The sequence below is a fragment of the Uloborus diversus genome, chromosome 2 (assembly GCF_026930045.1).
Source record: "Uloborus diversus isolate 005 chromosome 2, Udiv.v.3.1, whole genome shotgun sequence".
Taxonomy (NCBI): Eukaryota; Metazoa; Arthropoda; class Arachnida; order Araneae; family Uloboridae; genus Uloborus; species Uloborus diversus.
This window is the reverse complement of record NC_072732.1, coordinates 30,176,609-30,248,697: the sequence shown is the minus strand read 5'-3', so window position 1 is coordinate 30,248,697 and position 72,089 is coordinate 30,176,609. Positions and strand designations below refer to the sequence as shown.

Here is a 72,089-nt window from a genome sequence, read left to right as displayed (position 1 = left end):
ACAGAGCTGCCATCTTTTCAAAATTCAAAATTGTAGTTGCATTTTGCGGCGAGGGGAGGGGGGGCCATGCCCACTGCTTCAGAATCAGCCAGTGATGAATTGTCAACAATATAAAGAACAAAATCATGATACTTAATGAATTTCAAGTATGATACAGAAAATATTAATACGGAAAGAAAGATTTTATACTGAATATTTTAAATTGATTAATTCTTAATTATTAGCTGTACCTTTCACCCGGTCGGCATGTCTTTTTGAAGTAATAGACTTGCAGCAATCATCACGACCAACATGTTCAACTGAAAAATCGCTGTTACAAATAGTGCATCTCGCATAACACGTCTTTAAAGATGAAATAAGGAATGGCCAAGTGCTTTTATATTTTTCACGATATTTTTAGCAGTTTTTCCGCTTTTTTGCCGAAGAACCCGTAAACAGCATGAAAACTAAACCGGCAGCACACGTGTAGAGGTTTGATTTGCTGAACTTACTTGGGATTATTAATTTAAAAAAAACAGAAAATCGTAATTTTGTGACCCGCTTTCGTAGCGTCTTAGTTCAAAGCTGTAATTCGTAGAAACTACGATTTTTGGTAGCAGTTGGCAGCTCTGGATATAGACATTAAACTTGTTACTTGATTTCAGCGATTAAATTTGCATCAAACATAAACTTGTAATTGTATCACTGGAGAGAAATATAAGCTCCTAATCTCTTTACTAGGTGATGTTTTTATAAATTTCTTTCTGGATCTAAGTCTCCATTCTTCATTTTTACGTGCTGCACCGTTCTTTGAATCTTTCTCTCACACACTACCTTATTGTCACTAGCCTATAATCACTTGGTATGATATTAAATTAATGTATTTCAAACTTTGATTCCAAGGAGTGATATGCATTTGTTATGTTTTATGCAGAATATAAGCCAATAAACTCCTGTAGTTGAATCAATGAATTTCTAAAGGACCAAATCCTTTGTGCTTGAATGTGTTTACTGTTAAATTTTATGTTAATTACATTGCTTATAGTAGTTTTTTTTTTTTTTTAAACTTTTGAATATTTTTTCATTTATTCTTTTGCAAACACCTTAATGTAGGTGCTTTACTTTTTAATGTTTTTTACTGAAGAAAGAAAATTTTATTAATATGCTGTTTTCTTTTTCAGCTAAGTATGTCAAATCTTCCTGTAGGTGTAATATATTTTTCTTTTCAAATAAGGAGGCAAGTATCATTTTTGAAAAATTAACTGCTTAAAAAGCTTTTAATGTAAAGGGAAAGAAAAAGTTTTTATGTAAGTCCATTAGGACATAATTAAGTTTGTAAAAAGCCGTCATTAATATTCATTTATTTTAAAAGCCATAGGGATATTATTATTGAAATGAAATTTTTTCTTTGTGGTATTACAATTTTCTTTTAAAATAAGTTTTTCTTTTTTTAGATTATAAGTTATATATGTTTTGTTTCAAAAGTTGTTATTTATTTTTTTTTTTTTTTTTTTTTTTCTGTTTCAGTGATGGCTCGTTACGTGTAATATGTAAAGATTGTACTTCCAGGGAATTAGGAACTGCGACAGTTGTTTCTCCAACTACGCAAGAGTGTTCATAGCAAATTTTTATACTGTTAAAAATATTTATTTTTTAATAAAGTTTTAAACATTGGTTCATTTAGTAATTTTATACACATTTTACACAAAAAAGTAAAGTAATACACAACACTTTAGTTGAAGTTCAATGCTGTTCCCTGAAATTTATTTTTTGTTGATTAAAAAATGGCATGTTTTATATAATTTGGCATTAACAATAAGTGAAATAAACTCACCTTTTTTGACCAACCAAAAATTTGTCATCCATGACATTACTCTACAAATAGAGGTGCCTTCCCCTAAATATTTTGTTTAACTGCAACACTGGTTATATGTGTATCCTCGCCTCAGAGCAACAGTAAGACATCTAAGCCTTAAAACAAAAGCAACGTAACCTATTGTTGTTTCGATGCAACGAAGGCAAAGGAGAAAAATTTATTGGCTGCCCATAAATGATGTCCACTCTTTTTCAACATATTTGAAAACTCTTCCCCCTTTGTCATCAAGTAACAAAAATTGGGTAAATTTGATGCATCAGTGAAGGTTTGCACTCTCCTAGATCCGGCACAGATAAAAAAAAAAAAAGACATATACTGCCTTGGGCAGATAAATGGCAGTAACTGCAGAAATGAGTTTTTGAGATATTTGAAGAAATGTGTAGGATTCAATACTAACAACAAGGAAATGTTGAAATTAGGTTTTTTTTTCTTTGCGTTTTTTTTCAGCGGAAACCAAATAAGCAAGCTTGTACGATATAGCTAACAGATGACAAAAATGCAAAAAAATTAAAATTTTGCAATTACTGCCCTTAATAGTTTAGCTATATAAAACATAAAAATTTCAACAATGTTTAATCCACACCTCTTGTCTCCCTCCCCAATCAAAGTAGGACATCATTTGTGAACAATTCCTGACGTGAATGTTTACAATATGTTATTCAAGAAAACTCGACTTTTCTTTAGAAGGTTTAAGTTGACTGTCTTTAGTGCAATATGAATCCTGTAATCGAAAATAAATTCACTTTTTCAACTTGTATGCTCTCCACCTCTAATTAGTGGCTAAATGTAAGTCAAATATTTTGTTCTTAATTTGTAGTAGTGTCTTTACAAAATATGACGGGACTTACGGGTGCACAAACTTTTTGAAGCCAAGTTGGTACAGATTTCAAACAGGAGGGAATGCTTGGTTAACAAATGTTGTTAATTGGTAACAAAGCACTTTGAAATCTCTAAAAAATGTTCACTCATAATCATAAAATGATCAGTATCAATATTCAAATATAGCAACTAATTTGGTACAGAAAAGCAATAAAATTAAGAAAACTAATGCAAAATTTAAGTAAAAATACTTGGTCTGACATAAATATTATATTGATAAAGTGCATCACAACAAATGTTTGGTGTTGAGTTTTCATATTCTTGTAATAGTGATATACTGGTAGAAAATACATAACTAGTTGAAAATATTCTTCAAAAGGTTATTTATAAGTGTTTATTTCAGTTTCAAATCTAACGATCTTGCATTGTGATTGTAATCGGAAAAAAAAAATCCAAATATTTATTCTCAAAATCATATAAAACGTGTAACAAAAATTGCTTTTTAGCGAACAAATTTTCAAATCAACATAAGCAAGAGATAGCAACTATGCAAGAGATTTAAATATTGCATAAAAACAAAAACTTATTTTGCAATAATTACCACTTCATTATAAAAAAAATATCTTAAAATACCTTTTAAATTCAGTAAGTTACCGCCCTATAGCCAGGGCTAAGGTAGAAGTACATGAAAACACCGCCAGCTCAGTCAATTCCAGCCGAGGACTTCAGTTTCGTGCTAATTAGCACTCATCAGCCCGGCATAGGAATGACTGAGCTGGAGGTGGAAAACCTCTTAAGGAAGCCACTGCTAATTCTGTATTAACTACCAGTTTGTTTGACACTCTTGACTTCCTTAAGTTGTTTTTTTTTTCTTTTTTTTGGGGGGGAGGTTTAGGATGAAGGCCTTTTTTGTAGGGAAGAGCAAGGTTTTCTTGGCAAGAAAATTTTTACAACAAGGTTGTTTTTGAGGAGATACATCTTTTTGCATAGATATTCTTCCTTTGTGTTTTTTGAATTGAGAATTTCAAGTTATAAATTTTCAATTGAAACAACGTATTTTGTGTTTTTAAGGAACAATAATGGCAAACTTAATTTTACGTCATGCTATCTTCTGACCAGCAAGATAACATCAGGGTGGCGACAGATCAGGGAAAAGTCAGGGAACTTTATTAATCAGGGAATTTTGAAAAAATAACAAAAAAATCAGGGAAAATTGATTTTTTGAAGAAAAAAAATTTTTTTTTGCTCTACATAGTTAAGTACTCTTAATTCCCTATGCATTTTCCGCCAATTATCTGTTCAAAATAAAAGTAAAATTAATGAGGTGCGATTATACTGCCGCATATTTGTGCATCTTTTTTCCTCAGCGTCAAAGTATTGAATCTTACTTATTAACCACAGGATGAACTTCCTAAGATTGCTTTTGTGTCTGTTACGTTGTTTATTTTACATAGCTTGAAATTTCCTTTTACGCTTTCAATGCTATGTAAAATAAACAACCATACAGGCAAAGAGGAAGCCTTCAATTATGATTTAGCTCGTTTGCCTTTATTCCATTGTCTCGAATTAATTAGTTTACTGTAATCACGATTTCAAAAAGAAATCTTTGGTTTTTGAATTAATACTGATAAAAGCTTGAAAGTTATTACTTCTTCGCGTTTTTAATTTAATTGCTAAAATTGAACTTTCAATTAAAAAACCTTTGTTTTTGCTGTTATACTATTTGTTGTCATCGCAGATTATAAAGGTTTTCTTTTCTTCAGACTTTAGTGATTCTTTAACTTTATAACCAAGTTGTATTCTTCTTTTATATATTTTGAAATTAACTAATTGCTTTTTTTTTTCATTTTTTCCCCCTTGCATTTCAAAGTTGTTTGTTACAAAAGCAATCGAAGATTTTTTCTCGTTACATACTGAAATCATTTGAAATAGAGTTAACTTGTGTACTTAAGTAAATATCTTTTTTTTTTTTATTGTTAAAATGCTGTATTCATTCTTTAAAAACCTATGTTCTTGATTAGAGAAAAGCTCCCTATGAATGTTTGTCAAATGGTTTCATCTGTTTTGCATAAATATGTCAATTAGTTATATAAGAATAACTGCATTACTTCTATTCTTTCACTATTACTTGTTATTCTTGCAACAATTACTATACTGTTTGAAAACTTAGGTCAAAATAATTTCAATTACTTTTTAGTTCTATCATAAATACATATGTTTTTAAAAGTAATTTTAATAGTTTCTTAAAATTCTTATGCTAAGTGGTTTCTGGATGTAATTTTTTTTTTTTTTTTTTTAAATTTTCTATAATTTTTCCATTGTATAAAAATTTAATATACTGTTTTGTAGGTTATTCCCCCCCCCCCCCAAAAAAATAGTCTTGTTTTTTTTAACCATTTTATTAAAAAAAGTAGCATCTTTTTAAAACATATCTTTAATTCAACAACTTTACATAACTTAGAACGTTTAAAATACTGCATTTTATACAAACATACAATGGATTTCAAGTAAAGCAAAGAAAGAAAACCATTATCATTGGTAACGTAAATCAGGGAAATTTGGTGAACTTAATCAGGGAACTTTTTTTCACAGTTCCTGTCGCCACCCTGAACATGTTCGTTTGGCGAGCATTGGGCCGTTTAAATTTTACTGTGATCTTTATATAGTCTTTGTTGTAAAGAAAACTGCTTGGATAATAAAATACTTTTCTAATATTTTAAATTATTTTTTTTTAACAAATATTGCACAACCTGGCAAATTCTATTAATTTCTTTATTTGACGGATTATTTTCATGAAGTTTTTTTCATATTTTACACCTTGCGTGCTATTTTAATCTAGCTTCTCAATGTCTTTTTTTTTTTTTAAGTTAAAGACAAAATAACGTATGGTATCGCTCCAGTAATGGCAGCAATGAATAAAATAAAAAGTCTCCAAAATGTTAACTAGTATGTTGTGGCCATCACGAAACTTTCTTCTATATCTTTCTTATAATTCTGATCCCTCCCTATGCTTGACGAGGAAGCAATATTCCCAACAAAAACAAAATTACACATGCAAAAACTTGACGACCACCCCAATCTCTGAATTATCGCAAAATCAAAGCAAAGAGCAAAAATTGAAAGTTATTTCAAAAGACTTGCTTGAATTGCTAACAACTTGCTAAACAAACACTTGGTTACATGAAATACACCGCCAGCTCAGTCATTTCCAGCCGAGGACTGCAGTTTCGTGCTTATTAGCACTCATCAGCCCGGCATAGGAAAGTGGCATACCTGCCAACCCTTCCGGATTTCCCGGAAGTTTTACGGATTTTCATGTCCTTTTCTGTTTTTCCGGTTATGAGCAAAATCTTCCGTATTTTCACGTTTTGTAGAAAAAAATTGTATTTCACCAATTTTGGCGCTAACGATACTTTTGTGGAACGCAGCACCGCGTTTTAGGCCAAGTAGCCAAGAAAGGTTGCAGTAGGAGAATTGCACGAGAAGACATGAGGGAAGATTATGACGTCACTGAGTGATACAGCGCATGACTTCATCGGATTCCAATCGAAGCGAGCATCGCGGCGGGCAACTAGGGGCAAAATTTTGGAGCCGATTATCTTCTCGTTCTCTCAGTTCAAGCTGTTTTTGCTTCGTTCTTTTTTTAAGATGAGTACGAGTAAATGTTATTTCCAAACTTTTAAAGAAAGCAATACAAGTAATAGTTACTAAACGAAAGTAAGTTCAATTGATATAAAATTCCTAACTAATATCAAATTGTTAAATGTAAAGAGGGTAGGTGTTCTGTTTGATTTTATTTTGCGTTAAAATATTGTGGATAAAAATATTAAAAAATCTTCCGGATTTTTTTCCTCCGACGTTGGCAGGTATGGAGCTGGAGATGGAAAACTCTTAAGGAAGCCAAGAGTGCCAAACAAACTGGTAGCTAATATAGAATTAGCGCAGACCAGACGAGTGACCGAAACAATGGTTCGGTTCAACTCGATTATTGAAGGCAAGGCATGGTATATTCAGTAAATTACCGCCCAATTTCGGTCACTCGTCTGGTCTGCGCTAATTCTATATTAGTTACCAGTTTGTTTGGCACTCTTGGCTTCCTTAAGAGGTTTTCCATCTCCAGCTCCGTCACTTTCCTATGCCGAGCTGATGAGTGCTAATAAGCATGAAACTGCAGTCCTCGGCTGGAAATGACTGAGCTGGCGGTGTATTTCATGTATTTCTGCTTTAGCCCTGGCTATTGGGCGGTAATTTACTGAATAAACACTTGATTGTTTACTGAAATTTTTTAACTTTTCAATTTATAAAGTTTGAACAAAACAATGTCTGTTTGGTCCTCTAGTTCCATTATAAAAATCAAACACACGCACAAAGATTTCATTTAAGCGTTACATGTGTTAGCAATATTTAGTATCCAAATCTTATTTGTAACAGTTTAAAAAACTAAAAAAATATGCTTTTGTAGCAAAATGAGCTAAAAAAGTTAAAAATAATCTTTGGATGACAAGTATATGAAGTAATTGACCAAACACTTAATTTTACTGTAATAAAAAAAAGCGTGGTGAGCTTCTTATCAGTTGTCTTAAATTTCTTCCACTTGTTATCCATGCAAAAATGTAAATAGGCAGCCCCCCTCACGTTTTTTTTTTTTTTATTACAGTAAAATTAGGTGTTGGTTCAACTACTTTATATACTTGTCATCCAAAGATTATTTTTAACTTTTTACTTCATTTTGCTACTAAAGCGTGTTTTCTAACTTAAACTATTATTTTTTGAATTGATTAGAGAAACGTTTTGCATTTTTTTTTTCACCTGCAATATATTGTTTCGCTCTGACCATTTCTTTCTTCATATAATGTTCATGTATTGCCCTGCTGTTTTATTCACACAGAAAATAGCAGTACATCGTATAATCAAGTTGCACACGAGTGAAAACGGTAATTACTTTAAAAAAAACTGCCCATATGCTCCAATTATGATGTGAGTAGTCAATTTCATGAATCAATATCTTCATATTTTTGTAGAATTCTTTCAGTGCAAGAAGAAGCTATGGGAACCGATGGCAGAGCCTTCCACGGGCCGAAAGACAACTTCAACTACCGTGATCTAGAGTGAAACCGAAATGATACAGAAGCACTAGCTCATCTGTACATATATCTGTACGCATATATAAAACTTATCAGAGTGAATTCGGTTTCTACTATCTTGTTACACGTTCTATCTCTGAAATGAGTAAAAAAATATGTGTCTATGGATCAAATGTATCTAGAAGATAAATATAGTAAACTTTTAACTGCTATAAGATAGCCTATAAAATCCAAAACTTATAAATGAAATTTCTTAAAATTGGAGGGTGATAGAAAAGTTTTGCAAACATGTTCTTTTTCTGCACCTTGAAATCTATAAGAAACTCCCTAAATACACTGAGGAACAGAAAATTCGTAAAAATTTGTTTTTCAGCGTTATTCTTTCCTGAGTTCGAGAGACCGCGTTTCGAATGCTGCGCCCGAGACCTTTTAGTCCCTTTTTTTTGGAAAAATTTCATGAATATAATTTTTTTTAATTATGTTGAAATGAATATTTTTTCTTGAAACAAGTTAAACTAAACAGAGAAAAAGAAAGAAAAATAAAATAATAGTTTAAAAAAACTAAAAAAAAAAAAAACACGCTTTTGTAAGAAAATGAACTAAAAAGTAAAAAAAAAAATCTTTGTATGATCTCTACTAATGATAAAGCTGAAAATCTCTCTGTCTGGATCTCTGTCCGGATTTCTGTGAAGTGCAAAGCGCCTAAACCGTTCGGCTAATGTTCACGAAATTTGACACAGAATTAGTTTGTGGCATGGGGGTGTGCACCTTGAAGCGATTTTTCAAAAAATCGATTATGATCTTTTTCTATTCCAATTTTAAAAACATTTTACCCTGCAAATTATCATAACGTGGAAATATAACATGAGCGAGCCATTTAACATTGCAAATTGGCGAGAAATTCATCATCCATTATTTGTAAATGTACAGGCGAAATGACCTTTTAATTTTCTACTACGGGCACAGCCGTGCGAGTACCGCTAGTAAGTATATAAAGTAATTGACCAAACACGTAAATGTAATACAAAATATCGTTCGGGGCTTCTTATCAGTTGTCTTGAATTTCTCCCATTTAATAATAATTTATAATGTAACTAGACAGCACCCCACGGTTTTTTATTACATTAAATTTACGTGTTTTGTCAATCGCTTTATATACTTATCATCCAAAGATTATTTTTTACTTTTTAGTTTATTTTCCGACAAAAGCGTGTTTTCTTTTAGTTTTTTCAACTGTTATTTTTATTTGGATTGTACGATTGTAGTAAATCGAAAGTAAACGTAACTGAGATTGAGTTAAAATTGTTCATATAGCTTTGAGCATTCTCAAAAGATTTACGCAGAGCGTTATAATTTTCCCAATTTTAAAAATAGCAAATTCGTTTTTTTATGTTTTTTTTTTAAACTTTGTGTGCATATTTGGACCCATGTGTATAATACGTAATGCAGGGCTCCTAAATGGTCCGCTTTTCCCGCCAAAGTCCGCTTTTTAACATTTTGGTCCGTTTAGTCCGCTTTTGTATTGTTTTTACTAAAAAATCAGCTTTTAAAAATTTTCATTACATTAAAAGATACTGTGTGCTGACTTATGTTATTCTCGAACACGCTGCCGCGGCGCCGTTTTTCTATTGAACTTGATTTTCTGGTATTATTTCGCTTCAGATTGACGTCATTACTCCTCCTCCCACCGCTGTAACATGGAAATCTAGCAAATGGAGAAGTTTGGGGGAAGAGTTATGACGTGAAATCAAAACATTTTGCTACCGATATTTCTCACGGGTTCGTACGCACTTGAAAAAAATCAAGAATGTTTCATCAGTGCAATTTTCTGAACTTGTGTTCGATATGTAGCATCGCGAAAAATTACTTCCTGTGATTGCGAGTTCAATCTTTTTGCATCTTGTTAATATTTTGATGTTTTTGACAGTCAGAAGTTACTTTAACATTCATTAACTTAGATTAGCTTATTTTATATTTAATTACAATAGATAATAAACTTTTTTTTCGGAACCATGATAACATCAAACTTTCTTGGACTTCGCCGAAAATTGCTTGCTGGGTTTTGAGATTTCAATCTCTTTGCATCTTGTAAATATTTTGATATTTTTGGCAATCAGAAGTTATTTTGACACACTCCACCATAGATTAGCTTATTTTTTGTTTAATTTTTAATAGATAAGAGACTACTTTTTTTTCAAAACCATGGCAACATTGAACTTACTCGCACTTTGCGGAAAATTGCTTGTCGTGTTTGAGATTACAATCTTTTTACATCTTGTTAATATTTTGATATTTTTGGCAATCGGAAGTTATTTTGGCATACGCCACCATAGATTAGCTTATTTTTTGTTTAATTTTAATAGGTAATAAACTACTTTTTTTTCGAAACCATGGCAACATTGAACTTGCACTTCGCGATCTTTTTGCATCTTGTTAATGTTATGATATTTTTGGCAATCGGAAGTTATTTTGACATACACCATCATTGATTAGCTTATTTTTTGTTTAATTTTAATAGATAATAAACTTTCTTATTTTTGGAACCATAGCAGCATTGCACTTACTCGAACTTCGAGAGGAATTGCTTCTTGTCTTTGAGATTTCAATCTTTTTGCGTCTGGTACATATTTTGATATTTTGCGCAATCGAATGTTATTTTCACATATGCTATCCTAGACTAGCATATTTTATGTTCAATTTTAGTCATGTTTAGTTTTAGAGAATTTTTTTTTGGAAATTATGCCAACAGTGAACATAGTTCGCGAAAATTTGATTCTCGTGTGCAAGATTTCAGTCCTGTTGCATCTTGTAATTATTTTAATATTTTTTTTAATTGGAAGCTGTTTTGACATGTGCTACCTCAAATTTATTTATTTTATTTTTAAAAACTAAAAAACTTTGTATTCTTATTTTTTTAAGTACTCATAATGAGTATTTTCAATTTGAAAATATAGCTCTATGAATATAAACTTACACATTTATTTATTACATTAAGTTACTCGGTAAAAGCAGGCTCAAATTTACATTCAGTGTATTTATCGCTTAAGCATCATTTGTATATTTTTGGGTATGGTGACTTCAATAAAAAAAATTTCTTTCTCACTAATTTTTATATCTACTTGAAGACAGTTACAATATTTTTTTGGTGCCCGAACAAATAATACATACATATGAAGAAATGATTTGGATACTAAGCATACTAATAAATGATTTGGCAAACCTCTAATATTTTTGAAATTAGTCAGTTAGTAGCGTGGCCAGAAATTACCTACTGCTATGGTGTTTGGTCATAAACTTTCATATGTATATAAACTTACCATATTTAGGCTGGAAATATGTGTAAAAACTAAGGGCTGTGGAGGGGGAGGGGGACCTCCTGGCCTCCAAACTATATCTTCTTGTCTTGCGGTACCTTATATCAAAATGAATTCTCTTTTAACTGGTTATGTGAAAAATTTTGTAAACTACTATGTGCTAAGATGTTTACTGTAATAACTGTATCTAAAAAGTCTTTATTAGGTATTCACTGATTGATCGGTCACTTGGGTGATTATTTTTAACTAGCCAGTTTTTACCTGTTAAGTAGTAGAAAATTTATTTTACAATTAAAGTTACTCTGTAAAATGGTCAGTTACATGCTTGCTTGTCACTCCCCCCCCCCCCCCTCCCAAATGTTTGGGGACCCATCCAAATGTTTGTGTGAATAATATAGTTCAATGGATAAGAAGTTCAGATGTACAGAAGGTGATAAGGATTTATCATTAAAAATCATTATTTTGGCTAATTAACGAATTATCTTCACGTATTTATTGCCAGGCAGCTAATTTGCCTTCTGATGCTACCCTGGGTTTAACTAAGAATGGTCCTCCCAAGGTCCTCTTTTTAATCCTAACTGATCCTCTTTGGTCCCCTTTTTGATTCAAAGTGGTCCTCTTTTACCCTTTTCTATGGCTAAAATGTGTTGGGAGCCCTGGTAATGTCATGGGCACCCCAATGGGAGATTACTGGAGGTTCACTCGGACCTGCCAAAAAATTTCCACATTCGGCAAACTTGGAGACATAATTGTAATATTGCAATTTTTAAAGGACCTAATGTCCACCTATGTTTGTGTACCCGAATTTTATCATTCGCCAAAATTTGTAGACCCTATTGACGAATTTGGAATTTCCATCCTCACAAAATTTTAAGCTTGCAGATGCCTTTGCTTAATGTACCTACTGAAAATTAAATGGTTTTCCATTAAGGTTTTACCATCGTTCTAATTGGCGACTCGTTTATATGCTTTCTACCTCGAAGAAAACAAAAATATCATTTGTGTCGTCGCCTAGTTTCATGCTTCAATTTCCATTTTTGAATGAAACTTTTATTATTTTTTGACAACTTATTATTTGTAAGGTGTACATATAATATGTTTATTTAGAAGATATTTTTACATTTTAAAGGAGCTTTGAAAGTTACATTATTTTGTTATCAAATTATTTTAATAGAGTCTTTCGTGTCATTTAATAATTTTTTTTATTCAGGGGAATTATTTTAGTTTTTAGTGGCTTAAAGCCAGTTATTTAAGGATCAGGTAGGCTGGATAGTTTTTGATTTTGCTGAAATTTTCAGGATATGTCCCTTATTTAAAACTACTAAACACGGTTTTTTTTTTTTTTTGTTTTTTTTTTTTTAATCTTAAGTTTTGGGAGGTCAAAGTTGGACTTAGTTCTTTTTTTTTTTTTTTTTTTGAAGAAAAACATACCGATTTACATAGACCAATAATTTTTACTTTAAGAGTGAACCGTGGCACAGGCAATTATTTTGTGTTCTACTAAATCCTCGATATCTGTTAGTACGTAATTAGTTGTGATTGACTCCTTTCGCGAAGGTCAGGGGTCACTCAAAGTTGTACGAAAAACAGTTATTTTATGCAACTTTGACCCTCGTAATCTTCCTACTAAAACAGTGAGCCACAGTAGTACATATTTCAGTAAATACATACCATAGAGTAGTATCCAAAAAGGGAAAGATTTGTGTGACTGACATTTGTCGAAATATTTGACTCTGAAAATGCAGAAATCACAAAATTGCATGACTTTCAAGGTCATTAATTGCTTGCGCCAAGAGTCAGCAGATATGAAACTACCTGGGGAAGAAGTCTTTCTTGTCATAGAAACACAATCAGTAAACAGACCTACAGGGCAGTCCGAAGAACTGACGGCACCAGAGGTGAAATTTTCCTGGCGCCCCCCCCCCCCTCCCTCTTTGCACACAAAAAAATCAAGTTAGTTATAACATCAATGCATAATATATACTTTTTTTTTGCATATTAATGAACAGAACAATCAGAAGACTATGCATAATACAAATTAAAACACAAGCAATGAATCGGTTTCGAATATTTGTAAAACATTAATGCCCTAAAAACTTTTCGAAAAATGGAAATGTTGAAAATCCAAATATTTATCTAGTAAAATGTTATCCCACTAGATAAAAAACACTTAAAACTGAGTTGGTTATTCATATCGATCAAACTAAGAACACGAATAAATAATTTGCTGACTATAAATAGAAAAAGTATTTGTTAAAGTAAATTACATCAAAATTAAATTTTGATTTGGAATCATCCAATGATTCTTTTCAAGAGTTTTTTGGTTTTACTTGTACCAACTTAATACCAGCTTTCATATATGTTGTAAACAAAGATGTTACTCTTTTGCATCAAATACTTATAAGTTTTAGGGAGAAGCCCACAAATACTCAACAATATCGAAAATCGCTCAGAATAGCGTTTCTGGAGCTCTAATTTCGAAAAATCAATGACCCTAATATTACAAAATATGGCCTTACAAATTGCAATTTAAGACTTGAGTTTGAGAAAATATTCGTGCAAGAGTCCCCATGCCGCCTTTCTTAAATATCATAAGCAATGGGTTTTTAAAACGACACTTACAAAAAATGTAAGTTGAATAGCCCTTGAGTGTAAAACATTGCTTCAATTTTTTGAACCATAATTTTGAACAATTTTCCTGGGAAATGCTCCAGATTCTCCTATTCTTGAAATCTTCAAAGTTTGTTTAAAGTTGCGTTTTTGAAATTTCAATTTCGAAAACTCGCAGGGGGAAAAGGAATTGATTTCAATTTATTTTTTAAAAAAAATAATAGATTGGAAACAGTCTCTGAGCTCTCTCTCTTACCGTAATGTCAATATACATGACCTATTATCGCGTTTTTAAGGCTGAAATTGTAAGGCTTGTTTTTAAAACTAAAAGTTTCAAAATTTTGACCGGACAGCTTTTGACGTTTTCTCCTATCCGATCAAAAAGAAATGAAAGAATGTGCTCTCTTAAAGCTTTTTTTTTTTTTTTTTTTTTATGGTTACGTCACTGCACGCAAAAGCAGAATTCAAGCAAATTTGGTGAGAACTAGACAAAGGAGAAAACCTTTTGTTTTAATCTAAACAGTTAAATTCTCAGAAATTCTATCTGCTTCAATGATACAAAGGAAATGGATGTTTTGGAGACTTGGAGAGATGAATATTTTCGTGCCCTTGGGAAAAATAGAGAATTATTACAATGATTCTCTATTTTGTGTCTATGATTGTGTATCTATTATACACGAGATGAGGGGACGCCGCAAGGTGCCCTGAATTTTATACAATCGGGGCGTTTTCTACGATGAGGGGCGCCTCAAAGCGCCTCTCGTGAAAATGTCGTTTTCGTGTGAATACCGTCGTGTTTCGTCAAAACGAGGGCGCCTTACGGCGCCCCCTCATTTCGTATCGCCCGGGGCGGTTGCCCCGCTCCCCCCCCCCTTGGGACGGGCCCTGCAGACCTATGACTAATATAATTTTCCATAATTTGACTCGAAATTTTTTTCGGCACTTGTGAAAAAATGCCGATTACCTGCTTTTAAGTATTTATTACTATTATTTCTAAAATTATAATAATAAATTTTCATAAACTAGCTAAAATGGTAAAAGAGACAACATAAACTAGGAACCAAGTTGAAAATTAAGTCCATAAAGTACTCAGTATGCAACAAAAATTCTATTTGTCTAAGTTAAATAAATACCCTTGTGAATGAAAAGTGAAATAAGAAATAACAACATCAAATAGCACGAATTGCAGATTACTGCAGACACGTGTTTCGGCGTAACAAAGAACGCCTTTTTCAAATCAAAAGAAATCAGCTTATGGATGAAAAGCATCCTACAAAAGACATATGCTTTTGTCGGATGTCTTTGATTTCTTTTGTTGTGCTTTCTGGAGATAATTTTATACCAGTTTTTTCCCCTTTCATGAAAATATTATAATTGCGTCTTTTCGCGTTTTTTTTTTTTTTTTTTTTTTTTTTTTTGCTGTTGGAAAGGGCCCAACCTCTTAGAAATCCATTCAATTTCGTGGTCTTTATAAAAGGTTTTTTGGTTCAGTTTGAACCTTATACACTCAAGCAGATTCATAATTCTCAAATGGAAAAGAGAAGATGAGATGTTTCAAGATAAGTCGCCTCGCCAAGTAGACAAATAGAAAATAAGAAATGACAACGTGTGTTGACACCCTTTTTCGGCGTTACAAGGAACGCCTTTTTCAACGCAAAAGAAATGAGTTTATGGATGAAAAGACATTCGAAAAAAGTATGTCCTTTGTTGGATGCCATTCATCCATAAGGTGATTCCTTTTGATTTGAAAAAGGCGTTCCTTGTTACGCCGAAACACGTGCTTGCAGTAATCTGCCATTCGTGCTATTTGACGTTGTTATTTCTTATTTTACTTTTCATTCACAAGGGTATTTATTTAACTTAGACAAAAAGAGTTTTTGTTGCATACTGAGTAGTTTATGGACTTAATTTTCAACTTGGTTCCTAGTTTATGTTGTCTTTTGTTACCATTTTAGTTAGTTTATGAAAATGTATTATTGTTAGAAACAATACTAAAAAATACTTAAAAGCGGGTAATCGGCATTTTTTCACAAGTGCCGAAAAACTCTTTGAGCAAAGTTAGAGTCAAATTATGTAATATTTGAAACATTAGCCATAGGTCTATTAACTGATTGTGTTTCTATGACAAGAAAGGCTTCTTCTCCAGGTATATTTTTTTTAGTAGTTTCATAATTGCTGACTCTAGGCGCAAGCAATTAATGACCTTGAAAGTCAGCCTTTCCATGTAATCGATGGTCAGACTGTAATCCTAAACTTGCTAAAATTAGCTTCTTTTCGTATATCTAGAATTCTCAGTAAGTTTGACTTTCGCGTAAATTACAGACCCATAAATAAACTTTCTTTTTCCAAACTGAAGGACCCCAATCCAACCACTTGATCAGTGGGGCATATATCACATTCCTTGTCAATGTAATATCGGTTACGTGGGACAGACAAGGCGTTCACTTAAATTTCGTTTGAAAGAACATGAAAACCACGTTCGTTCCACAAACAGGAACTGAACATATCTTCAATTGCTAAACATTGTTGGGACACAGGGAACAATTTTCTCTTTTCGGAAGTCAAGATCATTTGCAGACCTACAACAGTAGGTGAATTAGATTTTCTGGAATCCTTTTACATTCATAAAAACTTAAATAATCTTTGCAGTGAGTCTTTTGTTGTTCCACATTTTTCTCCAATCTTATTCAATCTTACATGTTTAAACATGTCATGTTTTGCCTCAGCACTCGCTGATAGCTGATTGGTCAATGTTTTTCCGGTTACGCATTTAAACTCTCCCTTGACCTTGATTCATCCACTTGTTCATTTCGCACTGAGGAAGGAGGCTATTGCCTCCGAAACATGTCTGCGTTTTTAAAAACTTCTTATCCTTTTTGTGCTTTTAAACGTTCTTCCACTTTTAGCTAATTTACCTTGCACAAAGCTATCGCTTTTTAATCCTAAACTATAATCGCACTATTTTGGCGATGAGAATTCTCAGTGTTTTTCATTTCGTTCTACGATAATATATTCAAGAAAATATTTTGCATACTGTCCATTCCAACTAAATGCTGCAGTAAAATAAGGTTAGTTAAATTAATTATTTTTAAACTAGGCGGAGATGAAAGCCCTAATTCTTCTGCTAATGTCATCAAATCCTTCTTTCGAGCTTAAGATGGGAGGGGGGGGGGGGAACGTATTTTTACAGATTCACACAAAACAATTTAAAAAAATTTACCTGGTATAACGTTATTATCTTCCAAAAAAAAAAAAAAAGCTTCGAATAGATAGCATATTCGTTACTAATTTCATGAAATGCGTTAATAAATACTCATAACAAACTGCGTATGTTTACCAACAGACACAAGTGGGACGCAATGTTTTACCCTTTTCTTTACTTTTGTAAATCACCGCAAGGTAGCGTAATCGAGCTCTGGAGTTGCGAATAAAAAAATCTGCAATAAGAATATAAATCTGAAAAGAAAAAAAGAAGCGAGACAATAACTTTGGAAAATAGCACAATAAAGTGCAATTCTTTGATAATTTTAATCATTTATAAATTCTTTGTTTAAAAATAGTAATTGTTTTGCCACTGTAAAATAATTTTCTTAATGAGTTTCAAACTGTAACTGCAGAAAAAAAAGTTTCCGGAAAATTCCAAAGAAATTTATTTGGAGTGAATATTAAGCATCGAGTTATAAAAATTAAATTAACTTTAAACCAATTCATAATGAGAGAAATAGTTCATATTCAAGCGGGCCAATGTGGAAACCAAATTGGAGCTAAGGTACTTTTAACAAAAAATACCTCTCTTTAAATTTTGAGAATTACTCTGTCCTTTTTGTAATGAAATATGTTGAAATGCATTTTTTTCTTTCTTTTTAATTCAGCACATAATCAGTTGTTACTTATTATTATTATTCTTAATTTGAATTGAAGTTAAAATTTATGTTAATTGTACAATATTTATAAATAGTTGTATAACGTGATATTTGTATCCTAATAGCTTTTAGATCATGAATTAAGCACTTTGCAATTATTTAGAAAAGAAGTATTTGATAGAATGTGATTAAAAATTTGGCTGGGTTTCATATAAGCAGTCACTTGTAGAATAAACAATGGAGGTTAAAAGTTGGAGGTAATGGAGTTTTTAATGCTTAGATTTTTGGCGGATTATTTAACTTTAGTCTGGAACTTTAATGTTGGTTAATGGCATGGTTTGGGATGGTTTTAAATTTTGTTTAAACTTTTAATGGTTTTTTATGTGTTTTTTATTTACGTATTTGGAAAAAAATTTATATTGTGATGGCATTTTTGGAACGACTGTAGTGCCAAGATTTTTGAAAACATGCCGAGATCACGCTACCGGAACTTCGACACTTGACGGATTATAGGCAATGGAACGTTTAATAGTTTTTAAAAGGGAAATATCACAACATGGAACATGTCAAATTGGCATAAGAAATTTCGAAGTCTGGGTTGGCGGCAATTTTTTTTAAAATCTTTTTTCGGATATAACTCGCCAACTGTGTTGTTTTGTGTTTCGTTTTGCCTTTACAGCTTTACAAGAGTTGCAGTAAAATTTACACGTGTTGGCACGGCTTGGCGTCACAAAATGTCGCCAACCCGGGGATTATACTAAAGTGGGTCCGAACGTTTACTGATTTTTTGTATTTATTTGACGGATTAAAAAGGAAAATTATCGTAACAATTAACACTTCATGCATTATCTAACTCCTCCCTTCAAAACAGCATAACAAAAGGCTTATGTGCTAATCAAACGGTGCCAAAATCAATGCTGCTGAAATTTAAATTTAAAGGTTTAATATTTGAAAAAACAATAAAAATTACATTAAAATGAGAAAAATTCCGACAAGTAATTCCAATAAGAAAATTGATCTCTACATAGTACAAAATGAAGTCTCCAAAAAGCGTCAGTATATTTGAACACTCAAAACTCGAGAACTACCCGGTCGATTTCGCGGAAATTTTCACAGTTTGTTTCTTTTAGTTCGGAAAAGGTTTGCAAACCAGTTCGAAAAAAATCCGATCAATAGTTCTTTTTTTTATTCTAATTTAGACCTAATTTTCAAATAAATTCCCAAATATAGGGGGTAAAAAAATAGTATTAAATATCTTTGGAAAGGGTAGAATTTTCCCCGTTCTACGCAATTCGTTTCAATGCTCTAACTTAATTACGACGGGAATTATTCGCGTTTTTAACTCAAATTTCTTTTTAGGCTTAGCTGAAATTTTGGGCACTACTTTCCTCAGTAATCTATCTCTACTAATAATAAAGCTGAAAGTCTCTCTGTCTGGATGTCTGGATCTCTGTGACGCACATAGCGCCTAGACCGTTCGGACAATTTTCATGAAATTTGGCACAATGTTAGTTTGTAGCATGGGGGTGTGCACCTCGAAGCGATTTTTCGAAAATTCAATGTGGTTCTTCTTCTATTCCAATTTTAAGAACAGAACTATCATAAGATGGACGAGTAAATTACGAAATTATCATAACGTGAAACTGTAACATGGGCATAAGCCAATTGGCGAGATACAAAATTATCATAACGTGGAACGGTGACATGAAAACAAGCCAATTGGCGAGATACGAAATTATGATAACGGGGAACCGTAACATGGGTACAAACGGGGTACAAACCAATTGGCGAGAAAATTCACCATACATTATTTGTAAATATACAGGCGAACCAAAAGACCTTTTAATTTTCTATTACGGGCAAAGCTGTGCGGGTACCACTAGTGATGAATAAAGCAGAAAGTAAAAAGGTTCACAAAATGACTATATTGTACTGCACTGAGAAAAAGGATATTTGAGATTGATTGAGAGTTAAAATTTTGAAGATTAATTTTTTTTTCTGAGTAATCACGGTTGCTTATTGTTCTCACTTGACTGTTTTGATGCCCTATGGTTTTATTCCCCCCCCCCCCGCCTCCCTCTGCAGCACCAGCGTTGACTGGCTTCACGATGCTGCTCCTATAGCGAAAACCGTCTCCAGTCTGCGTCAATATCCTACACATACAAGCATACATACACGCACCTACACACACACACAACACACACACACCACGATACACCTACACACACTCACGCACACGCACACACACGCACGCATACATACAGACACCTACACATACAAACACACACCTACACATACACACAACTACCCACACACTCATGCCTGCACACATGCCTACACACACATACAGATACCCCCCCCCCCCACCACACACAAACACATACGCCTACATACAAACGCACTCGTGATTGCGAAAAACATAATTTGAATTCAAGATGTCAAAATTCAAATTATTTTTTTTTTATTTTATTTATTTTTTTGTAATGCGATTTTATCACAAGTGCATCAATCCAATGTTTCAAACTGCTCACCGTTCAAAATAACTGTCGTTCATTTTATAAGTGAACGAAGGGATACGTTCATTTTAAAGATTTGTTCTTTTTGACTCTTTCGTTCATGAACGACACATCCCTAGTTTCCATAGTTACGCTTTTTAAATCCACCGTTTCTTTCTCATTTTAATTTCTTAAAGGTATTTTAATATTTGTCGTTATTATTTGGAAGGGAAATATTGCATGATGTTTTTTTCTTTTACTTAAGCCTGATCTTCAAACATACGTTATTTGACACAACTTTTAATTTCAAGGTAGACCGGGCAATGCAGCTAGTATATAAAATAACAAGTCATAACTAAAATGAAAAGTTCCATTAAAATTTAGAACTAAAACATGCGGAGCAAAAATATCAGCAGCTATTCAGGCAATGGGAAATATTTCCACCAATTTGGCATGTTCCTCTTTGTGATAATTCCGTCGATTGTTTTACATATAAATTGTTTGAATTAATTATTTGGTGTACTATTTTTCAGTTTGTTGGAACTTTTAATGTTCTTTAATAATTTGTTCTGTATAAAAATTAAAATTTAAATTTTAAATTTCAGCAAAATTGTTTTTTGCTTTGTTTGAAAAGCAGTTAAGTGCTTCGTTTCGACTAGTCTGACGAATTTTGAAAACTGAATGGACAATTCCCCGTTTTCAATGGCAATATTTATTTGTTTGGCTGTTTTTTTTTACGTTTTAGAGGGAGTCATCGTCTTGCTATGTCTAATTGCTATAAGAAATATCACATCGTGGAGCATTTGATGAGTTTTCAAACTTTTCTCAAAACTAGTCAAAATGAGACGCTTATTTATCTGTCAAACGTTGTCAAAATCAGAGTTGCTAAATTTTAAAAATTGATGTTTAATTTAAAAAAAAATTAACAAGTCATTAAGTCAGACTAAAAGTTACAATAAAATGAAAAAAAAAATTAATTTGAATTTTGACATCTTGAATTCAAATTATGTTTTTCGCAATCACAAGTGTGTGTATGTAGGCGTGTGTGTTTGTGTGTGGGGGTATGTGTGTTTGTGTGTAGGGGTATGTGTATGTGTGTAGGCATGTGTGTTTGTCTGTGTGCTGGTATAAGTGTGTGGGTAGTTGTGTATATGAATGTGTGTGTATGTGTGTGTGGGGGAGGTATGTGTATGTGTGTAGGCATATGTGTTTGTGTCAGTGTGCAGGTATGAATGTGTGAGTAGTTGTGTGTATGTGTGTGTGCGTGCGTGTGTGTGTGTAGCTGCGTATGTATGCGCATGTGTGTAGGACATGGATGCAACCTGGAGACGGCTTTCGCTATAGGAGCAGCATCGTGAGTAGCCGGTCGACGGTGATGGTGCGGAGGGTGGCGGTGAGAAAATAAAAAGATAGGACATCAAAACAGTCAAATGAGAACAATAAGCAATCGTGATTGCTCAAAAAAATATCGCAAAATAACGTAGAATAATCCGCCAAATAATAATAAAAAAAATAAGTCATTAATTAACATGAATAGTTCCACTGAAATGTAAAATTAGGTAGAATTACGGTAACCGGGTCGCGGCGATAAATATTTCATTCTGGCAACCCGCTACTTTACTTTGGCGACGGAGCAATTTCGGCAACCCTACACCAAAGCTTATTTGCTATTCATTTGGCCAATCAACCATTTCAGAGTTCACAACACAAAATTGTAATTTACTTGTCTACTAAATATTTTTATTTTAATTCCATAGAACAAAATTTTCAATTTCCTCAAAGGTGATTTTTTTCTGAAAACTGGCAACATATATTGTGTTTCTTCAATTTTTAGATCTTAGAAACTTTTTATAAAATTTTACATCGCGGAATGTTTGTCACTTTTAAATATTTTAAGTTATAGGTTTAAAAACTAGTTATTCATAACTTAGGACACTTTTTTGGAATGTGTTTGCAGTAAGTAATTTCCTTCGTGTTTTATTGTTCCATCTTCAATTTAAAATTTCTTACTTATCGTAATAACTTATTCAGTAAGCTTGAATTAAAATTTTTGTTCTAACGTTTCTGGATGGATCTTTTGATGTGATTTAACTAATTTAGTTGATCGTTTTAAGTTTTAATTGAACATTACATTTACTTAAGGGCTGTTTATTGACAAACTATTTCAGATTAAAGTCGTTTTATATCCCACTTTTAATGTTGTTAAATTTGCAAGAAATGTATGTTTCATATTTATGTTCCTAAGGAAATCAAACAAAAAAAGTGTAACATAATTTATGTCATGAACCTTTTCGTTTTATGCGCTTTATCTTCCCACACAGATTATGTAAACATCTTGAAAAGAGTTACCTCTCACTTGTCTATTCTGCTGACTTAATTTTAAAATAAGAAAATTAATAAAGTTCTATAAAAATATTAGCTTTTTGATATTTTTCTGCATATTTTGCTATATTTTCATCACTTAAAAATGAAAAAAGAATTTTATTACTTTTTTTTTTTTTGCTTGTTTATAGTTATGATCAGAGAAAGAAAAAGATTAATAAACAGTTCTAGTTTCCAAGGAGATAGTCTGAGTTATCCGAAGCTCCGCCCATTTTCTTTGGGTTCTCTCATTGGAAGATTTCCTTTGGTTGCAGTATATTACTTTGTTTACATTGAGTCGTAGGTGCCAAATTTGGCTGTTTAAAAAAAAAAAAAATACGCCAACGCGACCACGTTACCGTAATTCTACTTAGGGGTCTAACCAGGAAACATCACGATCAAGGAAATTCAAAAAAATTCCAAATTGGTGGCATTCGAAAGAGCATTGGAAAACATGTTTATGGCACTGAAACTACGTGCCCTCGTGACCACGTTATCGAAATATGATGTCTTAAATATTGCCGAAATTTTTAGTAAAGTCGCCAAATTTAGCGAGTTTTGTTCAGAAATGGAAGGTACGGCGCGAATTCAACATCTGCATCTGACAAGACATTTCACTTCCATATTTGGTCACCACCAAAGCGCGTGAGAAATATCGCATTAATTCTTTACTGGGGTGATGACTACCATGGCGCGGGGTGTCGTGGCACAGACTGCGGCATTGAAATTTTTAGGGGCTTGTGTTCCGGGATATTAACGTGCAACTGTATAGGGGAAAACGCCACAGCCCGAAATATTTGCTTTATTTTATTGTAAAAACAATGGAATTTTTTGTTATTCTTAAGACTGTCTGTTAAAAAACTGATGTTTAAAACTTTTATGCTTCTGCGGGTGAAATATTTCCACTGAAAGAGTTTATTCGATGAGGAAACTGTTTTGGAAAAAAACTGATAACCTTAGAGAAACGGTAAACACACAGTCTTTTTTTTTTTTTTTTTGAAAAGTCGTAAATCTGAAGTCTTCAACAGTATCTAAATACGAAGAAAACGACATTTTTAAAGATTTCAAACCATGTTCTCAAATTTAAAAAAAAAATAAAAAAAACGATTTCTGTCAGTTATTTCCAGTGTGTTTTTCGTTATGTGTATCGTTTTCAAGTTATGTGTAAACCCTCTAACAATTCAAAAAAAAAAAACTGTATTAATTTTTATTTTGCTCGTATTTGAATTCCCTTTTAACGTGAAACATAATTGGTAAAAGTGACTTCAGTATTTTTAAAAATGACTAAATAACATGCAATATGATGTGCATTTACGTTATAGCGACTTTCAGTTGCAGTGACAGACTTTTTCGAACTACAGGGGTTGTTGTAATGAACGTCGACTATAAAATTTTTGATAAGAATCTATTATGAAGTAATTTCCGACATCGTTAGTTTTGCTGTGAAAATTTTTGACATGTACTATCCGTTGTTTTCTTTTTTTTAATTATTATTTTTTTCGATTTTAAATTAAACATTTTCGCTAGCAGTGGTCAGACAATAAAACTTCATGAATGATAATAACTTTTGAAAGAATAAATAAGAGCTGGGATACTACAATCCATGATCATGTTCTTCCAACATCAAAAACTATCCATTTTATTTTCAATATATAAGCTTTAACAAGCATGTTTTTTTTTTACTTATTCATATTAATTCTCGTACATAATTATTAATTATTTACAACACATTTCATTACAAGAGTACAAACTTAAATTAGTTAAGTAAAACACACTTGAAATGCACTTAAATTCTGAAATGCATTATTATCACGATTACAAAGTTAAATCCTACGTTCAATTTCGTTATAAAGTTGTAGCTCCTCTGGATAAAGCTCTCTAGTTTCCATTTCACAGGCTTCATAGTTACTTTTTAATTTTACCTACACAAGTAAAGGGTTAATTCGAAACATCGTTTGCGCGCTTTGCAGATGACCAGAAATGGAAATGAGAGTCTTGCTAGACGCAGGCGATGAAATCACGTGGTATTTTCCATTTCTTGCCAAGTCTTTAAATTTGGCGAGTTTTCGTAAGATTTCGACAGACTTTGACCCCCCATGTCTCAAAAACAAAAGGACGAGGGCACACAATATTTGGGTCAAATTTTTTTCTAAAGATACTTTTTCGAATGCGACCATTTTTGACTTTTTTCATGATTACTGAACTCGTGATGTTTCCTGGTAAGGACCTTAACCTTCAAAATTTTTATTTTTCTGGAAAAAATATATGTTATGCATAATTTAATTCTGAACAATTTGATACCTTATTTATTACCATACGTAAAAAACTTTTCAAGTTATCGTGAAAATGCGTAAACTTTCCCCATAGAGATTTATGTTTACAGCAGTTGTTTAAGCCTCTTTTTCTCAGGTGCCGGTTTCTCGTTTTGCGCGCATGATATTTTACAAAGTTTCTTATGTATTTCCGCAGAACTTTTCATGCATGTTTGTTTGGTTTATTTTTATGATTTGAACCTAAATTTTAACCAAAAATAAAAGTTAATATCAAAATAAAAAAAATGTTTTCCTCTAAAATTTTGGGAAATTTTGATATTAACTTATAAAATTTCAAAAATAAATTAAATATTTTTTTAAAAATAAATGAATTTAGGTTCAGATTATAGACAAGCATGCACAAAAAGTTTTACGGAAATATATAAGAAACTTTTTGAGATATCATGCGCGAAAAACGAGAAACCTGAGAAAACGCAACCTGAGAAAAAGAAGCTTAAACAGCTACTGTTAATATAGATCTTTATGGGGAAAGTATACGCATTTTTTCGATAACTTGAAAAGTTTTTTGCGTATGGTAATAAACAAGGTATCAAATTGTTCAGAATTAAGTTAGCTATAACATATATTTTTTTCCAGAAAATCGAACATTTTGAAGGTTAAGGGTCCTTAGACCCCTTAAAATTAAGTAGGAAGAGCAAAAATGGCAACAGCGATTTCAGCAATCGGAAATGTTTTCGCCAGTTCCGCATATTCCAATTTTTGATACTTCCTTCTTCAGTGGCGAATTTGTGACCAGAATGAATCGACTATTTCTCGAAATTTTGCAATAGTGTCAAACTCCAAATTACCGCTATATACATCGAGAAAGCAATTATTAGTCAAATGACTCGGTGTACACAGCAATGAGTTTTGTCCTGCCAAATTGCGAATTTCCACGACTTATTAATTTTCTGAAATTTAGCCATTAACATTAACTTGAAAATTTAAAAATTGTGAAGAATTGCGTTCCTTATGTACGCAAAGAAAATTTTTATTGCAGTTACCGTCGTAGAATTCAAATGTTCAATGTCAAAATTCAACATATTTTGCGTTAATGAGCCGCATTTATGTTTATTTCAGTTCTGGGAAGTCATCTCTGACGAACACGGAATCGATCCCACTGGTACTTATCATGGAGATTCGGATTTGCAGCTGGAGCGTATAAATGTGTACTATAACGAAGCTACAGGTAAGTGAGAGTGCGAGACACTGCTGGTGTTATTGGACGAATCTCTTCTATTCTATTCTATTCAAGAGTCACAACTGACTTCAACTGCATTTATGTCGAGGACTGCATACTAAGTGCCTTGCCTCCATTGTTTTTATATACCGATAGATGGCAGCACCATCACCGGATCGAGCAGTTAATGAGAATTTAGAACTAGTTCAAGAGCTAATAGCTACCTGGTACTAGCACCCCCAGAGGTATCGTTTCACTTGGATGACATTGAGACCACGAGCATATTTAACGTCGCCCAGTCCCCTTTAATGACGACGGTGGGTCTTCGACCAGCAAGGATCGCACCCGAGGCCCTCCGGTCCCGAGTCCAATGCCTTACCGATCAGGCTACCACGGCCCCGACGAATCTCTTATATAATTAAAAACTGAGCGTATCTATGTATGTCCAAGCTTCTTCTCCCGAACGACAGTGAACTGACCATCGAACCAGGTATCGATGGATTCGTAATCTTCCCGTCTTCATGTTTGGCTATTTAACATAATCCTCCGATAATAATATTGGAGATATCAATTAAAAACTATTAATTATGAAGCTTGGATTTCGTCATAAAATCCCTATTTTTCGAAGGCTTTCCTCCATTCAAATTATTATTCAGTGCTTCATCTCAACTTTCCGCTACAATGCTTTTATTAAAATGTATAGTGTGAAGAAAAATCATTGAGATGAAAGATCTGTTGCCATTTTTTTTCTCGAATATGAACAGGTAAAATTCTTGTTTTTGTTTTGAGGCTTTTCCTGTAATCAGGGGATTTAAAATGTTTTACTTTTTTGGGGGGTTTTCCGCAATCCGCCGCAAAATTTCACTGACTTTTTTTTTGGTTCAAGCCTGAGTTGAACTCGCGTCACTTGTCATAACTTGTATTTTCGAGATGGACCGTGCAACGCCGGGCGACGCAGCTAGTTATTAATACGATATGTGTCTCATTTGATTTGGTTGGGGAGGTTTGCTTCTTTTTAATGGCGCAAGAGCCCTTGAGGGCAATACTGCGTCAAACGATTTTTTAGTTTAAAATTTATACAGAAACATAAAGTGAGGATATAATAAAATTAAACATGTTTTGGGGAGAAAGGTATAAACATCAGTAGTTTAAAATAACTAATAAAAAACATGTAAACATTAAAAACTTTTAAAAACGTATGAAACAATATGCTGACAAAAAAAAAAAAAAAAAAAAAAAAAACCTTAAATAACAAGGAAAGGGACCAAATTACATTTTGACGACACAAAAACTAAATTAACACATTGACTGCTAGGGACGAGATAACTCGTCCTCCAGAATTATGCCGTATGCGCCAGGGACGAGATAATTCGTTCTCCAGCCAACACATTGCTCTATTTTTTTTCAGCGGGTCTCATTGAAGGCGTGGCTGTTCCTGGTCTGTTCCTGGCTGTTCTGCCGCGCATAGACGAACATTTAGACAAGGTTTAAAAAGAGAACACAAAATTTCACCAGTACTGCGTTTGCTGTGAAAACATTTTCTGATGCAAGCAGGCGTGCGCGCTATCAAACGAGATAGCGCGCGAGTTTTTTGTGCTGTAGTCTGTGAGTAAATAAAAACGTAAAATGAGCAAACGTAAGTATATGTCGCTCGAAGATGCAGTTAAATATGTTACTTTATCGGATGATGAACTAGTTGACGATGATGACAGTGACAGGGACAGTTGACGATGATGACTTGAGCGACAGGGATTCGGCGCAGGGAGTCCATATATAGGCTGTCGACGACGCAGTCAATGTGTTAAAAAGGAGAAGCCAATCTCCTGGAGGAAGGAGTATAAATTGTAATGGGGTAGGTTCCCCAGCAACTCCTTCAGAGAGATGGATTAAAATAATTAAAATATTTAAAACGAATTCGGTTCAAATTTGGGCAGTTGCATAAAATATGCAACACTGTCTGGTTGACGTTACATTTAATACAAGTTGGAGCTGATTCACGGCATAAGAAGTATTTATGGGTGAATCTGGTATGACCGATGCGAAGACGAGTTAGTAAAACTTGTTCTCTCATGGTAAGTTGTAATGATTTGAAACCTGTCGTCGAGGGCTGGATAGAATGCGATTCATTTTGTGTTTCGAGATTACAGGTTCGTTGCCAATGCGTGTTAAGACATTCAGATATTGCGTTTTTAATGTCATCAAAAGGAACACTATCATCGCCTAAGATAGTTGCGGCTTTGGCAACTGAATCAGCGGCTTTATTGCCGGCAGTGCCTACGTGACCAGGGATCCAACAAAAGAGTACATGAAAATTATTTTGTATAAGATTTTTGTATAAATGATAAGACTGAATGACTATGGGGTGGCTATTATTGTTGCTGTGGGTGATTGCTTCCACTAAACTCTTTGAGTCAGTGTATATCACCCACTTTTTGTGGGCGGATTGGGCTATTGATTGTAGAGATATAAATATAGCTTTAATTTCCGATGTAAAAACCGAACAAGATGGGTGTAATTTTTCAGCGGTAGCTTGACCATTTACTATTGCAACAAAACCGACGTGATCGTTTGCTTTTGATCCGTCAGTGAAAATGACATGGTAATCAGAATATTTGCATTTTGTATCATAAAATATTTGCTGGTAAGCAGTATTAGAGGTAGTCTCTTTAGGGAATTTAGCGAGGTCATTGATGGTAGATGTTTTTGCTTCGCACCATGGTTCAATTAGTTCTATTGTATTGAGAGTATTGAAATCTGACAGCTGCAAATCTAAGAGCACTTGGCGCATTCGTATCCCAAACGTTGGGGTTGCAGAAGGACGATGAAGAAATAAGACAACATTAGATGGATTAAAAATATAAAGGGGTAAAGGGTGATCAGTGTAAAGTTTTGTTTTGAAGTAGAAGTTCAAGGAAAGTTTGAGGCGTCTATTGTTTAAAGATTGTTCATGAACAAGAATGTGGAGACTGTTGATAGCTGAGGTTCGAAAAGCTCCTGTGCAGATGCGCAGTGCCTGATTATGTATTGGATCCAGAGCTTTCAGTTAGGTTTTTGCAGCGGAGTCATAAATTTGTCAACCATAATCAAGTTTTGAGCGTATAAGAGCCCTGTATATTCTTATCAGATACTCTGTATCAGCACCCCAAGAAGTGTTCTCTAAGACTTTAAGGATATTTAAAGGCCTGAAAATTTCGGGTAATGAAAAAGTGATTATACGGTATTGAGTAACTTTTATTCTACTGGATGCGCTGATTTTAAGTATGACATCCATTTTTCTCAATCATAAAGATATTTTCACCAATTGGGCTTTAACATATAGGCAGAAAAGAATATTTTTTCTTATTCTGAGAGAAAAAGTCTTTTCAAAATATGTGTAAGTTCATTACTTACACTTACAAACGAGTTTATGCATCAAACATGCAACTGGAGATCAATTGATAAATATATATATATATATTAATTTCATAGAAAAATAAGAACACAGTAATAATTAATCATAATGATTCAATTATAACGGAAGGCAATCTTTTCAACTGGCGCTATTTTTGCAGCCAAAGACTACGTAATAATGTTTCTCGGCTTTCATTTCACCATGTAACCAAAATATCGCAATAAAAATAATCTTTAAAACTTTTGTTAAAATGTAAAATAGTCCGCTAACTAAATTAAGCAAATCTATAAACAGCACAAAAACTTCTATTAGTTTGTCTTTGTTCACAATTTTAAACACTGGCCAAGTTTTGCTACTTATTTCAGAAGAATATTTAGCATCATTTTATGACCACAAAAATTTCAAAGTATTTGGCGACAATATCTCTTAGACGAAAATTAGTAACAGATAGTTTTACAAAATAGGGAGGGGGAACGTTATCTAAGGTATCCCAAAACGATTACCGCAAATTTTGTAAATTTTAAATCTCACCAAGAACCCACAATAATTGAAATTTCCCAAAACAACTAAAGCAAGTATTGGGCGATTACGGGCGGCTACATTTTTTAAAACCTTTCGTGTTTCAATAGCCATATAGAATAAGCTTTAGACTATGTTCAAAAACTAAATAAATAAACAAATAAAATTAAAATTAAAAATTAATTTGAATTTTGACATTTGGAATTCAAATTATGTTTTTCGCAATCACGAGTGTGTGTATGTATGTAGGCGTGTGTTTGTGTCTGTGTGCAGGTATTAGTCTGTGGGTATGTGTGTGTGTGTGTATGTGTGTAGGTGTGTGCGTATGTGTGTGTGTAGGTGTGTGCCTATGTGTGTGTGTAGGTGTGTATGCGTGTGTGTGTCGGATATGGAAGCAACCTGGGGACAGTTTTCGCTAGAGGAGCAGCATCGGGAGGCCGGTCGACGGTGGTGCTGCAGAGGGAGGCTGGGGAAAATAAAATCATAGGAATTCAAAACCGTCAAATGAGAACAATAAGCAATGTGGTTGCTAAAAAAAAATTAATTTGAATTTTGACATCTTGAATTCAAATTATGTTTTTCGCAATCACGAATGTGTGCGGGGGGGGGGGGGATATGTGTGTTTGTGTGTATGGGGTATGTGTGTGTAGGCATGTGTGTTTGTGTCTGTGTGCAGGCATGAAAGTGTGGGTAGTTTTGTGTGTGTGTGTGTAGGTTTTTGTGTGTGTATATGTGTAAGCGTCTGTATGTATGTGTGTTTGTGTGTGTGTGTGTGTAATTGTGTATGTATGCGCGTATGGGGTATGTGTGTGTAGGCATGTGTGTTTGTGTCTGTGCGCAGGTATGAAAGTGTGGCTAGTTTTGTGTGTGTGTGTGTAGGTTTTTGTGTGTGTATATGTGTAAGTGTCTGTATGTATGTGTGTTTGTGTGTGTGTGTGTGTGTAGTTGTGTATGCATGCGCGTGTGTGTAGGACATGGATGCAACCTGGAGACGGCTTTCGCTATAGGAGCAGCAGCGTGAGGAGCCCGCCTGTCCACGGTGATGGTGCAGAGGGTGGCGGTGGGAAAAATGATAGGACATCAAACCAGTCAAATAAAAGCAATAAGCAATCGTGATTGCTCAAAAAAAAAAAAAAAAAAGATAAATCTTTATAAATAAACAAGTGAAATTTTATGTTTTGAAATTCTTCAAACTTTTTTGCATGAATGTCGTGCTTTCGTTTTCTAACTGAGTGCTATTTCGGTCTTTATACTTATTGCTATTTTACTTTTATTGGTGAATCACATCAAAGCTGGGTGTTTTGAGTTCTTTCAGTTAAAACAAAAAACGAATGAAAGTGGCGATCGTTTCTCTTTAATTATTACTGACCCAGGCAACGCCGGGTATTTTTGCTAGTTATGTAATAATTAAACGTTTCACAACTGTATTTCACAGAATTAATTATGCGTTATGTAACTGTGCATTATCGTCCTTTTTTGGAAATAAAATAGCAATAAGTTCCCCCAAAGTAATGGATTTTGTCTTATCAAATTTGAATTTTTATGGGGGGTCCGACGCTCAATCGGACCCCCCCCCCCCCCAGGCCGTGACGTCCATGAAATAGGAAGCTAAAATTCTTCTAGTATATTACTATCTACAAGTCTAAAAATATTGACGGGTGTGTTCTCTAGGAGAAACTTTTTTTTTTTTTTTTGCATGTATTTTTGAACTACCGTAATATAGAGACTCGTCAGTCTGGCCATAGGATTGCAGATTTTGTCTTTCGATCTTGGTTAGGTAAGGTTATTTCTATCGATTCTCACTGAATTTTCTTTAACAATTTGTTTGGATGACATCAACTATGCGGCCTGCAAAGCTGACCCATGTGGTCCGTTGCTATGTTCAACGTTACGAATTGGAAACCGCCCATTCGGGAACCTTCCAAAGTAACCTATAATATTCATTCGCCCTTGAAATAAATAATCGAAATTTGGTCTCAAATATTCAGAAATTTTAGTTTCTAAAGTACAGACGCAAACTATTCCTTAATAAAATAAGCATCAAGTAATAACAACAAGAATTTTTGAAAATTTCTTTCCTTTTTCGTATTGTGCTGTAAAACATCAGAACACATTTATATCTTACACTAGTAGCACCCGCACGGCTTTGCCCGTAGTAGAAAATTAAAAGGTCTTTTGGTTCGCCTGTATATCTACAAATAATGTATGATGAATTTCTCGCCAATTGGCTTGCCCGTGCTACGGTTCCACGTTATGATAACTTGGTAATTTATTCGTCCATCTTATGATAATTTTTTTGGGAAAATGTTCTTCAAATTAGAATAGAAAAAGGACAAAACCGAACTTTCAAAAAATCACTTCGAGGTGCACACCCCCATGCTACAAACTAATTCTGTGCCAAATTTCATGAAAATCGACTGAACAGTCTAGGCGCTATGCGCGTCACAGCGATCCTGACAGACAGACAGAGATCGGGACAGAAAGAGAGAGATCCAGACAGAGAGATTTTCAGTTTTATTATTAGTAAAGATAAAGATAATTAAAAACTGAGCGTATGTACCTATGTATCTGAGTCCGAGTTTCTTTTCCCGAGCGACAGTGAACTGACCATCGAATTTGATATCGATGGATCCGTATTTTTTTTTTTTTTTTTGTCTTTATGTTTGGCTGTTTAACATAATCCTCCGATAATAATTAGCGAGGATATCAATTAAAAACTATTCGCAACTCCAATGAACTATAGGGAAGCTGCAGTCACTGTCTAATGGCGGATGAAAAAGGTAAAACAAACAAAAGCCGTAAGTTATAACTTGCTTTGACGCTTAGTGAATGACAGTAATTTTTCATCGTGTTTGCGGGAAGCTTTCCTTTCTATTCTTCTGAAATTACATTACACCACGAACTGTCTGAAGCCTGTAATTTACCCCAAAGAAAACGCGGGCAGTGGAATGTTTTACCTTTTTCTGTAGTGTTGTTAATCACCGCAAGGTAGCGTATTTCGAGCTCTGGCGTTGCGAATTAATTATGACCCTTTGATTTCGACATGAAATCCCATTTTTCGAAGGCTTTCCTCCATTCAAATTATTATTCAGTACTTCATCTCAACTTTCCACAACAATGCTTTTATTAAAACTTAGAGCGTGAAGAAAATCATTGAGACGAAAGATCTGTTACCTTTTTTTTCTCGAATATGAGCAAGTGAAATTCTGGATTTTGTTTTAAAAGCTTTTCCTTTAATCGGGGAAATTAAAATGTTTACTTTTCCGCAATCTGCCGCAAAATTTTACTGATTGTTTTTGTTTTTAGTTTTTTTTTTTTTTTTTTTTGTTCAAGCCTGCGATTGTTGAATACGCGTCACTTGACATAACTTTTATTTTCGAGGTAGACCGTGCAAAGCCGGGCAACGCAACTAGTTTTTATATGTATTCTGACCCGCGAGGTGTATCTTAATATGAAGCATGGCCCTGCTTGTGAAAAAGGTTGGGCACCACTGTTATGATCTATACAGTATTCATTTTTTAGCAGTGACTATATGCAATGTTTACTTCGTTTTGTTGATTTTTACTTGTTAAGCTCTCAAATATGTACTTTTATTTAGGTGGGAAATATGTTCCAAGAGCAGTGTTGGTTGATTTGGAACCAGGAACAATGGATTCGGTTCGTTCAGGGCCGTTCGGACAACTGTTCAGACCTGATAACTTTGTTTTTGGTAAAAATAATTTTATTGCTATTTGAGGTAGTATAATGTGAATCCTCATATATTTCTTATTATGAATGTCCATCAGTATCCTATACAACAATGGGGTGTATCCTTCAGTCAAAAGTGCTACTTTTAGTCATTGAAATAGATAGAATGAACAAAAAAAAAAAAAAACATGGACCCAGAAAATTTTTTTATTTTCCAAACAGTTTTTTTTTTAAATTACTTTCTTTTAAATGCCCGATTTTTCAAACAAGGCGTGGTCTTGATGACGTACCAAATGATGCACTTTGCCGCATCTTTCTTCTACGTTTCCACGTTATGATAATCAAGCAGCGAATTTAATATTGCGCTCTACGCTTGTTATCAACCCTATCGTTGCCAAGACACGTGAGTAAAGATGCGAATTAAATATTTTGCAATGGGAATGGCAACACTGAATGGCATTTCATCATTTGTGATGTCATCGGCAAAAGCCATAAACAATGAAAAAGCTCCGATTTAAATATTTTTTTAAAAAAATATTAAACGTAAACAAATTTATCAAAAAATGGTCAGATCCTATGTTTTTAAGCATGCTCTTTCAAAAAAAAAAAAAAAAAAACTTTTAAAATTTTGGAAACGACCCCATTAAGTATCATAGTTTCATTAAAATGCTAGAAATAATTGCCTTTTAGATAAAACTTTAAATATATTTCCACCATCGTATTCGGCGATGATATTTTGGCCGTGCGACGTGAAACTCACCAACTTCAGCGGCAGGCTGAATTTTTGGTCATTGGATGAAGAGTTTTGGTTCTCCACGCCATTCTGGCGATTAAGAGCCCCGTGGCATACAAATACTGTTGAGAATGCCATCAAAGGAAGATTTTCGGTTATTGGAGCTTTTGGTAATAGCTAATCTTGTCAATTGTTTGGCAACAGGATTGCGAGGACTACTTACTAGGGCGGAGCTAAAAACACGTTCAAAGGATCGGATAAGTTTTAAATCTGAGAGCTGAAATTGGACTGATTTTAAAATCAAAAGAGAAAAACCTTTATAATCAAACTCTGTCCCGTCAACTATTATGTAACAGTTACTCCAATTATTGAAAATTAATGTTTAACAAGAAGCAGTGAACCTGGGAATGGGGTTGTTTCCTTCAGTCAAAAGTAGTACTTTTTGTCACTAAAGTTGATAGAATAAGCAAAAAAAAAAAAAAAAAAAAAAACATGGACTTAGAAAATACTTTCATTTTCCCAACAATTATTTTTTAATTAATTTTTTTAAATGTCCGATTTTTTAAACAAGGCGTGGTCTTTATGACGTCACAAATGATGCTTTTTGGCGCATATATACGAGCCGACGCATCAGCTTAAGATTAGCCATTTTGGATCGGAGCGCGTGTTTGAGTGGTTGTCTTTTCTGGCGAATCATCGCGTTTAGCGATGGTCCACTGTGAGCAATTATTAGGGGCACGTGAATTGTTTATTAAATCAAATATTATTTCCGGAAAATTTGGCAAAATCCGCAACTTTGCTGTGGTAACCCTAGCAGTGCAACAATGAAAAATCCGATCCAAAATGGCTAAGCCGATGCGTCGGCCTATCTATAGCGGCTCTACTGAATGGCATTTCACCATTAGTGATGTCATCCGCAGAGGCGTTAAACGATGAAAGAGCACCGATTTAAGTAATTTTTAAAGAATATTAAACTGAAACAAATTATTTAAAAAATGGTCAGACCTTATGTTTTTTAGCATGCTTTTTCAGAAAAAATACTTTTAAAATTTTGGAAACGACCCCATTCTTTGCACTTTTAAACCCGGCTGTGTTTAGATTACTGCAGATACGTGTTTTTGCGTGACATGTAACGCCTTTTTCAATGCAAAAGGATTAAACTTAGTTAAGGATGAAAAGACATCCGACAAAAGTTTTGTTTTTCTCTTGTCGGTTGTCTTTTATTCCATAAGCCCAATTCTTTTGCATTGAAAAAGGCGTTCTTTTTCAAGCCAAAACACGTGCTTTCAGTATTCTGAAATTTGTGCAATTAAACGTAGTTATTTCTTATTTCAGTTGTAATTTGGTTTGAATACGTATTTCATTGAACAAAAAGGGTTTAGTCCAGCATAATAAAGATTTATCCTAAATGGTAGATCAAAAGCAACTTGGCATAACATTCTAAGTTAAAAACTAAATACTTACGAAAATTTTAGCAAAACTTCTTTAGAAATCTCTCTTTTTTTTTCTTTCAAAAATAGAAAAAAAAAATTCTTTTACTGCTGTATGGCAGTACCTACTAGGGATACTGATACTATCTCTTGCCCTCAAACAGAGGAGAGGCTCACCTACCGATTGTACTGGTTATCTCAAAATTTTCAATTTCGGTATTTACATCCCTTTACTTCTCACTGTCTCATTAGGGCCGCCGAGAGCCGGGGCGGGCTCCTTGTTGGTTTGATCACCGGTTCCCCCCTACCCCCGTAAAACTTGCCAAATTTTTTCTACTCAGATTCTGAGTTAGGTCCCCTTAAGGGACGGACCCCTAGTTTCCGAGTAGGCTTACACAGCCTCTCTTGTCGGTACTGTGCCTCATATGCAAAATTTTCAGAAAACTTGAATAAATGGACTGAGGCTAAAATTTGGCACTAAAAACAGCAGTCAGAATATTTAATTCATACATAAAAATTATCGAAAATTTAAATTAGTTATGTTCCCGCTAGAAAAGAAATACGTGATTTCCAGTTTTATTAAAAGTGAAAACTAGTTAAAGGAGACTACTGATTTGTTTCTAAATAAAATAACTTGTGTGGAGAGAGAAAAAAAAAAGCTCACCTGAATATGATGGGAAAAATTGCTGAGTAAAAGTTTTGGAAAAGTAGGAAAATTCCTATCACCAATCAATAACTCGAAAACTTTGCTGAGTTTTATTAAGACCTACAATATATTAAATCGTAAACGATATGTGTAACCCACAATGCTTCGAAATGTAGATCATCGAAAGTTTGAAAATAGAAAGTACTCTGGTTACATTTCAAATGTTTGCAATAAAAAATTCGTATCGTGCAAAACGAAGGACAGGAACATATTTGCATATTTTCAGAAACATTCTCTCTAATGTGAATCTTATAATATTTTTTATGGAAGTATAAAGTCGAATCTCGTTGAAACGAACTCCGTTACACATTTAAAATCAATTCGTCGGTAACGTAGTCCGTCTTATCCGAAACAACAAGCAATAGAATGGGGATTGGAAATGTTAGTTTTCGTCTTAGCGAGTCTAAGCAACTCGTCTTAAGCGTGTTCAATTTTCCACTTTTTTTTTTCCTCTCTTTTTTTCATAACATAAATAAATGGTCGGTTAGAACAACATTGGATGCATTTTTTTAAAAATCAGTTATCCGGTGAAATAATATTGGTTGGTTCGTTAAAAAATGAATTTGGGTTTATCTTTATCCTTTCGAGGCAAACGTTTGCTAAAGCGCAGCAACGTAGGACGAGACAGTTTCTTGGTAGTTTTTTCAAATTTAATTGCTTTCTCAGGAAAAAAAAACCGCTCTCTTATAAAATTTGTATTTTTAAAACATGCAACGTTGTTCCAGCCAACCACGTAATTGTAACCTGTGATTAACTTTCTAGATGCTATGGTTCACATTAGATAAATGCTTTTGAAAAATGTTAGTGTAAAAACACTGATTCTCAATTGCTTGTAGGTCAAAGTGGGGCAGGAAACAACTGGGCCAAAGGACATTACACCGAAGGAGCCGAATTAGTGGACTCAGTTTTAGACGTGGTGCGTAAGGAAGCAGAAGGGTGCGATTGCCTCCAAGGGTTCCAGCTCACTCATTCTCTAGGAGGGGGCACCGGTTCCGGAATGGGCACGCTCATGATCTCCAAGATAAGAGAGGAGTACCCAGACAGGATTATGAATACGTTCAGCATCGTGCCCTCCCCTAAGGTAACGAAATAATGTTGCTCCAGCCTGTGGCAGTATGGCTATGATCAATTGACTACCTTTCCGCTGCAGCTTAAATAATTCCATTTCTCAAAACAGCAGACAGACAAGTTAGGTTTTGTTCCCTCACGCCCAAAGGTGCTGCTTCGAACCAGTCAGTGGGCTTTCAAGATGCAGAAAATTGACAACGTCCATGTCGTATGGTTAAGGAGCATGCAAAAGATCTCTTGAGTATTTTGGCTTTGTGCAGTCTTAGCAAAATAAGTTCCTAGTGCAGTTCCGCATCGAAGAGAGCTCAGGTGCCTCCATCTGATGGGAAAAATGGACGTCGAAATTGTTGTGCGGATTGAGGGGCCTCTAACCCAACCCCATTTGAAAGAAAAAGGATCTGTCGAAATAAGAGTGAGGAAAACCGGTTTGCGTTGCTTCATCAAGTTTGGTGTTGTGCCAATCTATCCCCTTTCTACTCAAACATAAATGAGCTCTTCCAAGGTCAAGCATCAAGTTACCAGAGCCACACTAAATAATTGCAATTTCTTTGCTTATGATTGCTGTGTGTGCAGTGTATAAGATTTTCATTGACATAAATTGTGGCGTAATCTGATAATAGTACGAAATAAAAATGCTTTAAAGCTTGATGTATGTGTACGTACGTACTGTCTGACCACGTATTGTATGGAAAGGCAAACATCCGAAACGAACGCATCTATTAGTTTTCAGGGATGTCAGCTTTTATAGGGGTATGTTAGCCTTTAAATTTAGCAGAGTCTCATTCAAATAAGCAAAACACGCGCATCAAATTTTTACTACTCCCCCTTATTCAGATCGACTCTTCTTAACTGGACGTTTGCCAATTCCATACAATCCGTAGTTAGACAGTATTTCTGTTTTACAAAACCAGCGTTACTCCATATTTAGCTTCTATGTAATTACTTCGGATATAAACTCACCAGAGCATTCATGCACAATAATGTTTCCTCGAAATCATTTTGAAAATACAGTAGAACGTCGAAAATCCGAGCTTATTGGGACCATAGGTGGCTCGAATTTTCGAATTATTCGGATTTGCAAAAATAGCCAACAAAATACTATTTAGGAAAATAGTATGTCAATTAATCAAATAAAGTGGTTGTACAATGTACATAATGCTACAATATCTAGTTATATCTTTTAAATAATTTTAACTCTCATTATGTACTGAACAAAGGGAAACACTAACGTGTGAATGTGTTCAGATTTTTTTAAGTTTCTAACTTTTGACGTTCGAATTTCTGGCAATACAATTTCTTATGCTCCCAACTGACGGTCAAGTTTAGAAGGAAGGTAATGTGTGTACAGTAAATTCATCTATATTTCAATTTTAGGTCTCCGATACTGTAGTGGAGCCTTATAATGCCACTCTATCGGTTCATCAGTTGGTGGAGAACACAGACGAAACCTTTTGCATCGACAACGAAGCTCTGTACGACATCTGCTTCCGCACCCTTCGACTGACGACGCCCACGTACGGCGATCTCAACCATTTGGTGTCCGCCACAATGTCCGGAGTCACGACATGCCTCAGATTTCCCGGACAACTGAACGCGGATCTGAGGAAGCTGGCGGTCAACATGGTGCCGTTCCCGCGTCTGCATTTCTTCATCACCGGATTCGCACCCCTCACTTCTCGAGGAAGCCAGCAGTACCGCGCACTCACTGTTCCCGAACTGACGCAGCAGATGTTCGACGCGAAGAACATGATGGCGGCCTGCGATCCTAGACATGGTCGATATCTCACGGCTGCTTCTATTTTCAGGTGAGATCATTGAAAATGTCTATCTTTAAATTTTGCACCATTGCAGCAGTCCGTTTTCTTATTGAGTCAAAGAAGTGATTGATATCTATACACACGTGACTTTAAATATCCCCTCAAGCAGAATTCGCAAGGTACGATATCTGGAGATCTTGAGGAAAATTACGGTGGATTCTTCATTTTTGTAAAAGCTTTAGTTTTGAAGACTTATCGCACTAGGATATCATGCCTAAACACAGAAGTTAAAGATAAAATTTAATCAAAATTCGATTTAAATTTAGTTTTTTAAATGTTTGAAAATTGCTTGAGCTAAGGCGTTTTACAAAGCAACATCAAAATAACATTCTTATAATCTAGAAAATATTCATTTAGTTCATTTGCTTCTTTCACACATGATAAGTGTTTTGTACACAAAACACTAACACCACTTTTTAGTCCAAAGTGTAACTAATATAAAACAGTTTCAATTTTTTTTTTTGAGCAATCACGATTGCTTATTGCTTTCATTTGACTGTTTTTGACGTTCCTTTGATTTTTCCTAACAGCACCCACCGCAGCATCACCGCTGACCGGGTCCTCACGATGCTGCACCTCTAGCGAAAACCGTCACCAGGTTTTGTCAATATCCTACACTTACACGCATACATACACGCACCTACACACACATACATACACCTACACACATACACATACACATACCTACACACTCACATACACACTCCTTCACACATACACATACACAAACCTACACACTCACATACACACAACTACCCACACACTCATGCCTGCACACAGACACGAACACATATGCCTACACACACATACACATACCCCCCCACATACACCTACACACAACTACCCACACACTCATGCCTGCACACAGACACAAACACACATGCCTACACACACACACATACCCCCACACACAAACACACACGCTTACATATACACACACTCGTGATTGCGGAAAACATAATTTGAATTCAAGATGACAAAATTCAATTTTTTTTTTTTTTAATATAAACAAAATCCCCCTCGTTTCTGAGCATTCTTGTGCAATCTGCATCGTTTTATTGTAAAGAGTTCAATAATAAAAAGTTTTTAAAAGTCTACTGACTTTTGGATCATCCTCTAGAGCCGCTAAATATGAGGACAACGCATCAGCTTAAGTTTAGCCATTTTGGATCGGATTTTTCATTGTTGCGGAGCTAGGGTGACCAGAGCAAAGTTTCGGGTTTTGCCAAATTCGCCAAAAAAAATAATATTTTATTTAATACACAATTCACACGCGCCGCTAATAATTACTCGCAGTGAAAAATCACCAAAAGCGATAACTTGCCAGAAAAGACAACCACTCAAACAGGCGCTCCAAAATTGCTGATGCGTCGACTCGTGCATATTAAGGCCTTAGGTCACCCAGTAGAACTCGAATGATTGCGTCGCAGCAGCCAATAACTTCGTTGAAATATCATGACGTAGAAAAATCAGCATGATTTTCATAATCGACTTTTAAAATTTCGAGTCAAAGCTGAAATGGATCAAATGTTATAGTTTTCAGTAGATTAAAATAATGCTGGAGTTATGGTTAGAACGAGTGGAATAAAAAAACAAAGGATATAAAGCACAAATTATGAACAATAACTCTGGAGTAGTACTCTTATTCAAATTTGTTGCATAATATTTTTGCTTTTATTCAATACTAGTGGTACCGGCACGGCTTTGCCCGTAATAGAAAAATTCAAAGGTCTTTTGGTTCGCCTGTATATTTACAAATAATGTATGGTGAATTTTCTCGCCAATTGGCTAGTACCCATGTTACGGTTCCATGTTATGATAATTTCGTATCTCGCCAATTGGCTTGTGCCCATGTTACGGTTCCATGTTATGATAATTTCGTATCTCGCCAATTGGCTTGTGCCCATGTTACGGTTCCACGTTATGATAATTTCGTAATTTACTCGTCCATCGTATGATATTTTTGTTCTTAAAATTGGAATAGAAAAAGAACCACATCGAATTTTCGAAAAATCTCTTCGAGGTGCACACCCCCATGCTACAAACTAACTTTGTGCCAAATTTCATGAAAATCGGCCGAATGGTCTAGGCGCTATGCGCGTCACAGAGATCCAGACATCCAGACATCCTCCGGACAGAGAGACTTTCAGCTTTATTATTAGTAAAAGAAAATCATTTGTAGTACAAGTAGTTGACCTGGTGAGTTAAAGTAGATAGATGAAGTAAAGTAGTGGGGATCATTTTGATGCTTGAGATTTTGACACAATCGACAAATTTCGATTATCGTTTCATTCTGCCACACAAGATCAGTAAGGCCAAAAAAAAAAGTTCAAAGAATATATTGTTATCACTAGCTGACCCAGCCACGCGTTGCTGTGGCTGAGAATGGAAATAACTTTTTGCTCAATATTTTTACACGATTAAATTAATATTTTTAACAAAGCTGGAAAAGTTCAGTCAATTTTAAATCACAGGGAATTGATAATATTCGAGTTTGTGGCCGAAGTAAGAACTTATAAAATTTAGTTAGTACTAACTAAATTTTCTATAGTAAAAGCATTACTTACCATACTTACGTTTAGTAAATTTAGTAAGTACTTACTTCGGACAAGCGTGCAAAATAACTTGAAAGTGGTAGGTAAGGTACCGGAATGGTTGAAATTAAGCATTAACCAACATACAAATTTTTGTATGTACATTTTATTTAAGCTTTAACTATAGTTTTTAATCAATGACTTCTCACAAAATATACAAAATAAATTGATAAGCTATAAAAATTGAATTTTGTAAATGAAGTAGATAATATTGATCTCTATCTATGGTTTTGATAATTTTAAATTATTAAAACTGAAAATTATATGTGTACTAACTAACACAATATTTTTGTTAATCTGTCTTTTGCTTACACGAATAGATATGACGGTTTTTCCTTTAAACTTTCCCGTCAAAATTGTTGCTTCAAGAACATTTCCGGTGATCCTTTTGATAACTATACTGCCCTGTGCAGGTAAAGGGCAGTATCTACAAAAATGAGTTTTTGAGATATTTCAAGAAACGCGTTTTTGATTTCCCACAAACATCAATAAAATATTGAAATTTGATTTTAGGCTATTCTATATGTTTATATCGACGTATTTTTTTGGGCAGTCTGTTTCATTTTGATTTTGCAATCAAAATTTAAATTAAAGCAGATACTGCCGTTTACCTGCTCTTCGCAGTAGTAATTTTCATGCACTTTTACTGGTAATCAGCAGTAACTGCACAATGTACTTTTGAATGACCAATAATTACAAATTCAACATAATACGGAGTAGATAAGTCATTACGAAGTATATTTATTGCAATGTGAATAATATATTTTATTTTAAAAAATAAATAAATACCGTGTATAAACTTGACATAAATTTAATGTAAATAAATGAAATGTAATAATAAAATAAAAATTTATTTTTTTACACACATGTTTTTATGCCAATATAAAAATAAATTAATAAATATACATGTGTATTTATATATACTAGTGTTCGCCCAGTGGTCGGAATTCGACCACATTCATAAATGAATATTTGAGAAAACTTGTATGAATTTAACTATTTCCAACATTTTTATTTCTACTCTTACTCGTGTTTACTGCGTATCTGAAAACACACAATACCACAGTAATAATTTATTCCAATTTTGCTTTTTATCTGTTAATCTCAAAATAAATGGATGAAAGGGGATATTTCGGTAATGGGGTCGTTTCCAAAATTTTCAAAGTATTTTTTACTGAAAGAGGATGCTTAAAAACTAAGGTTTTAACCATTTTTTAAATAATTTGGAAAAAATTAATATTTTTTAACAACTATTTTAATTGGTGCGCCGATTGAAATTAACTTTTTGGCATCAAAAGCGATAAAATGCCACTCATTGATGCCATTGGCGCACAGCGCAATAATCATAACCCAAAAACGCGGTTGAGAGCAAATCGTAAATATTTAGCACGGCAATGGAGTCGCGCGCCAAAGTACATCACTTATAACGTCATAAAGACGATGCCTTATTTCCAAAATCGGACATTAAAAAAAGTTTTAAAAAGCAACTGTTGAGAAAATAAAAGTTTTTTCTGGCTCAACATTTCCCCCCCCTTATTCTATCTATTTCAGTGACTAAAAGTAGTACTTTTGATCGAAGGAAACAACCCCATTGAGAAATTGGTGTGGTCGACAAATTGCTGGCTTGAATAAGCTTATTTTGGATATCATGTTCCTTTGTGCTAACCCTATGCAAATAAATGTTTCCCTACTCTTTGTTTACGTATGCAAAGGAAAAACATTTTTCGCGCTGGCATTGAAAATAAAAAAAATGACGCCAATGGATAAAAATCACCAATTATCCAATTTTCGAAATCTTCCCGTATGAAATGAAGCATCAAAATTCAATTTATACGTAAAACTTTTGAGTGAACAATGTTATTTACAAAACGTCATATAACTGTCCATTCAAAAACAATGGGCGTCGTAATAATAGTACAATTTTAAAAAAAATGTCGACTATGTGATTTGTTTACGGTTAAGGGCAACGCATAACTGATGTCACACTTTTCAACATTTTCGAGCCTCTCCCCCCCCCCTTTGTCACAATGTTTTGCACTTCACTATACCCCCTCTTCCCTTTGTCACATGTCACGCTGTTTTTCATAAATGTTCCTATTGAAAAAATGCTTGTTGTACGTTCTCCCCATTGTATGCTCCTCTTGTCACGTCTTTTCTCTCCCTTGTCACAAACTGTTACTATTTAATTTTCCCCACCTTAAAGCGAGACTTAATTCGTGGACAGCCCCTATTTTGTGGCAACCGTATGCAAATATACATTTCCCTACTCTTTGTTTTCGTATGCAAAGTAAAAACATTTCTCGTGCTGCAATTGGTGCCAAACATTTGACGCCAATAGATGAAGAGCGCCTGCCGATTTAACAATTATCGAAATCTTCCCAAATGAAATGATCCTGCAAAACTCAGATTATACGTAAAACTTCTGCATGAACAATGCTTCTTTTAATAAGTTTTATATTATTGAGTAAGTTGCCTTGACCTCTGCCGTTAGAATTATTAAATTTCAAACAGTCAAATGAACGAATCCTACTTGCTACACTGCAAAATTGTCCATTCAAAAACACTGGACGTCGCAATAATAGTGTAATTTTTTAAAAAATCGTGTTTGTGATTTGTTTACGGTTTAGGGGAAAACTGAAAAATGCTCTTTTCAAAATTTTTGATTTCTCTCCCCTTTGTCTCAAAGTTTCACACTTCACCACAACCCCCTTCCCTTTGCCACATATCACACTGTTTTCATAAACGTTCTTTCCAAAAAAAAAAAAAAAAAAGCTTGATGTCCCATTCTCCCCATTGTATGTTCCTCTTGTCATTTATTTCCTCCGCCTTGTAACGAACGGTTAAAATTTAATGAACCCCACCTTAAAGAGGGACTTCATTACTTCATTTGTAGTCAGTTCCTTGCAAATAGACATTTCTGTACTCTCTCTTTTTTTTTTTTTTTTTTTTTTTTTTTTTTTTTTACGAAAGCAAAAGAAAAATATTTCTCGTCCTGGCATTGGTGCCAAAATGGATAAAGTTCGCCAATTTCACAATAAAATTGTTTCCTTTAGCGAAAAGTAGTACTTTTTGTCACTGAAATTGATAGAATAAGCAAAATAAATAAATAAATAAATAAATAAATAAATAATTTGAAATTTGACATCTTGAATTCAAATTATGCTTTTCGCAATCATGAGTGTGTGTATGTAGGCGTGTGTGTTTGTGTGTGTGTGGGGGGGGGTATGTGTGTTTGTGTGTGTAGGCATGTGTGTTTGTGTCTGTGTGCTGGTATAAGTGTGTGGGTAGTTGTGTATATGAATGTGTGTGTGTGCGGGGGGTATGTGCATATGTGTTTGCGTCTGTGTGCAGGCATGAATGTGTGGGAGTTGTGTGTATGTGTTTGTGTGTGTATGTGTAGTTGTGTATGTGTGCATGTGTGTGTGTAGTTGTGTATGTATGCGCGTGTGTGTAGGACATGGATGCAACCTGGAGACGGCTTTCGCTATAGGTGCAGCATCGCGAGGAGCCGGTCGACGGTGACAGGGTGCGGAGGGTGGCGGTGGGAAAATAAAATGATAGGACACCAAAACAGTCAAGTGAGAACAATAAGCAATCGTGATCGCTCAAAAAAACATGGACCCAGAAATTACTTTCAGTTTCCCAACAGTTATTTTTGTTAATTTATTTTTTTTAATGTCCAATTTTTGAAACAATGCGTGGTCTTGATGACCACGCATTGTTTCAAATGATGCACTTTGCCGCATCTTTCTACCGCGATTCCACGTTATGATTATCAAGAAGCGAATTAAAATTGGGCTGTATGCTTGCTATCAACGATGTTGTTGCCAATACATGTAAGTAAAGATGCGAAATAAATATTTTGCTCTGTGAATGGCAACACAGAATGGCATTTCATCATTTGTGATGTCATCGGACAGAAGCATGAACATTGAAAGTGCGCCGATTTTAGTAATTTTTTAAAAATATTAAACTTAAACAAATTATTTAAAAAATGGTTAGATCCTATGTTTTTAAGCATGCTCCTTCAGGAAAAAAAATTACTTTTAAAATTTTAGAAACGACTCCATTATGGAAGTCGGTCTGAATTAAATGATGCCGCAAAACTCCCTTAATACGTAAAACTTCAGTACAAACAATATATTTTTTGTGTGGAGGCAAGGCACTAGTATGCAGACCTCGACATAAAATACAGTTGAAGTCAGTTGTGACTCTTGAATAGAAAAAAAAAAAAAAATAGAATAGAATATTTTTTGTAAAAGTAGGCATGATCTTTCCGTTAAATATAAAATTTCCAACAGTCAAATGAACGAACTCTACTCACGTCAACATATAATTGTCCATGCGAAAGCACTGGACGTCGTAATAATAAGCCAATTTTATCAAAAGTTTCACCTTGAGATCTGTTAGTAGTGATAGCAAATGCAGGTATTATTGGGAGCTGGAACTGAAAGTCGTCCCTCATTCCGTAAAATAATGTATTTAAATATTCGCAACTCCAGCGCTCGAATAAGCTACCTTGCGGTGATTTACAAAACTACCGAAAAAACTAAAACATTGCCACATTGCGTTCGATGTGTGTCTGTTGTCGTAAACACAGGCAGTTTGTTAGGAGTATTTATTAACGCATTCGATGTGTTCTTAGATTGCTTTCAGCAACAGAAATTGTTTCGTCCCTTAATGGTATTCTCGATCTCCTCAAAATAATGTTAGTTTTCATTATTTCCCTCTAAAAAGTGTGATGATTGTCGTAAATGGCGAAAGCTAAACACAAGAAAACTCTGGGTTAACAAACTTCGCATTTGCTCTGTTCGATGCATTTTTCTTTTCTCTTCTTTTTTTTTTTTTTTTTTTTTTGAAAGAGGATAACGGTATACCAGGTAAGTCTTTTTAAAAATTGTTTTGTGTAAATTTGTAAGAATATAGGTTTTTTTTTTAAATCTTAAGTTCGAAAGAAGAATTTGATAACATTAGCAGAAGAATTAGGGCTTTCATCTCCGCCTAGTTTAAAAGTAATTAATTTAACCAACCTAATTTTACTGCAGCATTTGGTTGGAATGGGCAGTATGCAAAATATTTTCTTGAATAAATTATCGATCGTAGAACGAAATGAAAAATGTTTAACGCTGAGAATTTTCCTCGCCAAAATAGTGGGATTATAGTTTAGGGTTATAGTTTTAGTTTTGTGCGAGCAAAAAACATTTGACGAGATTTCGCATGTCAGTTAAGGGGGTCCGGGACACAAAAATCCTCAAATTTTGCAATTTTTTTTTATAATTTGAAAAATTGCTCCGTTTTTTTCTGCTTAAAAGGACGTTTGAATCTTGTTTCTACCTTAAATAGAACGAAAGTTATAGTTATTTTTGTTGCATGTATCTAACGAATGTGTACCTAACTTTAAAACTTTAAACGCGTTTTTATCCATGATGCAATTTTTCCCGATTTCTCGCATTCAAACTCTTATAAGTCAGGAAGCGATAGAGATAAAGTAATGAAACTTGGAGCATATCTTTTTCAAGTAATTTACTTTAATTTTTATTCGGCGAATTTGAAAAAAACGTCTACTGCAAAAATTATGATTTTTTTAAAAAAAAGTATCTTCGAATTTTTCGAAATTTTTCTTCAAATATTTTTTATTTCTTATTGAATCAATATTTTTAAAATCGCCGAATAAAAATTAAAGCTTAGATATTTGTGCATACTTTTTCGAAAAAAAATTGAAAATTGACCAACAATATTTTGAGTTATAGCAATTTAAAGCAACCCCATTTTTTTGAAAAAAACTAATTAAATTTAAATTAAAAAATAATTTTTTTTCATGTTTATGTTATGATTTTGCTTATTAAATAAATGATGAATCAGTTCAAAAAATTTCAAAACTCTAAAGTACATAATAAAAAAATTTTCAAAATGTGTCCCGGACCCCCTTAAACCATATTTAATTTTTATCATGAAGGGAATAAAATAGTAGAAAGATTACAGAATTCGATAAGTTTAAAGAAATAATGTTAGATCAATTGAAAAGAAAACTACCACCATCTATCCGTGATAATGTTGTTGATGATTTGCATGGCATGACATAATTATATCATAATGCTGAAATTAGAAAAGTACGAAACAGAAAAATTTTAAATTACCGATTCGGCAGTTTGAGAAAAATAACTCAGCTACAAATGCAAAACAATTAGCGCTAGCCAAGCAAGGCAAAGAAGTATCATCTTCTTTTGATAATAATTCGTAATGTCATATAATTAAATTATCTAGCATTAATTGTTATTCTTGTCAGGCCACAATTATTATTTAGTTTTATCAAGAATTGATAAATATCGAATTCAACATCGTGGAAATGACTGCTTAGAACTACGAACTACGTAATTTGCATTAAATTTTTGACGTTTAGTAATGCTCCTTGATTTCTCATCTCTTTCTACGTGGACCAAAATATCCTCAGGACTTAAAATATTGATTTAAAAAGGAAAAAAAAAATACATACGAACAAAAATTACAACGCTTTTAGCATTTTCTTCGTTACCACGTGCGTTTGTTTTACCTTTTTGTCCGCCATTGCAAAGTGGCTGCAGTGCCCCCTATAGTTTGTTGGAGTTGCGAATTAAAATCGCGAAAACATAATAAAAATATTTCAAATGCCCGTAGTTACCCAAAAAGCCTCAGTAATAAAAACAAATGCAAGTATTTCATTTCTTTATGCTCAAGCGAGGAATGGCAACACCACAATATTATCCAGCAATTTCTTCACGCTAATTATGTCGCGTGAAAAAGCAAATAAAAATGAATTTTCACCAACTTTTAATTGCTTCTATCGCGTTTTTGCGCGGTAAAACCGGGTAGAACGTGTTTTAAAGCCATTTTTGCGAGCTTTCCAACCATACCAAGCTCGAAGCACTAAAATGCATTTTTCGTGTAGAAAAAGCGGTTTAAAAATGAATTAAAACTTAATATTTCACGCTTCCAACAATGAATTTCAACAATGGAAAAGAGACAAAATTAAAATTTTTGTGTTTCGCTAACTGAAAAACGCTTATAACTTTTTTTCTAGTGGATTTAGGTTATTGGACCTTGGGCGCCCTGACAATTTTTTCGTTAGGAGTATTTTTTAAAGACCTTTCCAATCATATCAAATTTGAAAAAATTGGACCATCCGTTCGCGTAGAAAGAGCCATTTAAGACGAAAATACGTTTTTTATTAATATCTCCGTTAATTAGCGTTCGATTTCAAAATTTTTTATTGATGACACTAAAACTCGACAATAGCTACTGAACAAAAAAGGAATGAAGGAAATCGGTTCACAAACAGAGGAGGAATCGGTACCGAAAGAAAACGGCTTGCCTATTAATATATAAAGATATACATATGTTGGTTATAAATTTATTATTAAAGAGGACATAATTTAAATAGGGTATCGACCTACATCCACTTGATATAAATTTAATCCAAAACACATTTACGTACCTCCTCAGATACCAGATATACTTGCTGATTTAAACAGTCTTTGCTACAACGAACTCATTTTTGTGTTTTACCTTTTTAAACACTGAATAGAAAAAAAAACTTCAGTAGATTTTTTTTTTTTTTTTTTTTGCGCATCTACTACTAAATCTTCTGTCATGTTTCTTCTTAATTGGAATTCCTCAAAATCGCGGACGAAGGGGGGGAGGGGGTGCAGACATAGAAGTCTTCAGATGAAAATTATTTTTTAGGAAATCAATTTCCTTGAAACTGATTATCTTCATGATCCACTTTGTAAAAGAGATCCCGGGAACCTCGGTGAAACTCAACTTTGACGATGTTCTCTATGTACGGTCTTGACATGGATTTCAGTTTCCACTGAGATTGTATTGCAGGGAAACCACGGAAGTCATCTGTAGTCATGCTGACTGATGACAGTCAATTTGTAGTTGTTGGAGGAAGCCACAACATGTTCAAAATCGTGAAAATCGAATACATTTGCTCAAAATTCCAATACTGACAACGAATAGTCGACAAGGCATATGTTTTGATTGCTTAACGGCATTGTCGAAAACTCTTTAATGTTCCTGCGTTGTCACTTGGCAACTGGAAGATTCTTTAGGCATTTTTAAAACTGCGACAAATCGCTTAATGTTCCGCACTTTGCAATAAAGCAATAAATATCCATGAAAATTTAGGCGAAAGAAATGCTTCGTGTGTTAAAAATGGCTCTCATCGAACTACTAAAGGTGCAGCAGCTTAGTATATGTTAAAAATTGTGAGAAATATCGTCTGCGACAGAACAAAACAAATGGAACAGAATCGTTCTGTTGCTACACGTTTATTTATCGTCTGCCAAGCATTACTTGTGTTTACTCGTATGTTATCTTTTATAACTGTACATTAGCAAAAAATAATTTTGTTTTACTGTTTTTAGAACACGGATATGAAGAATCAAAGATTTTTTTAAATGTTTGAGGGCTGTGAAATTACAAAACGTTTTCTTCGACTTTATTTGAAATCAAGTATGATTATTTTCCCTAAGTATCTCCCCCTTTTAAGTATCCTTTCGCTCAAGGGCGTTACTGCTTGCGCTTAGTTGAGCTGAAAAGAAATCGCGAAAACCGTTTATGCATCTTGGTTTAAGTTTTGGCGGCGATTCATTTATATTCCATTCTCCGGACAATGGTTTTGGGCAGGTATAGAGCAGTAAGTACATACTGCTGATTACCTGCATAATGTAGCTATAATATCAGTTACTGCTAATCACCACTGATAAAAAAAAAATGCTGTTATTTAGCGCTAACCAAATAAACATGTTTGCACCATAAAACTAAAAAAACATAGATTTGAAAAATTCCAAAAAAAAGAAAAAGAAAGAAAATGGGAAAAAAGCTGCAGTTACTGCCATTTACCCTCCCACGGCAGAACGATCATGGGCAAAAAATTTCATGAAAATCAAAAAATTTGCAGTTACTGCCGTTTGCCTGCCCACGGGAGAAAGTTTCCGTTCTTCCGTGTGCAGGTAAAGAGCAGTAAGTGCATTCTGCCAATTACCTGCAAAATGTAGCGACGAAAGCAGTTACTTCCGTTTACCAGACCACGGGAGAAAGTTTTCGTTCTTCCGTGGGCTGGTAAAGAGCAGTAAGTACATACTGCCGACTTCCCGCAAAATGTTGCTAAAAAAGCAGTTACTGCTAATTACCACTGATTAAAAAAATGCTTTTTTTCTGCGGCAGCCAAATAAAAACGTTTGTACCATAAAACTACAGTAATAAAGATTTCAAATATGCAAAATAATGAAAATCGAAAAATCTGCAGTTACTGCCGTTTACCTGCACACGGCAGTATACGTGTATATTTGAAAATTTAGATGGGTTTAAATTATGCAGAAGATTAATTGGTGAACCAATTTTCAGCTGGAGATTGTGTGGTGTCATTCCTGTTATATCGAGAGAATTTAAACTTCAGTTGGAAACTTTACGGATTCGTTCTCATCAACAATTGTATTTCATTGATTTAAATGACTTCAAATTACCGGGCAACAAATGTTGCATCTAAAATTTAATTGCGCCTGCATCAACGTTTCTTGCTGCCCAAATAGCGCGATCACAGAGGTAATTATGATAAAAAAAATATAAAAAATATCCGGGAATACACTCTCAATTAGTTCACTTTTCGTCTCAACTGCAATGCAGAAATTGTCCCGCAATTTGATGTACTGTGTATTTTGATACAGTTCAATTTCACCATTTCCAATACCCAGCAATTGCTTAGAAAATACTTGTACGAATGGATTATTTTGCATTTGCATTTGCATGTTCATGGTCAATCGCATTATATCGACATACGCTGTAAAAACGATTGTTTTTAACATGCGTTGATTTAATCGGAATAACCGGTAATATCTGCCGGAAGTCTCCATTCAGTATTCAGACAATACCACCTAAAAGTTTATCGTTGCCTTTCAAATCTTACATGCTCCTATGATGTGCTTCAGACATAGGCGGATTTAGGACCGAGTTCCTGGGGGGGCAGGATTTTTTTCAGGGTCAAGGTCATGCTTTTACTCTTTTTTTTCTTTGGTGTGTCGTTTTCATTCGTGTGTGTTATCTTGCTGTCCTTTTTGAATTGACCTTAAGAGAGGTGACTGGTATCAAGAGAGCGACGCAGGGTTCCTTTTTAAGTGGGATAAAGAATGTCTCCAAATTTAAGGGGTCCGGGGGTTTTTCCCCCGGAGAAAATTTTGTAAAATGGATGTAAAATTGTGCATTTTGGAACCTAATAAGGGTTAATTGGAAAAACAAAAATCTCGGGAAAAAATAGACAATTTTTTTTTTTAAGTTTTATGATTTAAATGTGCTTTGTGATGTAAGTTAATACTTTAAAAGAAATGCTGTACAGGATTAGAAAATATGTAACATGAGAGTAACATACTACTTATTAGAACAATTCATAATTTATACACTTGATAAGAAATAAAATCGAAGCACACTTTGCTTAGGAGTTTCAAAGACTTGTCTAATTATTTTCAAGGTTTGGTTGGTTAGATAGGATGTTTTAGCCAGGGCTGCGGAGTCGGAAGGAAAACGGCCAACTCCGACCCCGACTCCGACTCCGGATTTTTAAAAAAAATTTTAATTGCATTTTTTCAACTCCCTCTCTCTATTCAAGGGAAGGGAGAAAACCTCTTAACAGAGATTGAAATATTAATTCCTTTTTATGAAAATTTCGCATTTTGTTTTTTATTGTAAACCCAAGACGTCATACAACGTTAGAAATTCAATTTAAAAATCAAACTTTCCAATAGTTACAAGTTAAAAAGTGAGATGACTTAAAAATCCCTTTTAAAAATTTTGAAAATGATTATCTGTAATTTGCCCCCCTTTAATGTTTAACAAATATATATTGATCAAATCGTGTGCTTTCAATTTTTGAAAGCTGTAACTTGAGAGAAAAAAAAAACTTTTTTTCTAAATCCAAGTTCTTGAGAGGGAGTGGTTTGCACCGGGTGACATCCATCTAGTAGATGACCCCCAAAGTTAATTTCAGAGTTTATAAAAAATATAAATACTTTAATTCTGAAAATTTTCGCGAATATATTTTAAATTACATTTCATCAATAAAATTTTAACGAAAATAGGGCACATATACGTCAGGAGCTAATTTTACACAAAACGCGGCGGTATACAAATTTGTACGAATAGCTTTTACTATACCTATATTTCTGCTTCGCTAAATTTTTAACTTACATTTTATTGGCTGCTTTAGAATTAACCTAAATATGAAGATTTTAAGATTAACTGCAATTCTTGAGTCTTGTAATCAAGAAATCATTAACACTTATTTTGTTCCATACTTTTAGTGAGAACCAAGCTTACAGAAATAGTCTTAATAAAGAAAAAAACATTAGATTATTTCATCGAATCTTTTAGATTTGTGCTTTCGAGCCAGAATTTCTTTGAATTTGCCGATCACACTTAAACGTTTCAACCTTAGCTACGGGCGTCGACTTACTCATTTGTTACGTTTCTTTTACTATTTTAAACTGAGATAGAACAAAACACTATATTTCTATTTTTATTTGAAAGTGATTACTTGAAAATGTTATTCCACAAAACCGTTTGCTGACAGTTGCTATTAGTTAAGTTAAAAAGCAAGCAAACTAGGGGACGGCTACAGAAAGTTCGGTAAGCATTCAAGCTAGCTGATTGCCATAATGGCAGTTATTTTCTCATTAGTATCTTTTTATACATGTAATTGAACCAATTGGTAATCAATCAGGGTTGGCAAAAACCCGGGTTTTTTAAAAAAAAACCATGGACCCAGGGTTTTTTGGGTTTTTTAAAATAAAACCCAAAAAAACCCAACTAAAGCTGGGTTTTTTAAAAGAAATGTGGGTTTTTTTTTTCTTTTTTTTTGTCTTTTTTTAGGGAAAATGTGGGGGTACTTGTAGCATATTGTAGCGTAAATATATGAACAAAGCGCAAAAATTGTCTTGGAGTAAAAAAACTGGAAAACTAGTTAAAATTCAGCGTTTTCTGAAGAAAAGTATAAAAGACGAAAAAACCCAAGAATGGTGAAGTTTCAGATTTTTTAGTTTTCATGATTACCAACAGTTAATGCAAAGTTACTTCTCGAGTGAGAAAATCTATTGTTCGTTTTCAGGGGTCGATCCAGCGCCAAATTGGGGCCGCTTTGCGGCCCTTTCACAAAATTCCGCATGGCAAAAGCGGCCCCATTCACAAAATTACGCGCCGCAGAAGCGGCCCCATTCACAAAATTCCCCATCGCAAAAGCGGCCCCATTCACAAAATTCCGCGTCGTAAAAGCAGCCCCTTCACAAAAATTTATAAAAAGGCAACCTTTTCACAATATTTTTTAACCGCAAATGTGTACGCATCTACGCGGGAGCCTCTTCCACCTTCCCCCATCTTATCTTTTTGCTTGCTGCATGAGGTGTTTTTGCTTGAGAGCGTCAGAAGGGGGACGGGAGAGGGAAAATTGTGATTGGTAGCTTGTTTTCAGGAAAATCTTAAATTTTACTTTGATTACGCAATATATATTTAGTATTAATTTGTGTTGAGTTTCAAAATCCAATTCTAAAATAACTTTACTTAAAATAAACATATTTACATGCTGTTTTTATATTTTTATTTGTTTTGAAGATCTTAATTTCCTTACATCGGCCATGGTAAACGAATTTTTCGCATTTTTGATGTTTACTGTACCTTGTTAAGAGGCAAACAAATAAAATTTCTTATATATTTATTAACATCATTAAATTGCAAAGTTTTAAACGAAATACCTACTCTGTAAGAACGTCAAAAGTCAAAAAATTAAACGCTGAATGCTGGTGCAGTATTATTTTGGGTTTTAATTACTTTTAAGTTTTTCAAACACATACATGGAATCTTTAATGAGTATTTCACTTCTGTGTTAAGAAATATGTGATATCTTTGAGTCTGTTCATATTGTATTTATTAGGAGTTATCATTACGTTCAGCAGCATGTGCAATTTTCATTGCTCTTAAAGTATTTGAGAGGGGCAAACAGGAAATCTGTTGTGAGACTTTCACCTTAAGAAAGTGTGCCTTGCATATGTATATTTGTAAAAAGCAATAAATGTAATGTATGTGTCAAATTACGAATAAAATGTTAAGGGTCTTACTTCCCCGCTCCCCCAGCGCATTTTCTCTTGACTGCTTTCATGTATTCTTCAAGAACTTGCAATCACCCCTGAAACCTGTCTAGGGCTTTTCTATAACGATACGACAGCTAAAAATGCTTTAATATAATCTTTTCCAAGAAAAAAATCACGAGAAGGTCTTTTTTACAAAAGCAAAGAAAATTCACAAAAATATTTTGCTTTTTCACAAAAATAACGAAATTTCACAAAAATATTTTGCCTTTTCACAAAATGGGGACCCAAAAAATAAAACCTGGATCGACCCCTGGTTTTTAATTGCTACTACTTTTTTTTTTTTTTTTTGCATTTTAATTTCCTGTATTTTATTTTGTTATGCAAAACTACTGTAGAACCTCAAGTAGTTTTTACTCCCTTTTTACTGAATTCCAGCTTAATCAAGATATTTCTTTCAATTTTATGTTGCCAGTTTTTCTATTTCTGTGTACAAACTAAGAAATATTAAACTTTTTCGTAAGATAATGAAAATACTGTACATCCTGTTCTGTGTTCTGCCCGACCGTTTGAAAAACCTGTTAATTTCTAAAAAATATATTTTGTGTTTATTCGAGATTTGCGAAGTGTTTGTTTGCAGGAAATAATTCACATGAAAGCCTTTTAGCTAGAGTAGTATCCTATGTACAATCTGCAAATATTGGGAAAATCAGACGTGACAGGACTTAGTCAAAATAATTTGAGTCCATTTATTTATCAGTTAAAGAAAAAAGTTAAATATATTTATTTAAAATCTTTGAAACATTTTTTTAATGCTGTTAAGAGTTGAGAAATACTATTTTAAAAAATTCATTTTTTATGTCCAATGTCTGTGGTGAAGAAGAAATGAAAAAGAAGTTTAAATTGTGAAAGTATTTAAATTAATTTTTTAAAAAACTTCCCAAAAAATTAAAAAAACCCAAACGTGGGCTAAATAATGGGTTTTTTTAAATGGGTTTTTTCAAAAAAACCCATTGGGTCCGACCCAATTGGGTCCAATCCGGCCAACCCTGTAATCAATTTTTAAAAAATGCAAGGAGAGTCAGTGAAAAGGAAAGAAAAAAAGAAGCCCGGAGTCGGAGTCGGCATGTTTTCTAACGACTCCGACTCCGACTCTTTTATTCCAAAATCAGTCCGACTCCGACTCTTCGACTCCGACTCCGACTCCGCAGCCCTGGTTTTAGCCCAAGAGCCCTAGTAGGTTATACTGTGCCTACTTCATTTGCACTTTCCAATCTCTGAAATTAAGCACTAGATTATACAGTTGTACAGTATTATTCAAACTTTGTAAAAAAAAACCCCAGCTATTTAAAGTTTAAAAGAAAAAAATAAACTATAGAATTCTCTCATTACAACAACCTTTTTTTTTTTTTAAATTATAAGCAGTGCAGAAAACGAACAGGAATAGAGGTAGTGTATCATTTTTTCCGGGCTAAACGGATTAACAATATGCAGTAGAAGCAAGATAAAAGCAATCAATGCAAAAGAATTTCCAAAATACTGCATTCGGGGTTAAATAAATAGCAAGATATGAAACATATGAGTCACAAAAATTTATTTCAAGTAATATGTTACATACGTAAGAACCATGATTTTTACACTTTTGATGCACGATATAGCAAGGAGCTAAATTTGACATATTTTGGCATTCCTCCCCCTACCATTTGTTAGAAATTTAAAATTTAAGGTTTGCAGCCACGCTTTTCCAAATATTCAAGGTTTTCAAGCACTTGAAGATGAAATTAATTTTTTCAAGCACTTTCCATTTTTCAAGGAACAAATCATGCAATTTTTTACGGACCCACTTCAAAGCAGTGGCCCGAAGCTATAGCTTGTTTATGTTATAGGCAAATCTGGCCCAATTACCTGCAGATTTTTGTAATTTTTACGAAAGTTCGTCAGTTTTTACGGTTAAAGGATTTTTACAATTTTACCAATCTGAACGTGTGAATCCAGAAGGTTCTTCAAAATCTTTCGTCTGAAACAACACAAAATATCTAGTTTTTGAAATCACGCAAATTGAAAATAAACATTCTGAAAAGAAGGAAAACAAATCATTACGAGCAGATCGTTCTGTTAGCGCAAGTGTGGGAGTGGGGAGTTCCCTTTGTTTTAGGTTCTAATTTAAAAATGATCGTCAATTATTATAAGTGTTGCAGCTGAATGCATAGCTCGTTTTGACTATATTTTCATTTGTATACTTGCCCAAATGGTTTTCAGTCCAAAATAGTGAATTTAGGCATATTTTCAGCACCCCAGTGACAGCTGTACTATTTGTATTTAATGTTCTTTTTTTTTTCTTTTCTCCCATCAGAAAAGGACATTCACTATCCTCTTCATTTTCATTGAACTATTCAAAAAAAAGAAAAATAATAATGATTTTTTGTTTTAAGATTTTGGAAGATGTGTTGTTACTATTTAAAGTCCTCCCAAAACTGGGGGGCATTGCCCCTATGGCCCCCTCCTATAAATTCACCCATGCCCTTCTGAACTAGTCAAAAAAGAAAAATAATGTTAAAAATTTTTTGGAAGATGTGTTGTTACTTCATAAAGTCCTCCCAAAACTGGGGGGGCATTGCCCCCCTCTGCCCCCCCATAAATCCGCCCATGGCTTCAGATGAATGCTTTTACTCATGTACCATAGTACTTATCCCAACTTTTAATTGCACTCTTTTGCAACACTACAGCCATTCCGCGTTTTTTCTTTAATTTTATCCACTGCGTTTGGTTTATGAATGTCTAATAGGCAACTTTAAAGCTGAATGTGCTGTTCGTCTACCATCTAAACAATTTCTAGCAGTAATGCCTGACAATGCAATTTTCTGTTGCGACCGTATCTTTGCAAGAACTAATGCTATTAAAATGTCTTAGAAAAAAAAAAGAAATGTTTTCCGCTCAACTTCACTAACCTTCCAGAAATTATCCTGGATTCTTTTTGAAGAATTCAGTAGTTTTCTTGGTTAAAGCCGGTAATGTGTCTGGCATCTTCAAAGAGGCCAAACGTAGGCTTAATATAATAGCTTGACACTTTCCTGCATATCCAAGAAAGCGCTCATAGCCTTAATGCAATCATTGCCAAAGCTAAGACAGACTCTCAAGCAAGTAGCTCGAATGCAACTCGTCTGCAATTCTTCCAAAGCTTTGTGATCCATGCATTTTTCGTAATCGAGCTGCAACCGATACATTTATTAAATAGGTTTAGTTAATCTTGATACTGGTGGGAAAAAATATTTTTGACAAAAGTGAGAAATCTGCATTTCTGAAATTTGTAGCAATTCAGGAAACGTTTTGACAAAGATAGTTGATTTTCTCAAGAAGTTAATAAAAACCTATAAAATCCCTGAACGTTCTACGAAAAGGATAAGTAACGTTTCGGGGTTTTTTTTAGTATATTGTTTTTCGCAGTAAGTCAAATGATGTTAGAGTTATATCGATTAATTAACTTACACCGCCGTCTATTAGGAATTTTTAGAAATAAACAATTAGTACACACTATTATTGTATAATTAATATTTAATTTGCGATAAAAAAATTATAAAAACTATCCTATCTCTTAAGTTGGACCAAATTACACATAGGTATGAAATTTGATATAAATCGGTTGAGTATAGTTTTGGAGTTTACCCCGAACAAACATCGTGACACGAGATTTATATATATATATAGATTAGCTCATTAAACTGCACATGCGAAATGAACGAGAGCAGTGACGGAGGATTTTGGGAAGGAAACTGCTTGCAGTTTCAAGGGGTTGTTGATCGATAACGAGCAGGGGGTGCTAGCCCCCCAGTAATGTAATACACATTAAACTGACTATAACTTTTTTTAAAAATTTTTAAATAAAATGTTCGACAATCAAAGCTATAATTATTCCTTCTTTGATTTAGCGTAATACAGCACAATTCGGACATTTATGTATCATACTTACCAGGGAACCCCACGAATAATGTAATCTTTATCTTTATCTTTATCTTTACTAATAAAAGCTCAAAGTCTCTCTGTCTGGAGGATTTCTGGATCTCTGTGACGCGCATAGCGCCTAGACCGTTCGGCCGATTTTCATGAAATTTGGCACAAAGTTAGTTTGTAGCATGGGGGTGTGCACCTCGAAGCGATTTTTCGAAAATTCGATGTGGTTCTTTTTCTACAGTGGTGGGCAAAATTATAGACTCAATTTTTTTTTATTTTGTTTCAATTACAACATGACTCAGTTTTAATTATTTTCATTGAAGTAAAGATGAATAGTTGAAGAAATAGTTCTAAAATTAGTACATCTTATCAGTTAAATTAAAAATTTCATAAAATTAGAAAATTTGCAAATTCAATATTTTATCATTACGTGAAACCTGGACAAAAATATAAACTCAACGGTAAAAAATCCAGGATTACGAGAAAGTTTCGTTCGAAAATGCTAATTTAACGCCATAGAATGAATAAATGTTGCCATCAGTGATTGCTAAAAGTTTGGTTTTTGGAAATTTATGAGAAACATATAAATGCACTGCTGGACAAAATTATAAACTCATTTTTTTTTTCAATCATAATTTAACTCAGTTAAAAAAATTTTTGTTCCAGTAAAGATAAATAACTCTTTTAGCATGGTAAAGCAGGATTGGCATTTCTTAATGGAAGATAGAACGCTGAAGATTACCAATTAATACTGGAAGATCATCTCTTACCTTTTGCTCATCTGATTCCTGGAGGTAAACTGGTCATTTTAGCGAGATAACGCGAGTGTACATACACAGCGAGAAGTATAAAAGAATGGCTCAAGCGCTGGGGTATCAAAGTAATCAAATGGCCAGCTCGTAGTTGGATCTTAATCCGATTGAAAATCTTTGGGGGACCACGGTTCGCAAAGTTTATCATGATCGGCACCAGTACCAAACCACAGGGGAATTAAAAAGGGCAATACTTTCAGCATGCAACCATATGTCACTGCAGCTGTTAGAAACTCTTGTGAAATCTACATGCCCAGCCGCATATTCGAGATAATTCAGAAAACGGGGGGCCCAACTCGTTTTTAAATGTTTGTAGTTTACACTAATGGCTAGATTTAATGCAGTGTTAATTTTTAAAACGTTTCAAATATTGATTTTTTTTTTTCAATTTATCCATGTTAATAGCAAAATTAACTAGACGTTAAATCCCGGTTATCACAAATTTGCCATTTCAACTGCGCTTGCTCGTAGACTTAGCTTTTTGAGCTTTCTGTTTTAAGATTTCGTGTTACTTATTTATATTTAGGCTGAGCTAGAGTCCCAACAAATTGATGAATGCGATTAGAATATTTTCACAGCGATTTCGGGATACATTATATGAAACTACGGATATGAATAACTGATAATCTTTATAAAGAAAAGAGAAAAATGACACTTCAATATTTATTGGTTTGGAAATATTTATTTAACGTAAACGTTAAACACGTTATGCACTTCAAAAATGATTGGAATATTACAGATATCCGTCTTTTGCGGATATTTTACGTTGGGTGTAAACAGCTTAGTATTATACATTTGTATTTAGGTTGAGGGTTCGGCTTTGTATTAGAAGTGATGCTGCAATTCGAGTACGCTCTTCTGAGGTTAAAAATTTGGCCCTGAAAAGGGCCTTTGTTTGATAGAAAAATCAGCCTCCAAATTCATTAATAATTAAGACGCAAAACTCAATCTTTACCGAGGCGTAAAAACTAAATCAAAGAAAGTTTTTGTAATTTCTAATTTTTATCTGTTGTTATCTCATATTTATTAACAAATTTAAAATGTTTTTAATCAGTTTGAGAAGAGTTTCGAAATCAGCAAAGTCCGCGCGCAAGCGCAGTTGAAATGGCAAATTTGTGATAATCGGGATTTAACGTCGAGTGCAAAATTACATTTTCCTAAATCTATGCTTTTGTTTTGCTGAAGTAATTGCAAATGTAACTTGATTAAACTCAAAAAAAAAAAAAAAAAAAAAAAAAAAAATTAAAATTTTGTCAGCTTATAATTGTGTTTATGCAGTATTGTAAGTTTTTAATTTTGTAATTCAGCATTGGTTCATTTTTGGTTATTAAATGATTAAATATTTGAATAAAATTCTACCAAACTTCAGAGTTTCTTACTTTTGAGTTGATACTTTTGTCCAGGTTTCATGCATTATAAAGATATAAAAGTTGAGATTTTTTTAATTAAATTATTTATTTTATAAAGTTTATGAGTTATACTGAATTTAGGAATATTTAGTCACTTATTTATCTTTACTGGAACAAAAAGTTTTTTAACTGAGTTAAATTATGATTGAAAAAATGAAAAAAAAAAAAAAGAGTTTATAATTTTGTCCAGCGGTGCATTTATATGTTTCTCATTAATTTCCAAAAACAAAACTTTTAACTATCACTGATGGCAACATTTATCCATTCTATGGCGTTAAATTAAAATTTTGGAACGAAACTTTTTAATATTCCTGAATTTTTTACCTCTGAGTTTATACTTTTGTCCAGGTTTCACGTAATGATAAAATATTAAATTTGCAAATTATCTAATTTTATGATTTTTTAAATTTAATTGATACGATGTACTAATTTTAGAACTATTTCTTCAACTATTCATCTTTACTTCAATGAAAATAATTTAAACTGAGTCATGTTGTAATCGAAACAAAATTAAAAGAAATTGAGTCTATACTTTTGTCCACCACTGTATTCCAATTTTTAAAACAAAACTATCATGAGATGGACGAGTAAATTACGAAATTATCATAACGTGGAACCGCAACATGGGCACAAGCCAATTGGCGAGATACGAAATTATCATAACGTGGAACCGTAACATGGGTACGATACTTTTACTATTGGCGAGAAAATTCACCATACATTATTTGTAAATATACAGGCGAACCAAAAGACCTTTTAATTTTTCTATTACGGGCAAAGCCGTGCTGGTACCACTAGTTAATAATAAAGCTTAAAGTCGGTGTCTCTGGATGTCTGGATCTATGTTACGCCCACAGCGCCTAGACCGTTCTGCCGAGTTCCATGAAATATGGCACAAAATTAGTTCGTAGCATAAAGGTGAGCACCTCGAAGCGAATTTTCGCAAATTCGATTTTGTTCTTTTTCTATGATTTCATTTTTACCACCATTGGTGGATTTAATTCCTCTGCATCGACCGAATTACCATAACATGGACGACTAATTCTCCGTAACATGGAGGAGCAAATTACCATAACATGGACGACTAATTCTCCGTAACATGGAGGAGCAAATTACCATAACATGGACGAGCAAATTAACATAACATAGATGAGCAAATTAACATAGCATATTGGAGAGAAATTCATCATCCGATATTTGTTACGATATACAGACGACCAAATGACCTTTATGTTTTCAGTCAAAAAAACAGAGCAGTTTTGTGTTCCATCAAACCGATAAAGCCACAAATAGTGGTAGGTACAGGGGACCCTGGAGTGGATAGTGAAGTGAAGTACCATATTATAATCCAATGGGGTTGTATGCTTCGGTCAAAAGCAGTAGTTTTTGTTACTGAAATTGATAGAATAAGCAAAATAAAATAACATGGACTCAGAAAATACTTTCATTTTCCCAACAGTTATTTTTCAATTAATTTTTTAAAGTGTCAGATTCTTCAAACAAGGCGTGGTCTTTATAACGTCACAAATGATGCACTATGGCGCATCTTTCTACCGCATTTCCACGTTATGATAATCAAGAAGCGAATTACAATTGCGCTCTACGCTTGCTACCAACCATATCGTTGCCAATACACGTGAGTAAAGATGCGAATTAAATATTTTGGACCGTGAATGGCAACACTGAATGGCATTTCATCATTTGTGATGTCATCGGCAGAAGCGTTAAACGATGAAAGAGCACCGATTTAAGTTATTTTTTTAAAAATATTAAATTTAACAAAATTATTTAAAAAATGGTGAGATTCTATGTTTTTAAGCATGCTCTGTCCGAAAAAAATACTTTTAAAATTTTGGAAACGACCTCATTCTGAATTACTGAAAGCATTGCGTTTTTTTAGGAAAGTTCGTTTTTGAAAAATAAAACAGTATTCCAAAAAAAGTTTGAACAGTTTCCAGTTGAACAAATGGTTAAAAACTCTTTCAGGGGCAGGATGAGTATGAAAGAAGTTGATGAACAAATGCTGAACATACAGAACAAGAACAGCAGTTACTTTGTAGAATGGATTCCGAACAATGTGAAGACGGCTGTGTGCGACATCCCACCCAGAGGCCTGAAGATGTCCGCCACTTTCATTGGAAATAACACTGCTATACAAGAGCTCTTCAAACGCATCTCGGAACAATTTACAGGTACAGTAAGCTCCCGATTATTCGCGGAATTGGGTGGCACAAGTGCCGCGGATAATAAAAATCGCGGATAACCGCAAAAAGACTAAAATGGGGGACAAATCAGGTAAAAATTGTCCTATCTCAAATTCTTAACTGTATCGATGCATAACACTTTCTGCAAACAGTGAAAATATATATAGAGTACAGTACAAATGTTTTGTATTTTTGCACAACCGAACTTAACAAACAAGTGTATGTACGATGAAGAACGCACAAAAATAATAATAATAATAATAATATTAAATCAAATCAATCAATCAAGCAAAAACAACTGAGTGTAAATTTACAATTTTTCAAAAAAAAAAAAAAAACTGCCACTGGTTTTCGCTTTTTACTGCGAAAATACATGTTCGTGATTGTTGATTGATTCGCGGATAATCCGCCCCGCGGATAAACCGCTCGCGGATAATCGGGAGTCTACTGTACATTCTGGAAATGTTGCCGCAGCGCTTTGTTTTTACTTCCTTTTACCAAAAAGGAAGTATTGTATTCGCGAAAAAAATTTCACTCAAAAATCGGCCTTAATTTCCATTTGCTCGCCCCCGAATGAATATTGAGTTTTTTTTCAAACCTACCACACGTGGATATATGTCTAACTACCAAACGGCACGACCTTGAGGGTCACGGATTTAGACAAAATTCTAGATATAGGTCCATTCCCACTAGGTATGATGCCAGGTAAATCGGTTTGACTGCATAGGCCCTAGTTCGGTCGCAACGAGGGTCCAAAGTTGCTAATTTGGACCCAGAAATGCAATAGAATTTCCATTAGATTTACCATTTTTATCCCTTTTACTGCTATTCTACTACAGTGTGAGTCATTTAGATGCATGTGACTTTGAATTAACGACGTTGAATACTATTTTTACTTTCTTCTATATCTAATATATAGAAGAAAGTATTGGATTCGTGCAAATTTCGAATTTTGACGGATTCGAACGTTTTGAGGTGTGCTGGGTCCATTTCGACTATTTTTGGAAAATGTCTGTCTGTCTGTGTGTGTGTGTGTATGTGTGTGTGTGTGTGTGTGTGTGTGTGTGTGTGTGTGTGTGTGTGTGTGTGTGTGTGTATGTGTGTGTGTGTGTGTGTCACGTCTGTGTGTGACCAGTTTTTTGTGGCCGCTCTACAGCAAAAACTACCGCATGAAATCGAACGAAATTTGGTACACATATGTGCCTCTATGTGAACTTGTGCCCATTGGTTTTTGGCGCGAATTCCTCCAAGGGGGAGGGATCAATGGGACGTTTTTTGAGTTACGCGTGATTGCTATTCCTCAGGAAGTAACTGGCGGAATCAAACTAAATTTGGTCCATATGTTGCCAGCAACAGAAACAGGCGCTGATTCAATTTTGGTGTCAATAACTCAAACGGGGGTTGAGCTATAGAACGTTTTTTGTCGTCAATTGTGGCTGCTGTATCTCAAGAAATAATGAACGGAATGAAAGAAAAATTTATCGGCAAGTAGCCCTTAGTGGGTATAAAAGCTGATATTTATTGATTTTATTTTGGTGTCAACAGTTAAAAAGGGGGTAGCGCAATCGCTCGTTCTTTTTTTCCATTGTGAGTGCCCTATCTCAAGAAGTAATGCTACGTTCTGGCTGAAATTTGGAATATATGTGAATCCATATGCAAACAGGCTTTGGTTCAATTTTGGCGCCAAGAGGTGCTGATTTATTTTTATTATCATTATTTTTTTAGTGAATAAAAATAGCTTTATTAATGCAACAATAAGAAAGATAAATCGTAATAGATTGTCGTCTGCGTATTTCTCGTGATTTTAATTGTATGGAAATGGTCGGAAATATTATCTCAATGATTTAAAATTTTTAACTGTTGCCATCTTATGTTTGTTAACAAATAAAATATTTGTAATTAATTCAAGCAAGGCTTTTAAAATAACTTTCAATTTTCGCTCTTTGCTTTGCTTTTGCAATAATTCAGACATTGGGATGGTCGTCAAGTTTTTGCATGTGTAATTTTGTTTTTGTTAGGAATATTGCTTCCTCGTCAAGCATGGGGAGGGATCAGAAGAAGGAAAAATATAGAAGAAAGTTTCGTGATGGCCACAACATACTAGTTAATAAGTGGTTCTCAAATTTCAATTGGATACTACTTTTAATTTCAAGAACTTGAATGTAAAAAGAGCATAGTTACATGATATTTATCATTTGCAAATGAAACTAAATTATTTTCGTTTTATATCAATTGTCTGCTAGTAAAAAGTATTTATCGTTACTTTAACTGGATATTTATCATTTGTTATCAAATATGTTTCTCAATGACAAGCAACAAAAATCGGAGAGGAGAAAAAAGCTCCGATTTATTGCACGTGGCACAAAAAAAAAAAAAAAAAAAAAAATTGTTTCGACTTTCCAAGTAACTTAATAATCCCCATAAATAAATAAATGTTCTCCCTTCCACTTGTTGTACTAACAAAAGACACCAAATGTGTTTGGAGAACGTTCTTTGTACCTAAGTCGGAAATTCCGGGAAATGCCATGGCATTTTTGGAGCCAAACTAGCAACTTCGAATCCTCGTTGCAGCCAAACTAGGGCCTATGCAGTCAAACCGCTTTACCTGCGTTCATATCTAGTGGAAATGGACCTATATCTAGAATTTTGTCCAAATCCGTGACCCTCAAGGTCGTGCCGTTTGGTCGTAAGATCTAAAAATTGAAAAACACAACATATGTTGCCAGTTTTCAGAAAAAAAATCACCTTTGAGGAAATTAAAAATATTGTTCCATGGAATTAAAAGAAAAATATTTAGTAGACAAGTAAATTACAATTTTGTGTTGTGAATGAAATGGTTGATTGGCCAAATGAATAGCGAATAAGCTTTGGTGTAGGGTTGCCGAAATTGCTCCGTCGCCACAAGATAAGGTAGCGGGTTGCCAGAATGAAATATTTATCGCCGTGACCCGATTACCGTAATTCTACCTAATTTTACATTTTAGTGGAACTTTTCATGTTAATTAATGACTTATGGACCTATATCTACACTTTTGTCCAAATCCGTGGCCCTCAAGTTCGTGCCGTTTAGTTGTAAGAACGTATAGACACCCGGAATATCCATTTTGACGATATCCGAGTTAATTACGACAACCGTTAATTACAATCTTTTTGCATCCTGAATATATTTCAGTTATTTTGAAAGTTTTGAGGTATTTCATTTTTGCTACCGCAACTGAACTCATTTAATGTATTACTTTAGTAGCATATGTATTTTTTTTATTAACATTATTTTGAATGCTCATTCATACTATGTAAAATCCCCCCTCCCCCCCCCCCCAAAAAAAAACGCAGTTTGACACCCATATTGTGATTTTGATAAAGCTTAACATACATAAAAAGTAGTCGAAAACTTTGTACTGCCTAGTGAATAAAATATGACAACGTATATAAAGTACAAATTCAAAATGAAAAAAGGTTAAAAAACCAACAAACAGCTGTTTCGGCACTCTAAAATACAAGTGCCATCATCAGTGCAATTAAAAACGAAGACAGGTTCAACCCGACTAAAACACAGTTTTTAATTGCACTGATGATGGCACTTGTATTTTAGAGTGCCGAAACAGCTGTTTGCTGGTTTTTTAACCTTTTTTCATTTTGAATTTGTACTTTATATACGTTGTCAGTCCATTCATGATTTAGATTTTTGGGAGTCATATTACATATGGAAAAATTCTAATTTAATCGTCAATGATTTGTCTAGCACTCCCCCTTTTCCTAATGTTTGGAAGTCTGTTATTTGATTTATTTTTTGTCCGTGACGTTTTCACCTGAGTGCAACTGTCCTCTGTAGTTCTGACGCAACCTTGGACGTCATCGTTTCCGGTACTGCTCTCATATCTTTTACAACTCGTCTCTCATTCCAATGTTCGCCTCGACTGTGTTTTAGTCGGGTTGAACCTGTCTTCGTTTTTAATTGCACTGATGATGGCACTTGTATTTTAGAGTGCCGAAACAGCTGTTTGCTGGTTTTTTAACCTTTTTTTCATTTTGAATTTGTACTTTATATACGTTGTCATATTTTATTCAAAGTTTAACATATTTGTTTTTTCTGCGCATTTGGAGAATCTTACACGATTTAAGTTTTACAGCCTGTTCAAGTTTTGTCGATTTTATAGTTTTCATGATCAACTAATTTTATAACATTTCTATGTGCACAATGCTAGACGTACTTGCAGAACAAGTTTGGATAAATGATTTTACGTTGCAGAACATCACAAATTATTCTGCTTTAGGGGAAGAAACCAGTCTCTGAATGTCATAACCGGCTGTCGGTTTATTGCATGTAGTTCTGCCATTGCTTAACTTATACTGCACTTACTTTTCCAATAGCTATGTTCCGTCGCAAAGCTTTCCTCCACTGGTATACTGGAGAAGGAATGGACGAGATGGAATTTACTGAAGCAGAATCTAATATGAATGACTTAGTGTCTGAATATCAGCAGTACCAAGAAGCCACAGCAGAAGAGGAAGGAGAAATGGAGGAAGAAGAAGAAGCATCCTAAAAAATGAACTCTTCCAAGCTGTTAATTAATTCATACTTATTCTCATTACATTCAACCGCATTTAATGCTGCTTTTTCTTATGCTCACGAAATTTGCTTTCCTGTACACTTTCGAAACTGAATTAATGTTCTTGTTTACAATGATTTGAACTCTTCTTATGTATTTTCAAAATTCATGCTGCTGTTAGTGAGAGTTTTATTTCGCTTGTGCTACTCACTGCTTCTAAAATGAGCAAAAATACATAATCTAAATTTTAATTTTAAAGTTAGCATCTTAAAAAAAAAAAAAAAAAAAAAAAAAAAAAGCAAACACTTTAGAAACTTCTAGAAGAAACCTTTTTTTGCATGTGTTCCTTGTATTGAAATAAAAATTAGTTACATGAAAGTAAAATTTATTTACTGTATTTCAGTTGCATTTCAGACTTAAATGAAATATAAAGTTTAACAAGCGTCATCGAGTGTCATGGAAATAAAAGGAGGAAAAAAAAAAGTTCTGAAATGAGCAAAAAAGAAAAAAAAAAACTTAATTTGAATTCTGAAATTTTGAATTCATGTTATGTGTTTCGCGCAATCACGAGTTGCCACAGGACTCTACCCATCTCGGCGGTCACGTGTGTATAGTTGTGTGTGTGTGCGTAGACCTGTGTATACGCTCGTAGGCGTGTGTGTGTGTGTGTGTGTGTGTGAAGGCGTGTGTGAGTGTGCGAGCGTGCGTGTGTGTAGGACATGACACCACCGACCAGGAGAAGTGGGATTTGGGGGACAGTGCTCAGGACCGGAAGAGCCGCGCCTGCAGAGGACGGCGCACAGTGGTTCAAGGGCGGAAAAAATAGCCAATTTTAAGTTTTAAGATAGAAAATATTTCATGCCGTAATTACTTAGCCCTTGAGTTGTAGTAACTTACTCCATAAGAGTTTTTTGAAAAAAAAAAAAAAAATCGTTTTTACAAAAATAAGCCAAGATTGTTGAACAATTATGTTTTTACTTTTTTCGGACGTACGCCTTATACTTCAGTTTTAATTCATTCGTTCAATGAGGAGGACTAAAATTTAATAAAAGTCATTTCTGATTGGTTTTTCACACTTATAGGATGCATATTACATCGTAATTAAAAATTTAAAATTTATCAAAATTGGAAACTACCTGAAAGAAAAAAACATTATCATCTTAAAAATATAATGAGAAATATTGTGGAATATACTTTTATCGGCGGCTTCCGGTGGGTTAAAATTTACATATATCAATAGTTTAATCCTTCCTGTAAGTAAACAGCAACATTTTAGCTGCGACCACTTGCGACTGCAGTCGTGGCAGATGTTTTTGTTTGATCTTCGCTATTTGAAGAAGACCAATATAGTAAGTTAGAAAATAACTCGTAACGGTATGAAGGGGGTAAATTGCTTTTTTATCAAAGAAATTGGTCATCAAATTTGACATGCTCCAGACAAACGTATGCCACAGTTTCACTACTTTGCAGGAGAGCCTAAAAACGTTTGTCTACTGTTTCCGAAAGTTGGGGCTTTTGAAACATTCATCAATAAATATAGAGGATTTTTTAAAAACAGATTTATGTTGTCATGGCTTAATGGCTAGCATTATTCTACATGCAATGCAGTAGTAACCTGAAAATAACAATTTTCGGACCCGTTTGGCTTTAAAGAAGATACATATGAGAAAGAAATTTTTAAAACTCATACAGAATTCTATATAAAAAGTTAAATAACCATTCGGTTCATAAAACAATGAAATTAGAAAATCATTAAACGTTTGAAATTTCTGATTTCCTTTTCGAAATCATTCTAGTATAAAGCTGTTCTTAGTTTGAAAGCTGTTCTTAGTTTGTCAACATTGCCAAAAAATATTGTTCGAGGGTATCAATTGCAATAAATAAACCTCTTGCGTGTGGCATACGACTGATTTAATTTATATTTTTCACTAAAGACAGAAATTAATTTGAACTGCAGAGAAACCCCGATTTCACGTTTCTCAGAGGCCTGAATCAAACATAAAATACATAAACTATGGGAAAACGTCAATTCAAATCCAAAAACATAAAATATGGGAAAACGTAAAATACGAGAAATGTATAAAAAGCAAAAATCAAATAAGGAAAAAAAATAGTAATAAAGGTTGCTACGATGACGCTTATAAAATGTAAAAATGCGATATTTTACGAAAAGAACATCATTGTACACACCAGTATAGATCATTGTAACACAGTAAGTAACGAATTCGGGCCTTTAGGTTGAAAATAGTCAATAATGAGGAGTTATTGAATCCAAAGTAAATACAGCATCTTCCAGGATTGGAACACTTTGCAAAGTTTTTTCCTGGGCTTTATGATAAAGAAAATAGTCTTTCACCATTATTAAGCTTTTAAATGCAGTATTGAAAGAAGAGACGAGTTGTGTTTCCTCTTCTTCTTGTTCATCTTCATTGGCAGCCGAAAAGTCCATAAGATCAGCTACGGATGGAGCAGAAGCGTTTCTGTTTTCATGGATTAACTTTCAACAGAGTGGATTATGTTTAAAAATGCACAGAGGGAAAAACTTTTCTTAATTGAGTGATTCCATACCAACTCAACCAATGGGGGTTGCATGACCGACTCGGATTTTCTTTAAATTTGGTACACAGATTGATGATATAGAGGCATGTTAAAGTCCAAATTTTTAGGTTCCTGCTCCACTTATTTTTTGAGATACGGGTCCTCGAAGTTTGTCCACCCGCTCAAAATGCCAAGAAAGTGATGTCAATTAATTTTTTTTCTTAAAAATTCTACTCATGCAATATAGAAGTGTTTGATATCTATGAAAATTAGTCACCCCCCCCAGGCATTCAGGAAAAAAAATATTACAATGTTTAAAATGAAAACGGTTAAAGTACAGTACTCTTAGAAGTTACTACCACAAAAATTTGATTTTGCCGATTTCGCTGAAATTGAGACATTGATTCCAAAAAAAGGGAAACAAAACCAATGGTTTGCTCACTTTCTGGTAGTCTACTGGTATTCCCTACAAATAACTACACAATAAATTATTTGAGTTTCACACTCCTTCTTGGAAATATTTAAGCTGAAAGACAACCCATAAGTCAAAAAAACGCAATTTTGACCATTTTGGCAGCCGTTTTTCTCCTAAAAGGAGAGCACTAGGAACTTATTTCTTTTTTTTTTTTAAGTAAGCTACTGATATGTTAGCTATTCACAGGAAAAGAGTTCACTTTTGGTTATTATTTGCATAAAGAGATATTCCGCTGATAGCATATGCATGTTTTCCATGTAATACCATATGCTTGTGTTCGTCCCCTCAGACTTTATAATAATAAAAAAGAAAAATAATGCATTTATTTATTGTACTATATCTGGAAAAATTCAAAAAAAAGTAACATATTACTGCATTTAAAAAAATAATAGAAAGTATTATAATATTTTTTTAAATATAATAATTATAAAGTACTAAATAATTTTTTTAAAATCAGTTTAAAAAAAGGAATTATAAATATTTATCTCACAAGCAGTATAAGTTGAATTTAGCATAATATTGAAAATTGATACATAACTAATTTTATTTAGCTGCAAGCTTACAGCAGATACTTTAATCTGATTAGATATGTTTGCAGCCACAACAAATACCAGAAGCAGATTTACTAATCGGAATAAATTTATGGCATTCTCTTGTACCCTCAATTGTTGTGGCAAAAGCTACTTTTTCAGAAAGCACAAATAGGATTTAGAAATAAAGAAAAATTTGTAAAGCATAATGAAAAGAACGAAAAAAAATTTATTAATTTCAGACTCTTAAGGCTTATGGTTTTAGAAGGAAATATGCTACAATAAAGCATGATCTACTTTTGTAAAATTTTAAATTTCACTTTAGTTAAAATGTTCATCGTTCAGTTCCTGTAGCGGCTTAAAAATTACCACTTCAACAGTGCTTTATACGCATTTGGTATAGTTTACTAGAAGTAGCTGTTAGATACAACTGGGTGAGCAGTTTTAGGAAGGGTTCTTAATCTTCATTCAGGATTGATAAATGGACAAAGACTATCCTAGCTGGGCCCAGAGCCTGTTGCTTGTCGTCACTTTTGTATTTGAATAAAATATATTATTGTTAAGGCAATTTTAAAATGATCAAATTTTTCTTCGCATCTGAAGAACATGTAGCAAACACAAGAGAATTGCTTTTAGAAAGACTAGCTTTTACCGCAACAATTGAGGCTACAAGAGA

At 33.9% G+C, this 72,089-nt stretch overlaps 2 protein-coding genes across 2 annotated transcripts in view; both read left to right on the top strand.

Annotated features, from left to right (window-relative positions):
• The window catches only part of LOC129216942 (heat shock cognate 70 kDa protein 3-like), a 13,928-nt gene extending 12,318 nt beyond the window's left edge, over positions 1-1,610 (top strand). Inside the window, exons 6-7 of the mRNA XM_054851162.1 lie at positions 1,161-1,216; positions 1,507-1,610. Coding sequence (XP_054707137.1) covers positions 1,161-1,216; positions 1,507-1,600 — 150 coding nt within the window. The 3' untranslated portion in view covers positions 1,601-1,610. The remainder of the gene's footprint in view (positions 1-1,160; positions 1,217-1,506) is intronic.
• Positions 1,611-17,376: 15,766 nt separating this feature from the next.
• On the top strand, positions 17,377-68,028 carry LOC129217799 (tubulin beta chain). Its single transcript, XM_054852140.1, has 7 exons — positions 17,377-17,451; positions 25,794-25,902; positions 33,402-33,512; positions 37,196-37,440; positions 38,802-39,232; positions 63,103-63,308; positions 67,692-68,028. Exons 1-7 carry the CDS (start codon positions 17,395-17,397, stop codon positions 67,862-67,864), a joined length of 1,332 nt encoding a protein of 443 aa, XP_054708115.1. The 5' UTR covers positions 17,377-17,394; the 3' UTR covers positions 67,865-68,028.
• The last annotated feature ends 4,061 nt before the right edge of the window (positions 68,029-72,089 follow it).

What these genes read in the sequence shown, in the direction of transcription:
- LOC129217799 (XM_054852140.1), top strand. Translation starts at nt 17,395, where the DNA reads ATGAGAGAAATAGTTCATATTCAAGCGGGCCAATGTGGAAACCAAATT. An exon ending in GTACTATAACGAAGCTACAG is followed by an intron (nt 25,903 to 33,401) that starts GTAAGTGAGAGT and finishes ACTTTTATTTAG; the next exon opens with GTGGGAAATATGTTCCAAGA. An exon ending in ACCTGATAACTTTGTTTTTG is followed by an intron (nt 33,513 to 37,195) that starts GTAAAAATAATT and finishes AATTGCTTGTAG; the next exon opens with GTCAAAGTGGGGCAGGAAAC.